Below are 72089 nucleotides of genomic sequence, written 5' to 3' on the forward strand. Positions count from 1 at the left end.
TCATTTTCACAATCAAAATTTGAAATTCTTTATCAGGTAGATTCCCTATATCTTCCTCTTTTGTTTGTGTTGGTGGGCATTTATCTTGTTCCTTTACTTGCTGGGTATTTCTCTGCCTCTTCATCTTGCTTATAATGCTTTGCTTGGGGTGGCCTTTCCTTCTTCTGGCCGTTTGTGGAGATCTCTTTATTATGTAGTTTCCTCGCTGTGTGTGGGGTTGGCCAGGTGACTTGTCAAAGTTCCCTGGTTATGGAAGCTTGTGTCGGTGTTCTGGTGGGTGGAGCTGGATTTGTTCTCTCTGGAGTGCAATGAAGTGTCCAGTAATGAGTTATGAGATGTCAGTGGGTTTGGAGTGACTTTGGGCAGCCTGTATATTGAAGCTCAGGGCTAGTTTCCTGTGTTACTGGAGAATTTGCGTGGTATGTCTTGCTCTGGAACTTGTTGACCCTTGGGTGGTGCTTGGTTTTAGTGTAGGTATGGAGACGTTTGATGAGCTCCTGTCGATTAATGTTCCCTGGAGTCAGGAGTTCTCTGGTGTTCTCAGGATTTGGCCTTAAGCCTCTTGCCTCTGGTTTTTGGTCTTATTCTTGGAGTAGCATCTAGATGTCTCTATCTGTCATTTCCAAGGTGGTTCCCTCTGTTTTAGTTTCTATTTGCTGGTCTCTTCAGTGTCTAATTTCCACCCTGATACTAGGGGGTGGGTGGACACTTTTTAAGGCTCAGTTGTTCAGTCCTTTTCTGGGAAGGGAGGAACACTGCAGTCGAATATCTCTGGCGTCTGTAGGGTGTGCTCGCAGCGTCTCGGCCACACTGGGTTTGCCCCCGCTCACAACACGTATGCTGTCCCAGTCTATACTGCACAGGCTCTAGGTTGCTCTGCCGGGAACTGTGTGAGGCCGGCGCCGGGTTGTATGCACTTCCCAGGTGTGAGCGGCTCAAGTTCAGGTTCTCAGGTACTCCACAAAGGCGCAGACTTGGTTGGGCCTGTGTTTTGTGCCTTCCCTGGTCTGAGCAGTTCAGGGGACCAGGTGTTTGGCGAGCGCGGTCTCTGCGACTTATCGCTTCCCCAGTCCCCGCCACTCAGTTTTCTGGGTGTACATCCGGCGCACCTTCTCAGGGGGATATCGACCGGCCCGAGCCCAAGAAGTCCTGAATAGCAACAAGCCTGTCTGCAGTTTGTATCAGATGCCTTTCTGGGGCCGCAGTTGCCCGCTCCGGCTCTGGCTGCCCTCCCTGCCTGTCTCGGCGGGGGATGGGGGATGGGCCAGCCACAGCAGGCTCGCTCTGCTCAGTCCTTTATTCTGTGAATGGGGCTGGCCGAGTCGTAGGTTAGAGCTTTCCACCTTTTCATGGGGAAGCTATCCCACAGTCTGCTTTGCTCTCCCCAGTTCTCTCAAATTGTTCTCGAGGCATTCAAGCCCAGTCCTCTCTCTAAGCAGTTCAGCCGGCTCCTCCCTGCCCAGCCCCCGCTTGCTAATGGCGTATGCAGGCGTCTGCGCTGCTTCTCCGCTGGGAGTTACCGTTTGGTGGGTAATCTGTGGGTTTTTAAAAAATCTTAAAAAAAAAGAGGGTTATGTGGCCCTCTGATCTTCCAAGGCTCGCCACAGATTCGTCAGTGAGAGTGTTTCCTGGTGTTTGGAAACTTCTCTCTTTTTAAAGCCTCCCTTCCCGGGACGGAGCTCCGTCCTTACTTCTTTTGTCTCGCTTTTTATCTTTTATGTTTTTTCCTACCTTCTTTTGAAGACAATGGGCTGCTTTTCTGGGTGCCTGACGTCCTCTGCCAGTATTCAGAAGTTGTTTTGTGAACTTTACTCCGCGTTCAAATGTTCTTTTGATGAATTTGTGGGGGAGAGAGTGGTCTCGCTGTCCTATTCCTCCGCCATCTTGTTCCTTCCTCCCCAAAATTCATTCAGTTCAGTTCAGTTCAGTCGCTCAGTCGTGTCCGACTCTCCGCGACCCCATGAATCACAGCACGCCAGGCCTCCCTGTCCATCACCAACTCCCGGAGTTCACTCAAACTCATGTCCACAGAGTCCGTGATGCCATCCAGCCATCTCATTCTCCGTCGTCCCCTTCTCCTCCCGCCCCCAACCTTTCCCAGCATCAGAGTCTTTTCCAGTGAGTCAGCTCGTCGCATGAGGTGGCCAAAGTATTGCAGTTTCAGCTTCAGCATCAGTCCCTCCAATGAACATCCAGGATTGATCTCCTCCAGAATGGACTGGTTGGATCTCCTTGCAGTATAAGGGACTCTCAAGAGTCTTCTCCAACACCACAGTTCAAAAGCATCGATTCTTCGGCAGTCAGCCTTCTTCACAGTCCAACTCTCACATCCATACATGACCACGGGAAAAACCATTGCCTTGACTAGACGGACCTTGGTTGGCAAAGTAATGTCTCTGCTTTTTAATATACTATCAAGGTTGGTCATAACTTTCCTTCCAAGGAGCAAGCGTCTTTTAATTTCATGGCTGCAATCAGCATCTGTAGTGATTTTGGAGCCCAAAAAAATAAAGTCTGACACTGTTTCCACTGTTTTTCCATCTATTTCCCATGAAGTGATGGGACCAGATGCCATGATCTTTGTTTTCTGAATGTTGAGCTTCAAGCCAACCTTTTCACTCTCCTCTTTCACTTTCATCAAGAGGCTTTTGAGTTCCTCTTCACTTTCTGCCATAAGGGTAGTGTCATCTGCATATCTGAGGTTATTGATATTTCTCCCGGCAATCTTGATTCCAGCTTGTGCTTCTTCCAGCCCAGCGTTCCTCATGATGTACTCTGCATAGAAGTTAAATAAGCAAGGTGACAATATACAACCTTGACGTACACCTTTTCCTATTTGGAACCAGTCTGTTGTTCCATGTCCAGTTCTAACAGTTGCTTCCTGACCTGCATACAGGTTTCTCAAGAGGCAGGTCAGGTGGTCTGGGATTCCCATCTCTTTCAGAATGTTCCACAGTTTATTGTGATCCACACAGTCAAAGGCTTTGGCATAGTCAATAAAGCAGAAATAGATGTTTTTCTGAAACTCTCTTGCTTTCTCCATGATCCAGCGGATGTTGGCAATTTGATCTCTGGTGCCTCTGCCTTTTCTAAAACCTGCTTGAACATCTGGGAGTTCACGGTTTATATACTGCTGAAGCCTGGCTTGGAGAATTTTGAGCATCACTTTACTAGCGTGTGAGATGAGTGCAATTGTGCGGTAGTTTGAGCATTCTTTGGCATTGCCTTTCTTAGGGATTGGAATTAAAAATACAATAAATGCACATTTTTTCTTTTTTTCCAAACAACAAATTATCTCCTGAAATTCTGGAGTATGACCAGAGTTTCCTGTAAGAGTCACTTTTAAATCTATATGAAAATTGGTTTAATTATCATGAATTGATGAAATATTCATAAGTGTATCTTCATCTGATTCTCAGTCTATCCTTTTTATAGTTTTTCTCTGTTGTCTAATCTTGGATAAATAATATTCAATAAAGTTCTTAACATCTGAAGAAGACTTCAGTAGAATAAAGTTGGTTATAGGGTATCAGTCAATAAATAAAACATGAAGTTACTGATTTTATGAGAGGTTAGAATAACATTGGTCATAGTGTACTATGTAATTTGTTATTAAATAAGGATGGATACTGAATATCCAGTATGATAATAATTGTGAAGTTCTACAGGTATGCAAACAAGCATTCTATTAAAAATATCATCCTGAGAAGTTTATCAAAATGTTACAAAAGTTTTGAAAATTTTCATATTATTCTTTCAGTTTTGTTAAATTCTCAATTTATTTCCAATGAAAATATCTACTTCCATAATAGTATAACACAATTAAATATAAAAGACTCATTGTGAAAAATATATCATAGCTTCCCTGACAGTTTCAGGCATGAGTAAGTAAATATTTCTCTAGAAATAGTTTCTCTACCACCCAGGCAAAAATTTAGAGCATCACACAGGAAGATCAGATCATTAGGCCCCTCAATGTAGGTTTTGGAAAGGAAGACATCTAGCTTCTCATGACCTAACATACCTGCAATTTAGTCCTTGAAGATATGTCAAGTCCCTTTTGCCCTTGGAGATATGCCATGAATTCTTCCTTGGAAATTGGTCCACAGGGATGACGAAATGTTGCAATAATCAATCCCCAATATGTGAAGTGCCCTGGAATTATTAGGATAAAAGACAAGGCATACTCTGCTCTGCTTCTGATATTCATTTTAGAAATAAATTCCTGGAAGATTTTACATTCGATCAGGAACTTAACAAAATTTCTAGGTTGATTAATTTTTCTTCAGAATAAAACAGAATGACTACGCTAAAATTTAAAAAGAACTTATCTCAAAGAAAAAAATTATCATATTACAGAAATTTTTAATTGAAATAGTCTTCATATTTTATTTGTGAGTAAATGTTGAAGTTGACATACTTCAGATAACATTGGAGAAAAGTGTTTTTCAATCAACCTTGCCTCCCAGTAAGTATTATTCTCAAAATTGGAAGGCTTTAGTTGAAATCAAATAAAGCAAGGATAATATCAGAAGAGTATCATTTTAGATATCTTTGCCTTCAGTAGTGCTAGGACTGGTGGACCCAGAAATATAGAGTTGTTATGATCATGGTCTTCTGGCAATTTAGAAATATAATTTTGGAAGAAATTTGATTTTGAAGGTTATGATAATTTTGTATCTTTTGGAAATTAATACTATGTATGTGGTCCCTCTGCTAAAGTCCAAAGATTGAAAGTTACTTTTCATTAATATTAAATAATATTGGGTGAAATAGTAGAGCATGGTATACTAAAAATATTCTATTATGATTGTTTTTGATATATATAGCATTTTAATAAGCATATTTGAAATTACTATGACAGGAATATAATGGATGTGCTCTCATCAATCTATCTTGGTAGAAATAGAGAGCCAACATTTAATAGTTCTAACTATGGATACATTACCCAATTCTGTTTCCTTTTTCTCATATGAAAAATGTGGCTAGTAATTCTAAGGAAGAATAATATCATGGACATTAAATGTATTAATAATGGGAAGCATTCAGAACTGTGTCAGGCTTAAACAAATTATTCAATATACTGCCTTTTGTTGTATTCAAATGTCAATTTATATCTATTTCTATATTGGGAATCAAATTAATATTTTGCTATTCATACACAGTCCATACCTCATTATCATCAGTTCTTGGAAACGCAAAACAAATATAAATATGTCATGTCATATATAGAAACACAAAGCTTTTTGAAATAATTTCTGATAGGTTTCAACTTGGATTTTTCAGCAGTGTAGATCATTTGAACACTATGGGCAGAAGGAATATCACACACGTGTCTGACTTCATCCTCGTGGGACTGACAGACTCTGAAGTGATCCGGCTGGTCCTCTTCACCCTCTTCCTCCTGATGTACCTGATCACTGTGCTGGGCAATGCAGGAATGATGCTGATAATCTGCCTCGATCTCCAGCTTCACACCCCCATGTATTTTTTCCTCAGTCACCTATCATTTCTTGACCTCAGTTACTCAAGTGTCATCACCCCTAAAACCTTAGACAACTTACTGACTTCCATCAAAACTATTTCATACCTGAACTGCTTCACTCAGATGTATTTCTTTGTCTTCTTGGGTGCCTCTGAATGTTTCCTTCTCTCCTCCATGGCCTATGATCGCTATGTAGCCATCTGTAACCCTCTGCATTACCCAGTTGTTATGTCCACCAGGCGATGCTGCTCTCTTGTCTGTGGATCTTATTTGATTGGCTTTACAGATTCCTTTGTCAATGTGCTTTGCATGAACAAATTGCATTTCTGCAACTCCAATGTAATCTATCACTTTTTCTGTGACACATCCCCCATTCTATCCCTGTCCTGCACTGACACACATGATATTGAAATCATGATATTCATTGTTGCTGGCTGTACCCTCGTGGTGTCTATGATCACAATATTCGTGTCCTATGTGTCCATCCTGTCCACCATCCTGAAAATGACTTCCACTTCAGGGAAGCAGAAAGCCTTCTCTACCTGTGCCTCCCATCTCCTGGGAGTAACCATCTTTTACGGCACTATGATTTTCACTTACCTAAAACCAAGTAAGTCCTATTCTTTGGGAAAGGATCAAGTGGCTTCTGTTTTTTATACTATTGTCATCCCCATGCTGAATCCCCTCATATACAGTCTTAGAAACAAGGAAGTGAAAAATGCTTTCAGTAGAGTCATTCAGAAAAGAAACGTTTCCAAGCAATTAAAACAACAGTGATGCTGAACTTTTAAGCTATTTTTTTTTCTTCTTCCCTCTATGGCATTTCCTTCCTCTTTCTCCAATAATGAATCGAAGACTTCATCTGTTCTTTATTTATTCATTTATTCAGTAGAATTATCCTTTACTTGACTAAATATTTTCTTGGACATTTATTTGAATATGCCTTTAGAAATCCACATTGTAATTGGGAACACTGACACATGTTAAATCCATGGTGCAAATGTATCTGTTTTTAAGGGTAACTGATTAGCAAAATAAAAATTACTTTTACCACCTTTTAAAGTATATCATGCAGATTCAGAGAAGTTTATGATGGAAAAGAGCTTCATTTTGGGAACAATGATAACAGTTTTATAAATTATTTCATTTACATTGTGGAAAAGCGCTACAACAGAATGCTCTTGTTTTTGAATCAAACATTCCAGACTTATGATTCTAGATCTGCAACTCTTTCAGCTGTGTAACTCTTAAATAAAACACTTCCTCAATCGAACATAATAAATTATGATTCCAGGTCCATAGAGTTTTTGTATAGATTAAATCATATAATTGATGTAAGTGTTTAAGGTAGTACTATTAAATGCAGGCCATTATCATTAGAACACTCTTACTTCTTCAGTATTTTTAACGCATAGTGTTTCATTCTTACAGAATATTCTCTTGTTTGTAAAAAATTACTTTTGGTTGATTTAAAGGATAAACACACAAACAGCTAAAAAAAACTCAGCACCTCACAGGTTTGGGTTTTAAATGGCACCTGTCAATATTGGAGAAAACTTGAAAAATGTTGAAAATTTAAGGAAGTAGAAATGCCCTAAATATTAATAACTTTGTATGTTTTCTTCCAGATTGATAATTATATATATATATATACATATATATGCACATTTTATGTGCTAGAACAACACTTCTGTCATTTCATATGTACTTTTTGCAGTTTACTGTGTACACAAACAAGATTAACCTTTGACTATTTCTTTTACAATGAATTCTAAGATGAATGTGTTTTTGATACATAGGAAAGATTTAGACTGCAATTCTTTGGACATGTTGTGTTTGTAAATTCATCAAGTATCTCTTCGGTGACTATCTGAAAATATTAAAAAAATCCTTCCTTTCTATGATGTGTCAACAAGTTTCAGTAAATTGCTTTTTAATTGAAATTCTGTATATTTTAAAGTATAGTTGCCTTTCTCCTCATTTCTATAGATTTGTTATGGTCATTAAAAATTATTAAATTAAATGCTTAACTCATTTGTTTTAAATTACTTAACAGAGACAAGTTGTAAAGCTACAAATTTACAATGAATTCAGACTTTGTGTTAGCTCATTAATTTTAGTCTGGTAGAGTGCTAAGAATTCCCCTTAAAGTTTTTCTTGTACATAATATTGAATTTCAATGTTAATCTACTTTGATATTTAAAGGTTAAGAATATATTTTTCATTTATCAAGCATTTAATAATATTTTTTGTTTAAATTTTTGTAACTAGATAGATCATTTTTATTCAAACTATAATGATTATAAACTTTCATTTTTAAAATTAATATTGCTTTCTCTGAAAAACTATATTTGATTATTTTAATAATAAAAAGATGCAAAAGTGCAATTCTTTTTTAGGAGTTAAAAGTTTACATTGTTTTTACTAATTCAAAATTATTAACAAATTTAAGTGTTTTAAATATGAATTATTTTCTGATAATTTGTTTAAACAGTTACTTATCATTTATCAAGGCCATTTGAAGTTATCATGACTGATTTCCTTGTTTTCTAGATTCTTTACTTAGAGCAATTGCTACTTGTTTTTGCTTCCATTAGTTTAATAATATACTTTTTGTCTCCTTTGTTATCATTCATAAGCATAATGTCCTTTTATATATTTATGAGCCCTTTTCAGACTGGTGGGCTTCTGTCTATGGGGTCACACAGAGTCGGACACGACTGAAGTGACTTAGCAGCAGCAGCAGCAGCAGCAGCAGCAGCCCTTTTTGTAAATTATGCTTTTACTATGCTTTCATTTCTATTTTTATGATTAGGAAATGTTTCCTCTTATTTTCTGCAAACAAATATGATGATCAGATTCTATGATGTGGACCATTCTTAAATTAGGTAAATTATAAAGCAACCTAAACTTTATAAATTGACTATACTATACTTATAATCTCCAAAATATACAAGCAGCTCCTGCAGCTCAATTCCAGAAAAATAAACGACCCAATCAAAAAATGGGCCAAAGAACTAAACAGACATTTCTCCAAAGAAGACATACAGATGGCTAACAAATACATGAAAACATGCTCAACATCCCTCATAATCAGAGAAATGCAAATCAAAACCACAATGAGATACCATTTCACACCAGTCAGAATGGCTGCTATCCAAAAGTCCACATGCAATAAATGCTGGAGAGGATGTGGAGAGAAAGGAACCCTCTTACACTGTTGGTGGGAATGCAAACTAGTACAGCCACTATGGAGAACAGTGTGGAGATTCCTTAAAAAACTGGAAATAGAACTGCCATATGATCCAGCAATCGCACTCCTGGGCATACACACTGAGGAAACCAGAATTGAAAGAGACACATGTATTCCAATGTTCATTGCAGCACTGTTTATAATATCCAGGACATGGAAGCAACCTAGATGTCCATCTGCAGACGAATGGATAAGAAAGCTTTGGTACATATACACAATGGAATATTACTCAGTTATTAAAAAGAATGCATTTGAATCAGTTGTAATGAGGTGGATGAAACTGGAGCTTATTATACATAGTGAAGTAAGCCAGAAAGAAAAACACCAATACAGTATACTAACTCGTATATATAGAATTTACAAAGATGATAATGATAACCCTGTAAACAAGACAGCAAAAGAGACACAGGTGTATAGAACCATCTTTGGGACTCTGAGGGAGAGGGTGAGGGTGGGATATTTTGGGAGAATGGCATTGAAACATGTATATTATCATATGTGAAACAAATCACCAGTCCAGGTTTAATGATTGATACAGGATGCTCTGGGCTGGTGCACGGGGTTGACCCAGAGGGAGGATAAGGGGAGGAGGGAGGTGGGAGGGGGGTTCAGAAAAGGGGACTCATGTACACCTGGGGCGGATTCATGTCAATGTATGGCAAAACCAACCGATATAATATTGTAAAATAATTAGCCTCCAATAAAAAAAATAGACCACAAAAAAGAATATGTTTATATGATAATAGAAATATAAGTAATATTATTATTACACATGTGCATTTTGTCATATAATCTATAGGCCATATGAAATATTTCAACCATTTTCATTTACCTAACAGTTCTTTGTTATATTAGTGTATACCACATTTTATGTAAAATGGAGTCTGAAGTAATTTAAAATATAATATGCTTTTTTATGGTGCCATGCCAAAATGCTATTTAATAAAAGTATGATATGGAGAAAAATACCAAGAACATAAATAGCTGCATTTACAGTCAAATAATTGATAAATAGAATGATGATAATACATTTTGCTAAGTATTTCCCATCTACCAGCCAATACTCAAAGGGCTTTAGATATAGATTGAAAAGAGTTTGTCTTCACAAGATAACTTTCAGGTAAGTACCAGCAACATCTACATGTTAATTTCAGGTGATGGAAGACCATCCTCCTACTTGTTCAGTCAAAGACTTAATAGGAATCCTGAAATTTTCTCTTTATCTCACACACCTCACATCCAATCTATCAAGATAGTATATAGATTCAAAATACAAGATATATTTGAAGTCTGACTATATATCAGCATTTTTTCTGCTTGAACTGTGGTGTTGGAGAAGACTCTTGAGAGTCCCTTATACTGCAAGGAGATCCAACCAGTCCATTCTAAAGGAGATCAATCCTGGATGTTCATTGGAGGGACTGATGCTAAAGCTGAAACTGCAATACTTTGGCCACCTCATGCGACGAGTTGACTCACTGGAAAAGACTCTGATGCTGGGAAAGGTTGGGGGCGGGAGGAGAAGGGGACGACGGAGAATGAGATGGCTGGATGGCATCACCGACTCTGTGGACATGAGTTTGAGTGTACTCCGGGAGTTGGTGATGGACAGGGAGGCCTGGCGTGCTGTGATTCATGGGGTCGCGGAGAGTCGGACACGACTGAGCGACTGAACTGAACTGAACTGAACTGAACCTGGTTCAAAGAACCATCATAGTCTTAGAATTATTGCTGCAGTCTCCGGGCTTGTTTCTGCTTGGCCTTGTCCCTCTTGAATTTATTTTTTATTTTTTTCCATTTTAGAAATGTTTTTCCTTTTATTTCTTTTTTTAAAATTTATTTTATTGGAGGCAAATTACCTTACATTAATATATTGGTTGGTTTTGCCATACATTGACATGAATCTGCCCCGGGTGTACATGTGCTCTCCCTCCTGAACCCCCCTCCCACCTCCCTCCTCCCCATATCCTCCCTCCATGTCATTCCCGTGCACCAGCCCCAGGCATCCTGTATCATGCGTCGAACCTGGACTGGTCACTTATGATAATATACATGCTACAATGCCGTTCTCCCCAATCATCCCACCTTCACCCTCTCCCACAGAGTCCCAAAGACTGTTCTGTATGCCTATGTCTCTTTTGCAGTCTCGTATATAGGGTTCAGGTTTCCATCTTTCTAAATTCCATATATATGCGTTAGTATACTGTATTGATGTTTTTCTTTCTGGCTTACTTCACTCTGTATAATTGGCTCCAATTTCATCCACCTCATTAGAACTGATTCAAATGCAGTCTTCTTGATGGCTGAAAAATACTCCATTGTGTATATGTACCAAAGCTTTCTTATCCATTCATCTGCAGATGGACATCTAGGTTGCTTCCATGTCCTGGCTATTATAAACAGTGCTGCAATGAACATTGGAGTACATGTGTCTCTTTCAATTCTGGTTTCCTCAGTGTGTATGCCCAGGAGTGCGATTGCTGGATCATATGGCAGTTCTATTTCAAGTTTTTTGAGGAATCTCCACACTGTTCTCCACAGTGGCTGTACTAGTTTGCATTCCCACCAACAGTGTAAGAGGGTTCCCTTTTCTCCACACCCTCTCCAGCATTTATTGCATGTAGACTTTTGGATAGCAGCCATTCTGACTGGTGTGAAATGGTATCTCATTGTGGTTTTGATTTGCATTTCTCTGATTATGAGGGATGTTGAGCATTTTTTCATGTGTTTGTTAGCCATCTTTATGTCGTCTTTGGAGAAATGTCTGTTTAGTTCTTTGGCCCATTTTTTGATTGGGTCACTTAGTTTCCTGGAATTGAGCTGCAGGAGCTGCTTGTATATTTTGGAGATTAATCCTTTATCCGTTGCTTCATTTGTTATTATTTTCTCCCATTCTGAAGGCTGTCTTTTCACCTTGCTTAGAGTTTCCTTTGCTGTGCAGAAGCTTTTGATTTTAATTAGGTCCCATTTGTTTATTTTTGCTTTTATTTCCAATATTCTGGGAGGTGGGTCTTGGAGGATCCTGCTGTGATTTATGTCAGAGAGTGTTTTGCCTACGTTCTCCTCTAGGAGTTTTATAGTATCTGGCCTTAACATTTAGCTCTCTAATCCATTTTGAGTTTATTTTGGTGTATGGTGTTAGGAAGTGTTCTAATTTCATTCTTTTACAAATGGCTGACCAGTTTTCCCAGCACCACTTGTTAAAGAGACTATCTTTTCTCCATTTTATATTCTTGCCTCCTTTGTCGAAGATAAGGTGTCCATAGGTGCATGGGTTTATCTCTGGGCTTTCTATTTTGTTCCATTGATCTATATTTCTGTCTTTATGCCACTACCATACTCTCTTGTTGACTGTGGCTTTGTAGTAGAGCCTGAAGTCTGGTAGGTTAATTCCTCCAGTTCCATTTTTCTTCTTCAAGATTGCTTTGGCTATTCGAGGTTTTATGTATTTCCATATAAATTGTGAGATTATTTTTTCTAGTTCTGTGAAAAACATCTTTGGTAGCTTGATAGGGATTGCATTGAATGTATAAATTACTTTCGGTAGTATACTCATTTTCACAATATTTATTCTTCCAATCCACGAACAAGGTATATTTCTCCATCTATTAGTGTCCTCTTTGATTACTTTCAGTAGTGTTTTATAGTTTTCTATGTACAAGTCTTTTGTTTCCTTAGGTAGATATATTCCTAAGTATTTAATTCTTTTCGTTGCAACAGTAAATGGAATAGTTTCCGTAATTTCTCTTTCTATTTTCTCATTATTAGTGTATAGGAATGCAAGGGATTTCTGTGTGTTGATTTTATATCCTGCAACGTTACTGTAATCATTGATTAGCTCTAGTAGTTTTCTGGTAGAGTCTCTAGGGTTTTCTGTGTAGAGGATCATGTCATCAGCGAACAGTGAACGTTTTACTTCTTCTTTTCCAATTTGGATTCCTTTTATGTCTTTTTCTGCTCTGATTGCTGAAGCCAAAACTTCCAGAACTATGTTGAATAGTAGTGGTGAGAGTGGGCACCCTTGTCTTGTTCCTGACTTTAGGGGAAATGCTTTCAGTTTTTCACCATTGAGAATAATGTTTGCTGTGGGTTTGTCATATATAGCTTTTATTATGTTGAGATATGTCCCTTCTATTCCCACTTTCTGGAGAGTTTTTATCATAAATGGATGTTGTATTTTGTCAAAGGCTTTCTCTGCATCTATTGAGATAATCATATGATTTTTATCTTTCAGTTTGTTAATGTGGTGTATTACGTTGATTGATTTGCGGATATTGAAGAATCCTTGCATTCCTGGGATAAAGCCCACTTGGTCATGATGTATGATCTTCTTAATATGTTGTTGGATTCTGATTGCTAGAATTTTGTTAAGGATTTTTGCATCTATATTCATCAGTGATATTGGCCTGTAGTTTTCTTTTTTTGTGGGATCTTTACCAGGTTTTGGGATTAGGGTGATAGTGGCCTCATAGAATGAGTTTGGAAGTTTTCCTTCCTCAGCAATTTTCTGAAAGAGTTTGAGTAGAATAGCTGTTAGCTCTTCACTAAATTTTTGGTAGAATTCAGCTGTGAAGCCATCTGGACCTGGGCTTTTGTTTGCTGGAAGCTTTCCGATTACTTCCTCTAGTTCCGTGCTTGTGATGGGTCTGTTCAGATTTTCTATTTCTTCCTGGTTCAGTTTTGGAAAGTTGTACTTTTCTAGGAATTTGTCCATTTCTTCCAAGTTATTCATTTTATTGCCATATAATTGCTGATAGTATTCTCTAATAATCCTTTGTATTTCTGTGTTGTCAGTTGTGATTTCTCCCTTTTCATTTGTAATTTTACTGATTTGGTTCTTCTCCCTTTCTTTCTTGATGAGTCTGGCTAGTGGTTTGTCAGTTTTATTTATCTTCTCAAAGAACCAGCTTTTGGCTTTGTTGATTTTTGCTACGGTCTCTTTTGTTTCTTTTGCATTTATCTCTGCCCTAATTTTTATGATTTCTTTCCTTCTGCTAACCCTGGGGTTCTGCATTTCTTCCTTTTCTAGTTGCTTTAGATGTAGAGTTAGGTTATTTAGTTGACTTTTTTCTTGTTTCTAGAGGTGTGCCTGTATTGCTATGAACTTGCCCCTTAGCACTGCTTTTACAGTGTCCCAGAGGTTTTGGGTTGTTGTGTTTTCATTTTCATTCATTTCTATGCATGTTTTGATTTCTCTTTTGATTTCTTCTATGATTTGTTCATTATTCAGCAGCGTGTTGTTCAGCCTCCATATGTTGGCATTTTTAATAGTTTTTCTCCAGTAATTGAGATCTAATCTTAATGCATTGTGGTCAGAAAAGATGCTTGGAATGATTTCAATTTTTTTGAATTTACCAAGACTAGATTTATGGCCCAGGATGTGATCTATCCTGGAAAAGGTTCCGTGCGCGCTTGAGAAAAAGGTGAAATTCATTGTTTTGGTGTGAAATGTCCTATAGATATCTATTAGGTCTAACTGGTCTATTGTATCATTTAAAGTTTGTGTTTCCTTGTTAATTTTCTGTTTAGTTGATCTATCCATAGATGTAAGTGGGGTATTAAAGTCTCCCACTATTATTGTGTTATTGTTAATTTCCCCTTTCATAATTGTTAGTAATTGTTTTACATATTGCGGTGCTCCTATGTTGGGTGCATAAATATTTATAATTGTTATATCTTCTTCTTGGATTGATCCTTTGATCATTATGTAGTTTCCTTCTTTGTCTCTTTTCACAGCCTTTGTTTTAAAATCTATTTTATCTGATATGAGTATTGCTACTCCTGCTTTCTTTTGGTCTCTATTTGCATGGAATATCTTTTTCCAGCCCTTCACTTTCAGTCTGTATGTGTCCCTCGATTTGAGGTGGGTCTCTTGCAGACAACATATATGGGGGTCTTGTTTTTGTATCCATTCAGCCAGCCTTTGTCTTTTGGTTGGGGCATTCAACCCATTTACGTTTAAGGTGATTATTGATAAGTATGATCCCGTTGCCATTTCATTATTGTTTTGGGTTCAAGTTTATATACCCTTTCTGTGTTTCCAGTCTAGAGAAGATCCTTTAGTATTTGTTGGAGAGCTGGTTTGGTGATGCTGAATTCTCTCAGCTTTTGCTTGTCTGTAAAGCTTTTGATTGCTCCTTCATATTTGAATGAGATCCTTGCTGGGTATAGTAATCTGGGCTGTAGGTTATTTTCTTTCATCACTTTAAGTATGTCTTGCCGTTCCCTCCTGGCCTGTAGAGTTTCTGCTGAAAGATCAGCTGTTATCCTTATGGGGATCCCCTTGTGTGTTATTTGTTGTTTTTCCCTTGCTGCTTTTAATATTTTTTCTTTGGTTTGATCTTTGCTAATTTGATTAATTTGTGCCTTGGGGTATTTCGCCTTGGGTTTATCCTGTTGGGGACTCTCTGTGTTTCTTGGACTTGGGTGATTATTTCCTTCCCCATTTTAGGGAAACTTTCAACTATTATCTCCTCGAGTATTCTCTCATGGTCTTTCTTTTTGTCTTCTTTTTCTGGGACTCCTATGATTCGAATGTTGGGGCGTTTAATATTGTCCCAGAGGTCTCTAATATTGTCCTCATTTCTTTTAATTCTTTTTTCTTTTTCTGACTCTGTTTCATTTATTTCTACAATTCTATCTTCTAGCTCACTTATCCTGTCTTCTGCCTCCGTTATTCTACTCTTTTTGCCCTCGAGAGTGTTTCTGATCTCGTCTATTGTATTATTCATTGTATATTGACTCTTTTTTATTTCCTCTAATTCCTTATTGAACATTTCTTCCATCTTCTCCATCCTTTTCTCCAGTTTATTTATCTGTAACTCCATTTTGCTTTCCAGATTTTGAATCATTTTCACAATTAAAATTCAAAATTCTTTATCGGGTAGGTTCCCTATATCTTCCTCTTTTGTTTGTGTTGGTGGGCATTTATCCTGTTCCTTTACTTGTTGGGTATTTCTCTGCCTCTTCATCTTGCTTATATTGCTGTGTTCGGGTGGCCTTTCTGTCTTCTGACAGTCTGTGGAGTTCTCTTTTTTATGTAGTTACCTCGTCATGTGTGGAGTTGGATAGGTGACTTGTCAAGCTTCCCTGGTTCGGGAAGCTTGAGTAGCTGTTCTGGTGGGTGGAACTGGATTTCTTCTCTCTGGAGTGCAATGAAGTGTCCAGTACTGAGTTTGAGATGTCCGTGGGTTTGGGTGGCTTTGGGCAGCCTGTATATTGAAGTTCAGTGCTATTCTCCTGTGTTGCTGGATAGCTTGCGTAGTATGTCTTTCACTGAAACTTGTTGACCCTTGGGTGGAGGCCTTTGATGAGTACCTATCAATTAATATTCTCTGGAACCAGAGATCTCTGGTGTTCTCAGGATTTGGCCTTAAGCCTCTGCCTCTGGTTTTCAGTCTTGCAGGAGGCTCAAGGCTTCTCCCTCTTCTGTTTTCTGGTTTCCTCAGTGTCTAATTCCCGTCCTGACACCAGGATGCGGTGGTGGACACTTTTTTTTTTTTCCCCAGGCTCTCCTATTCAGTCCTGCTGTAGGGAGGGAGGAACAGCTAACAAATATCCCTGGTGTCTGTGGGGAGTGCTCACTTTGTCTCGGCTACACTGGGAATGCTCCCGCTCGAGGCATGTGTGCTTTCCCTGTTTATGCTGCTTAGGCTTTAGTTTGCTCTGCTGCAAGCTGCCCGCAGCTGGCGCTGGGTTGCATGCACTTCCCAGGTCTGAGCAGCTCAGGTTCAGGTCCTCGGGTACTCGACAAAGACGCAGACTTGGCTGGGCCTGCGTTTTGTGCCTTCCCCGGTCCTAGCAGCTCAGGTGACCAAGTGTTTGGCGAGCGCAGTTGCTGCGACTTATCGCCTTCCCGGTCCCTGCCGCTCGGTTTACTGGGGGTACAACCGGCACAGTTTCTCAGGCGGATATCAACCTGCCTGAACCCAAGAAGTCCTGGCCAGCAAGGAAGCCTGCCTGCAGCTTGGCAGGGGAAGCCTCTCTGGGGCTGCGGCTGCCCCCGCCCTGGCGCTTGCTGCCCTCCCTGCCCGCGTCGGCGGGGGCTGGGGGTTGGGGCGTCCAAGCCCGGTTCTCCCTCTAAGTGCAGCCACCGGTCCTCCCTCCAAGTGCAGCCGTCAGTTCTCCCTCCAAGCGCACAGCCGTTCTCCCTCTAAGCGCAGCTGCCGGCTCTCCCTCCAAGCGCGGTCGCCGGCTCTCCCTCTAAGCGCTGCTGCCTGCGCCTCCCTGCCCAGCCCTCGCATGCTAGTGAGGGGCGTGGGCGTCTGCGCCGCTTCTCCGCTGAGAGTTTCCTCTGGGCACTTAGTCTGTGAGTTTTAATTATTTATGTCTTTTGTCTCCCAGTTATGTGGCCCTCTGAGGTTCCACTCGCTAGTGTTTCCAGGTGTTTGGATACTTCTCTCTCTCTCTCTTTTTTTTTTTTTTAAGCCTCACTTCCCGGGAGGGAGCTCTGTCCCTCCCTCTTTTGTCTCTCATTTTATCTTTTTATCTATTTCCTACCTCCTTTCGACGACTATGGGCTGCTTTTCTGAGTGCCTGATGTCCTCTGCCGGTATTCAGAAGTTTTTTTGTGGGATTTACTCAGCGTTCAAATGTTCTTTTGTTGATTTTGTTGGGGGGAAAGTGGCCACCCTGTCCTATTCCTCAGCCATCTTCCCGTGCTCCCCTCTTGAATTTAAATGTCAATGTAAGAGCCAGAGCAATCATACTATTAAAGAATAAGTTGGGATATATTATTTTATTCAATAATCCTACAAGTCTCATCTCACTAAGAGTAAAAATGAAAATCTTCATAAGATCCCATTAGTCCGTAACAACCTTGCGTCCACTCCTAATCTCCATGAACTGATTCCTTACTACTGAATCAATTATACCCACTTTGATTTAACAACGTGACATCCTAACTCTTCTGTATGTACTAATCCTGATACTACCTGGAATTCTTCCATTTTTGCTTCATTCAGAAATTCTTGTTCATAGACAACTGCATGTTTTCTTTTTTTCTTATTCTATTGAATAAAATCATCCTTGCCAATTTAAAATTGTACCTGTTCTCTATTCCGTTTCATGTTTGTTTCCCATACCAAGTATCTACATCTGACCATTAATAATATTTTGTTAGTGCATTTTTGCATTTTTTTTCTTGTCTGCTCTTCCTCCCTCCACACATACACTATCATATAAACTTAATGAGTTCAGGATTCTTGCTTACTTTGCTCAACATTGTATCCACAGCATTAGATCTATGCCTCAAAATGTATCTGAAAGTTGCGATTTACAGAAGGTTGCAGAGCAGAAAGAGTAAATAGTGGGTCATGGTCACTCCACTAGTTAAAGAACAAGCTCACGCTTGAACCCAGATACCCTAACTCTAGTGTTCATATGCTTTATCACTACTCTTTGATTGGATATTAAAAAAAAATTGTACTACAATTATCAGAGTTGAAAAAGGAGAATTCATAGCTATATTAAAGAAAGCATTGAAGAAAATACCAGGGGCTGTTGAAAGGTGTATGTTGCTGGCAGACATTCTCTGAAAATGCTGATTGAAGACAGCGTGGTTTTGGCATTACTAGCTAGGTCTTTGCAAACATACTGTCACAGTCCTATTCACAGAAGGAAAAAATTTTTAAAATAACAGTTTATTCCTCAAAAGTATTATTCTAAGAAATTATCTGTAATAGTCAGGGAACAGGATATGTTGCTGTAAGAGTGGGATTCAGAAACAGAGTGACTCAACAAAGAAAACGATATCCTTGGTTGCAAACTCCTAGATGCTAACTGGATAGGGTGCATGGATGACTCTTTTTCACAGAATATCCTGGAAATTACATTTCTTTTATGTTTTTGATTGGTTAGCTCCCAATTGTCGTCCTCTTCTGCACTGTTGAAAGTATCAATTATATTTTTTAAGTATTGGTAGAATTTACCAGTAAAACCATCTGCGCCTGGGCCTACTCTTCAGTATCTATCCAAGTTAAATGAAAGCATGAATCCACTTAAGCAAATGTGTGAAAATGTTCATAAGCAGTATGAATGACAGTTATAGAAGAGAAACAACTGAAACCGCCATCAGATGATATATGAATAAATAAAATGTGATCCACTCAGGCAATGGAGTATAGTTCAGTTCAGTTCGGTCACTCAGTCATGTTCGACTCTTTGCGACCCCATGAATCACAGCATGCCAGGCTTCCCTGTCCATCACCAACTCCCGGAGTTCACTCAAACTCATGTCCATCTAGTTGGTGATGCCATTCAGCCATCTCATTCTCTGTCGTCCCCTTCTCCTCCTGCCCCCAATCCCTCCCAGCATCAGAGTCTTTTCCAGTGAGTCAACTCTTTGCAGGAGGAGGCCAAAGTATTGCAGTTACAGCTTTAGCACCAGTCCTTCCAATGAACACCCAGGATTGATCTCCTTTAGAATGGACTGGTTGGATCTCCTTGCAGTCCAAGGGACTCTCAAGAGTCTTCTCCAACAGCACAATTCAAAAGCATCAATTCTTCGGCGATCAGCTTTCTTCACAGTCCAACGCTCACATCCATACATGACCACGGGAAAAACCATAGCCTTGACTAGATGGACCTTGGTTTGCAAAGTAATGTCTCTGCTTTTTAATATGCTATCTAGGTTGGTCATAACTTTCCTTCCAAGGAGTAAGCATCTTTTAATTTCATGGCTGCAATCAGCATCCACAGTGATTTTGGAGCCCCCAAAATAAAGTCTGACACTGTTTCCACTGTTTCCCCATCTATTTCCCATGCAGTGATGGGACCAGATGCCATGATCTTTGTTTTCTGAGTTCAATGCTAGTTGAGCTTTAAGCCAACTTTTTCACTCTCCTCTTTCACTTTCATCAAGACTTTTGAGTTCCTCTTCACTTTCTGCCATAAGGGTGTTGTCATCTGCATATCTGAGGTTATTAATATTTCTCCTGGCAATCTTGATTCCAGCTTGTGCATCTTCCAGCCCAGCATTCCTCATGATGTACTCTGCATATAAGTTAAATAAGCAGGGTGACAATATACAGCCTTGACGTACTCCTTTTCCTATTTGGAACCAGTCTCTTGTTCCATGTCCAGTTCTAACTGTTGCTTCCTGACCTGCATATAGATTTCTCAAGAGGCAGGTCATGTGGTCTGGTATTCCCATCTCTTTCAGAATGTTCCACAGTTTATTGTGATCCACACAGTCAAAGGCTTTGGCATAGTCAATGAAACAGAAATAGATGTTTTCCTGGAACTCTCTTGCTTTTTCCATGATCCAGCAGATGTTGGCAATTTGATCTCTGGTGCCTCTGCCTTTTCTAAAACCTGCTTGAACATCTGGGAGTTCACGGTTCACATATTGCTGAAGCCTGGCTTGGAGAATTTTGAGCATGACTTTAGTAGCGTGTGATATGAGTGCAATTGTGCGGTAGTTAGAGCATTCTTTGGCATTGCCTTTCTTTGGGATTGGAACGAAAACTGACCTTTTCCAGTCCTGTGGCCCCTGCTGAGTTTTCCAAATTTGCTGGCATATTGAGTGCAGCAATTTCACAGCATCATCTTTCAGGATTTGAAATAGCTCAATTGGAATTCCATCACCTCCACTAGCTTTGTTCGTAGTGATGCTTCCTAATGCCCACTTGACTTCACATTCCAAGATGTCTGTCTCTAGGTGAGTGATCACACCATCATGATTATCTGGCTCGTGAAGCTCTTTTTTGTATAGTTTTTCTGTGTATTCTTGCCACCTCTTAGTATATTCTGCTTCTGTTAGGTCCATACCATTTGTATGGCAATAAAAAATGGTGAAATATATGTTACAACATGTGTGAACTTTGAAAACTTTACAGAAACAAGTTAGTCATAAAACACAACATACTATATGATGCAATTCACATGGAATATCCAGAATAGGCAAACTTATGGACAGGAAGTGGATAGTCGTTCCTTGGTTGAGCAGTGAGACAATGAAGAATAGCTGTTATCTGCAGTGAGGTTTCTTTTAGGAATGATGAACATACATAACCCAAACATATTATACATCATGAGTTATACATTTGGAATGTTATATAATATAGGTGAAATTTATGGTATTCAAATTATTTAAGAAAATGCTTACCTTTGCATATTATATCTCTAAATATTATTTACATTAGATAAGGGAAAAGAGGTCACAGAAAAATTATTCAGAGGTGAATACATCCCATCAAAATATAGTCAGTGATGAACACTGGGGTAAATGTATGTGTCTTTTTCAATTAAGGTTTTCTCAGGATGTATATATATGGAATCTAGAAAGACGGCAATGATGAACCTATCAGTAGGGCAGCAATGGACAGGCAGACACAGGGAACAGACTTGTGGGCACAGCAGGGGACAAATTGAGAGAGCAGCATGGAAACATATGCATCAGCATATGGAAAATTAGATAGCCAGTGGGAATTCGCTATATGACACAGGGAGCTCAAGTCTTGTACTCTGTGACAACCTCGAGGGGTGGGAAGGGGTGGGAGGTGGGAAGAAGGTTTAGGAGGGAGAGGACAAATGTCTACCTGTGGTTGATTCCTGTTTATGTATGACAGTGTAATTTGTAAAGCAATTATCCTCTAATTGTAAATAAACAAATTAAAAAGAATACAGTGAGGAAAATAGTAGGACAACATAGATCAAGAACTCAGAATATGCATATATTTTGATCCTCTAAAGATGAAAACCAAGTCCAAGAAATAGAAAAGATATCATAAGCTATAATCAAGGTTTATCTTTTCCAAAAAGAAAAAAAAAAGATTAAAAATTACGTATTGACAGGATGCTCGTGGCTGTTGCACTGGGATGAACCAGAGGGATGGTATGAGGAGGGAGGTGGGAGTGGGGTTCAAGATGGGGAACACATGTACACCCGGGTTGGATTCATGTCAATGTATGGCAAAACCAATACAATACTGTAAAGTAATTAGCCTCCAATTAAAATAAATAAATTAAAAAAATTATGTATTGAATGTGTCATGAGTGAGTCAACAAAAAATAACCAGTATTAAAGTATTTATTAAAGGTGAAAGTGAAAGTCACTTAGTTGTGTCTGACTCTGCGACCCCATGGGCTAACATGCCAAACTCCTCTGTCCATGGAATTCTCCACGCCAGAATATGGAGTGGGTAGCATTTCCCTTCTCCAGGGGATCTTCCAAATCCAGGGATTGAACCCAGGTCTTCTGCACTGAAGCCAGATTCTTTACCATCTGAGCCACCAGGGAAGCCCAAAAAGACTGGATTGGCTAGCCTATCCCTTCTCCAGAGGATCTTCCCAACCCAGGAATCAAACAGGGGTCTCCTACATTGCAGGAGGATTCTTTACCAGCTGAGCTACAAGAGGATGTCTTTATATTTGAAAGTTAAAATTTCTTCAAGCAATTTAAAGAAAAAATTTTCTTTAAAATTTATGCTTAAAATTGTCTCATCTAGACATAAAATGTGAATTTTGTTTCACACTTGCTTTAACAGCACTAATTTTTGAAGAGTAGATTTGCCAGTCCAAGGTTTATCAAAGATATAATAAATACAGAAGTACGTCTTTTTTACAAACTAACAAATTATCTCCTGAAATTCTGGAGTATGAACAGACATGCCACTTTTAAATCTACAGGAAAATTGGTTTTACTTATTCTGTGTTAATTACAGAGTAACAAGAATATTTTAATTTGTTTTCAGTCTCTATGAAGAAAAAGTAATTGGGACATTTTAATCAAAATTTTACATTAGTTGTGATTATTTCATATTGTTCTTTGAATTTTGCTATATTGACGTTTTTTTTCCAACATACATATTTACTATTATAATGCAAGTGTGCCAAGTCGCTTCTATCATGTCCAACTCTTTGGGACACTATGGACTGTAGCCTACCAGGCTCCTCTGTCATGGGATTCTTCAGGCAAGAATAATGGAGTGGGCTGCCATTTCCTCCTGCAGGGGATCTTCCCAGCCCTGGGATTGAACTCCTGCCTCTTATGTTTCCTGCATTGGCAGGAGGGTTCTTTACCACTAGTGTCATCTGGGAAGTCCACTCCTGTAATATCGTCACACATTTAAATATAAAAGTTTCATTGTAAAAAATGCATCATTCCATCCCTGATCGTTTCAGTCACAGAATAAGGAAATATTTCTCTGAAAATAGTTTCTCTACCACAACAGACATAGATTTAGAGCATCACGTAGGGAGGCCAAAGCATTAGGCTCTTCATTGTGTGGCTTCTAAGGGGAAAAAATTGTTTCTCAAAACAGCATAGCAGCATTTAGTACTTGAACATCTGTCCTTGGAGACATGCCAAGTAATCTTCCTTGGAAACTGGTCCACAGAGATGACCAAAGTTTGCGTTAACATCAGTTCCCAGAATATGAGGTACCCTGGAGTTATCAGGATGAGAGGCAAGAGATATGGTGCTCCACTTACATTTATGCACACAGTTGGTCCCTGATGCTCATTTTAGAGATGACTTCCTGGCAAATTTTACATATGATCGGGAGCTGAACAAAACTTCTTTTGATTTATTTTTGCCTCAGAATAAAACAAAATGAATGCACTAAAATTTTAAAAGAACTGATCATAAAGAAAACAAACCTTGTATCATAGAAATTTTCAACTGAAATGGTCTTCATGTGCTATTTGTGAGCAAAATTCAATGTTTTGCTCCTCGAATACTCCTAGGGAGAAAATATTGGAAGAAAGTGTTTTTTCACCAACTTTCATAAACTGTGCCAGTAAGTATCATTCTTAAATTTGGAAAGTTTTAGATAGTATCCAATAAAGTGGGAACTTTATCAGCAGAAAATGCATGTAGATACCTTTTAGAACTTATTAAGAAGTGTCAGGATTTGTGGAAGGAGAAGTAGAAAGTTGATATAATAAGGGTCTACAGCAACAGCACAAGCCATTAGCATTTTTTAGAAATATAATTTTGGAAGAAATTTGATTTTCAGTGGCCAAGTTAGAAAAATAACATATTTTTGGAAATTAATATTAACATGTGGTCTATCATTTTAATATACCTCATGAAATTAAAAGACGCTTGCTCCTTGGAAGGAAAGTTATGAGCAACCTGGATAGTATATTAAAAAGCAGAGACATTACTTTGCCAACCAAGGTCCGTCTAGTCAAGGCAATGGTTTTTCCCGTGGTCATGTATGGATGTGAGAGTTGGACTGTGAAGAAGGCTGATCGCCGAAGAATCTATGCTTTTGAACTGTGGTGTTGGATAAGACTCTTGAGAGTCCCTTATACTGCAAGGAGATCCAACCAGTCCATTCTAAGGGAGATCAATCCTGGATGTTCATTGGAGGGACTGATGCTAAAGCTGAAACTGCAATACTTTGGCCACCTCATGTGATGAGTTGACTCACTGGAAAAGACTCTGATGCTGGGAAGGTTGGGGGCTGGAGGAGAAGGGGACGACGGAGAATGAGATGGCTGGATGGCATCACCGACTCTGTGGACATGAGTTTGAGTGTACTCCGGGAGTTGGTGATGGACAGGGAGGCCTGGCGTGCTGTGATTCATGGGGTCACGGAGAGTCGGACACGACTGAGCGACTGAACTGAACTGAACTGAACTGATTAAAGTCCACTAAGTGGCTGTGGTTTTCCCGTGGTCATGTATGGATGTGAGAGTTGGACTGTGAAGAAAGCTGATCACCGAAGAATTGATGCTTTTGAACTGTGGTGCTGGAGAAGACTCTTGAGAGTCCCTTGGACTGCAAGGAGATCCAACCAGTCCATTCTAGAGGAGATCAATCCTGGGTGTTCATTTGAAGGACTGATGCTAAAGCTGAAACTCCAATACTTTGGCCACCTCATGTGAAGAGTTGACTCACTGGAAAAGACTCTGATGCTGGGAAGGATTGGGGGCGGGAGGAGAAGGGGATGACAGAGAATGAGATGGATGGATGGCATCACCAACTCGATGGACATGAGTTTGAGTGAACTCCGGGAGTTGGTGCTGGACAGGGAGGCCTGGCGTGCTGTGATTCATGGGGTCACAAAGAGTTGGACACAACTGAGCGACTGAACTGAACTGAACTGAACTGAAGTTTGGATACTTGTCATTAACATTAAATAGCATTTTAAATGAAAGAACAGAACATGATACATTAAAACTATTCTTTTATCAATCTTTATTATATAGCTTGCATTTTCCCCTTAGTTTTGTTGAAACTAATTATAAATAGGAAAGTAGTATTATGGTGTTGTGTAGTAGTAAAGAATCTGCCTGCAATGCAGGAGACCTGGGTTTGATCTCTGGGTGGGGAGGATGTCCTGGAGGAGGAAATGTCAACTCACTCTAGTATTCTTGCCTGGAAAATTCCATGGACAGAGGAACCTGGAGGGCTACAGTACATGGGGTTTTGCAAAGAGTTGGACACGACTGAACATACACACACATAATATTATGGACATGCTCTCTGCAGTCAATCTATCAAGGTGGAATTGCAGATCCAATATTTAGTAGTTCTAAATCTGGATAAGTTAACTAAATTCTCTGTGCCCTTTGTCTCCCTGGAAAAAAATGGCTAAAATAGTACTAATTACGTTATAATAATCTCATGAAATGCATTAAGTAAATGCATTAACAGGAGCATTTAGGGCTATGTCAGGCTTATTCTAATTGTTCAGTTTATTAGTTTTTGTTATAATATATCCAAATGTCAACATCCAAATGGAAATCAAAATAAGTTTTTATTTCTCTGCATACCCTATACACATCTCCTTATCATCACTTTGTGGAAACACTAAATTAATATAAATAATTGATGTGATTCATACATATACAAAATACATTTTTTTAAATTGTTGAAGTAATTGCTGTTGAATATCAATTTTGATTTCTCAACAGTTTGGAGCATTTGAACACTATGGGCAGAAGAAATATCACACACGTGTCTGACTTCATCCTCATGGGACTGACAGACTCTGAAGTGATCCGGCTGGTCCTCTTCACCCTCTTCCTCCTGATGTACCTGATCACTGTGCTGGGCAATGCAGGAATGATGCTGATAATCTGCCTCGATCTCCAGCTTCACACCCCCATGTATTTTTTCCTCAGTCACCTATCATTTCTTGACCTCAGTTATTCAAGTGTCATCACCCCTAAAACCTTAGACAACTTACTGACTTCCATCAAAACTATTTCATACCTGAACTGCTTCACTCAGATATATTTCTTTGTCTTCTTGGGTGCCACTGAATATCTCCTTCTCTCCTCCATGGCCTATTATCACTATGTAGCCATCTGCAACCCTCTGCATTACCCGACTGTTACACCAGACCCTGCTGCTCCCTAGTATTTGGATGTTATTTGATTGGCTTTATGGACTCTTTTGTTAATGGACTATGCATCAGCAGATCGCATATAATTTGCATATAATTATGCATCTGCAGATCCAATATAATCTTTCATTTTTTCTGTGATCTATCCTCAATCTTAGCCTTGCCCTGCACTGACACATAGAAAGAAATCATCATATCCACTTTTGCTGGCTCCAGTCTAGTGCTGTCTCTTATTACAATAGCAGTGTCAAAGAATGTTCAAACTACCACACAATTGCACTCATATCACACGCTAGTAAAGTCATGCTCAAAATTCTCCAAGCCAGGCTTCAGCAATATGTGAACCATGAACTTCCAGATGTTCAAGCTGGTTTTAGAAAAGGCAGAGGAACCAGAGATCAAATTGCCAACATCCGCTGGATCATGGAGAAAGCAAGAGAGTTTCAGAAAAACATCTATTTCTGCTTCATTGACTATGCCAAAGCCTTTGACTGTGTGGACCACAATAAACTGTGGAACATTCTGAAAGAGATGGGAATACCAGACCACCTGACCTGCCTCTTGAGAAACCTGTATGCAGGTCAGGAAGCAACAGTTAGAACTGGATATGGAACAACAGACTGGTTCCAAATAAGAAAAGGAGTACGTCAAGGTTGTATATTGTCACCCTGCTTATTTAACTTATATGCAGATTACATCATGAGGAACGCTGGGCTGGAAGAAGCACAAGGTGGAATCAAGATTGCTGGGAGAAGTATCAATAACCTCAGATATGCAGATGACACTACCCTTATGGCAGAAAGTGAAGAGGAACTCAAAAGCCTCTTGATGAAAGTGAAAGAGGAGCGTGAAAAGGTTGGCTTGAAGCTCAACATTCAGAAAACAAAGATCATGGCATCTGGTCCCATCACTTCATGGGAAATAGATGGGGAAACAGTGGAAACAGTGTCAGACTTTATTTTTTTGGGCTCCAAAATCACTGCTGATGCTGATTGCAGCCATGAAATTAAAAGATGCTTACTTCTTGGAAGGAAAGTTATGACCAACTTAGATAGCATATTAAAAAGCAAGAGACATTACTTTGCCTACGAAGGTCCGTGTAGTCAAGGCTATGGTTTTTCCTGTGGTCATGTATGGATGTGAGAGTTGGACTGTGAAGAAGGCTGCTTTTAAATTGTGGTGTTGGAGAAGACTCTTGAGAGTCCCTTGGACTGCAAGGAGATCCAACCAGTCCATTCTAAAGGAGATCAATCCTGGGTGTTCATTGGAAGGACTGGTGCTAAAGCTGTAACTCCAATACTTTGGCCACCTCATGCGAAGAGCTGACTCACTGGAAAAGACTCTGATGTTGGGAAGGATTGGGGGCAGGAGGAGAAGGGGACAACAGGGAATGAGATGGCTGGATGGCATCACCGACTCGATGGACATGAGTTTGAGTGAACTCCGGGAGTTGATGATGGATAGGGAGGCCTGGCCTGCTGTGATACATGGGGTCGCAAAGAGTTGGACATGACTGAGCGACTGAACTGAACTGAACTGAACTGAATTGATGTGTTCATCCTGTCTACTATCCTGAAAATTATTTCCACTTCAAGTAAGCAAAAAGCCTTCTCTACATCTGCATCACATCTTCTGGGGGTCACCATCTTTTATGGCAGTATGATTTTTACTTACTCCAGTTCAGTTCAGTTCAGTTCAGTCGCTCAGTCATGTCCGACTCTTTGCGACCCCATGGACTGTATAGTCCATGGAATTCTCCAGGCCAGAGTACTGGAGTGGGTAGCCTTTCCCTTCTCCAGGGGATCTTCCCAACCTAGGGATCAAACCCAGGTCTCCCACATTTCAGGAAGATTCTTTACCAGGTAAGCCACAAGGGAAATCCAAGAATACTGGAAAGGGTAGCCTGTCCCTTCCCCAAGGGATCGTCAGACCTAGGAATCAAGCCGGAGTCTCCTGCATTTCAGGTGGATTCTTTACCAGCTGAGCTAGGAGGAAAGCCCAGACAAAGGGCTCTGAACAATTAAAATAACACTGAAGGCAAATGTTCATGCTCACCAGTTTCTTTTTTTTTCTTATCTGTATTTTATCCCCTTGCTTTCTCTTTCCAGAAACAAACTGAACTATTTATTTGCTTTGTTTTGAACCATCCTTTGCTTGATCTAGTATGATCTTGGGGATTTCCTGGAATTGTGGTCATGCTCTGTCATGTTCTTTGCGACCCCATGGACTATAGCCCACCAGGCTCTTCTGTCCACAGAATTTTCCAGGCAAGAATACAGAAATAGGTCATCATTTCCTACTCCAAGGTATATTCCCAACCCAGGGATTGAACTATGCGTCCTCTGCATCACCTGCATTGGCAGCAAAGTTTAACCTTGAGCCATGGGAAACCCTTTTTCTGGAACACGCCTTAAGAAATCCACATTGTAATCTGAAATGTTGAAACATGTTAAATTCATGGTGTATATATGTATATATACATATGTATATATATATATATATAAATATATATATATTTAGGGACAACTGATTTGCACAGTAATAAACTATAATTAATACCTTTTAAACAGTATTATACAAATTTAGAGAATTTTATTATGAAATGAGGCCCATTTTATGGACAATAATAGCAGTTTTAAAACTTGTTTCATGTACTTGTAGGGAGGCAATATAACAGAGTGATTGGTGGCACTTGCTTTGGAGCTGTCCATTGCAGGATTTCAGTTCTAGGTCTGCAGCCCTTGTAAGTCTACAACATTTAAAGGAATCATTGACACTTTTGGACTCAAGCTTCCACAATCTCACCAAGCAGGCAATAATTCCAGATCTATAATGTTATTGTAGGTATTAACATCACATAATTGACGTAAAGCATTTAAGGCCTTACAAAGAAATGCTGACTATTATCATTAGAATACTCACATCCCTGCTTATTTGTAACTTATGTTTTTTATTTTCCTTAAATAATATTATTCTAATTTATAAATTACCTTTCAGTTCAGTACAGTTCAGTAGCTTAGTCGTGTCCAACTCTTTGAGACCCCATGAATCACAGCAGGCCAGGCCTCCCTGTCCATCACCAACTCCCGGAGTTCACTCAAACTCATGTCCATCGAGTCGGTGATGCCATCCAGCCAATTCATTCTCTGTCGTCCCCTTCTCCTCCTGCCCCCAATCCTTCCCAGCATCGGAGTCTTTTCCAGTGAGTCAACTCTTCGCAGGAGGTGGCCAAAGTATTGGAGTTTCAGCTTTAGCACCAGTCCTTCCAATGAACACCCAGGATTGATCTCCTTTAGAATGGACTGGTTGGATCTCCTTGCAGTCCAAGGGACTCTCAAGAGTCTTCTCCAGCACCACAGTTCAAAAGCATCAATTCTTCGGCGATCAGCTTTCTTCACAGTCCAACTCTCACATCCATACATGACCACGGGAAAAACCATAGCCTTGACTAGACAGACCTTGATTGGCAAAGTAATGTCTCTGCTTTTTAACATGCTATCTAGGTTGGTCATAACTTTCCTTCCAAGGAGTAAGTATCTTTTAATTTCATGGCTGCAATCAGCATCCACAGTGATTTTGGAGCCCCCCAAAATAAAGTCTGACACTGTTTCCACTGTTTCCCCATTTCCCATGAAGTGATGGGACCAGATGCCATGATCTTTGTTTTCTGAATGTTGAGCTTCAAGCCAACCTTTTCACTCTCCTCTTTCACTTTCATCAAGAGGCTTTTGAGTTCCTCTTCACTTTCTGCCATAAGGGTAGTGTCATCTGCATATCTGAGGTTATTGATATTTCTCCTGGCAATCTTGATTCCAGCTTATGCAGCTTCCAGCCCAGCGTTCCTCATGATGTACTCTGCATATAAGTTAAATAAGCAGGGTGACAATATACAGCCTTGATGTACTCCTTTTCCTATTTGGAACCAGTCTGTTGTTCCATGTCCAGTTCTAAGTGTTGCTTCCTGACCTGCATACAGGTTTCTCAAGAGGCAGGTCAGGTGGTCTGGTATTCCCATCTCTTTCAGAATGTTCCACAGTTTATTGTGATCCACACAGTCAAAGGCGTTGGCATAGTCAATGAAGCAGAAATTGATGTTTTTCTGGAACTCTCTTGTTTTCTCCATGATCCAGCAGATGTTGGCAATTTGATCTCTGGTTCCTCTGCCTTTTCTAAAACCAGCTTGAACATCTGGAAGTTCATGGTTCACATATTGCTGAAGCCTTGCTTGGAGAATTTTGAGCATGACTTTACTAGCGTGTGATATGAATGTAATTGTGCGGTAGTTTGAGCATTCTTTGGCATTGCCTTTCTTTAGCCATCATGGTCAACAAAAGAGTCCGAAATGCAATACTTGCATGCAATCTTAAAAACGACAGAATGATTCTGTTTGTTTCCAAGGCAAACCATTCAATATTACAGTAACCCAAGTCTATGCCGCAACCAGTAATGCTGAAGAAGTTGAAGTTGAACGGTTCTATGAAGACCTACAATACCTTTTAGAACTAACACCTGGGACCGGAATGCAAAAGTAGGAAGTCAAGAAACACCTGGAGTAACAGGCAAATTTGGCCTTGGAGCACAAAATGAAGCAGGGCAAAGGCTAATAGAGTTTTGCCAAGAGAATGCACTGGTCATAGCAAACACCCTCTTCCAACAACACAAGAGAAGACTCTACACATGGACATCACCAGATGGTCAACACAGAAATCAGATTGATTATATTCTTTGCAGCCAAAGATGGAGAAGCTCTATACAGTCAGCAAAAACAAGACCAGGAGCTGACTGTGGCTCAGATCATGAACTCCTTATTGCCAAATTCAGACTAATTTAGGGCAAACCACTAGACCATTCAGATATGACCTAAATCAAATCCCTAATGATTATACAGTGGAAGTGAAAAATAGATTTAAGGGACTAGATCTGATCGATAAATTGCCTGATGAACTCTGGATGGAGGTTCGTGACATTGTACAGGAGACAGGGATCAAGACCATCTTCATGGAAAAGAAATGCAAAAAAGCAAAATTACCTTTAGTTTATTTTAAAAAACAGATACACAAACAGCTAAGTAAATACTCAACACTTCAAAATTTCTATTTAAAGTGGTACACATTAATAATGTAGAAAACTTGGAAAATATTGAAAAAATTTAAAAATTACAAGTTTTCTAAAAGTTATTAGCAACTTTATGTGTGTTCTTCTGGACATTCCTGTTGGCTCAGTGGAAAAGAATCCACCGATCAATACAGGAGACACAAGTTCCATCTCTGATTCGGGAAGATCCCCCAGAGAAGGAAATGGTAACCCACTCCAGTATTCTTGCCTGGGAACCCCCATGTATAGAGGAGCCTGGCGGGCTACAGTACACGGATTTACAAAGAGTTGGACACCATTTAGCGACTAAACAACAACAACATATACTACAGATTGATAGTTATGTATGTACATGTATTCAGTTCAGTTCAGCTCAGTCGCTCAGTCATGTCTGACTCTTTGTTATCCCATGAACTGCAGCATGCCAGGCCTCCCTGTCCATCACCAACTCCTGAAGTTTACCCAATCTCATGTCCATTGAGTCGGTGATGCCATCCAACCATCTCATTCTCTGTCGTCCCCTTCTCCTCCTGCCCTCAATCTTTCCCAGCATCAGGGTCTTTTCAAATGAGCCAGCTCTTCGCATCAGGTGGCCACAGTATTGGAGTTTCAGCTTCAACATCAGTCCTTCCAATGAACACCCAGGACTAATCTCCTTTAGGATGAACTTGTTGGATCTTCTTGCAGTCCAAGGGACTCTCAAGAATCTTCTCCAACACTGCATTATATATAGTCATATTTCTCTCACTTCCTATGAACTCTTCAGCAGCTTTCTTTGTATTCTTACAAGTTTACTATTAATTATTCCTTTGTCACTGAAATCTAGGGTAAATGTGTTCTTGGTAAATGGAAAAATCCAGACTCTCATTTTGCAATGTTTTGGACATGAAATGTTTGCAGATTGATCAAGTTAAAAATCTGTATGCAGTGATATTTCTTCAGTAGCTATCTGAAAACATTTTAAACCCATAACTTTGTGTGATGTGTCAAAAAAACTTCAGAAAACTTTTTTTTGCTGAAATTAGGTGTATTTTACAATAGCATTGCCTTTCTCCTGATTTATATTCATTTGTTATGATTAGTAAACCTAAATTCTTGAATTAAAAGTTTCACTCTGTTAATGGACATATGGCTTGTTTCTACGTTCTGGCCTTTGTAAATAGTGTTGCAAGGACCATTTGCATGCGTATATTTTTTGAACTATAGTTTTTTCCAGATATTTGCCTAGGAGTGGGTTTTCTTGGTCATATGTTTTTTCGTTTTTTGTGTTATAACCTTCATAATAGTTCACTGCTCCACAGTGACCTTGTCCCTACTCCTTACCTTCATGAACTCATTCCTTATTATTCTATCAGTCATAGTCACTTTGATTTGACCACTGACATCCTAACTCTTCTGTCCATACTAGTACTGATAGTTTTTGGAATTTTTCCATTTTCCCTTTCATTCAGAAACTTGCTATTCACAGAGAAATGCATGCTTTCTTTTCTATTCTAGTCTTAATAAAAACATTTAAAATTGTCCCTATTCCCTTCCCCCTTGCATGCTTCATTTATTTTCCATCACAGTTCTCTACATTTAACCTTTCATAATATTTTGCTGGTGTAGTTTGGCTCTTGTTTGCTGCACCGTCATACACTGTCATGGACACTTAATGAATGAGGACTCTTGTTTAGTTTGTTCAACATCCTTTCCCCAGCACCTAGATTTAAACCTCAATGAATGTATCTGAAGGCTGCAATTTATAGAGGATGAAACTATAGAACACAGTAAATAACTTGTCCATGATCACTCACTAGTGAAAGGACAAGCTCACGTTTGAACACTGATAGTCTAAACCCACTGTTCATATTTCTCGCCACCATTGTCTGATTGGACATTTTCAGCAAAATTGTACTATGATTGCCAGAACTGAGAAAATAGAATTCATTACTATATTAAGGAAAGCATTACATAAAATACCAGGGAATGTTGAAAGGCTTATACTACTGGCAGACATTCTGTAAAACATGCTAATACCAGCCAGCGTGATTTGGACAATACTAGCTAGGTCTTCTCAAACGTCCAGGCCCAGCTCTAATCACAGAAGGAAATTCCATTAAGCAAAGAACAGTTTGCCAAATGATGTTACTGTTCTAGGAAGAGAATCTCTAATAGTCAGGGTACATACTATCCTGATGTAAAAATGGGACTCAGAAAGACTGGCTCAGCAAATAAAAAAGTATCCTTGGTTATAAACTTTCAGATTTAGCTGACCAGGGTATGTAGATGAGTCTTTTTCACAACATAATTCTAGAAACCAGGCTTCCTTGGTGACTCAGTGGCAAAGAATCCTGCTCCAATGCAGGAGCAGCAGATATGGGCCCTAGTCAGTATGATCCTCTGGAGAAGGCCCACTCTAGCATTCTTTCCTGGAAAATCCCATGGACAGAGGAACCTGGTGGGCTACAGTACATGTGATCAAAAAAAGTCTGACACAATTTGGTGAATAAACAACAAAGATCCTGGAAACTAAGTTTCTTCCATGTTGCTAATCATTTACCTCCCAAAGGCTGTCCTCTTCTGCACTGTCAAATATTGATTTTTTAAAAAAAAAATAACATTTGGTACATTTCATCACAAGGCCATCTAGTTTTGGTCTAATCGTCAATATCTAAAGTTAATTGAAAGCATAAATTCACTTAAGTACATGCATGAAAATGTTCATAAGCACTATGAATGAAAGCTAAAGAATAGAAACAGCTCAAACAACCATCAAGGGATTCATCGGAAGGACAGAAATTGAAGTGTTGCAACTGAAGCTCCATTACTTTGGCCACCTAATGGGAAGAGCTGACATATTGGAAAAGACCTTGATGCTGGGAAAGATTGAAGGCAGGAGTAGAAGGGGACGACAGAGGATGAGAAGGTTGGATGGCATCACAGACTCAATGGACATGAGTTTGAGCAAGCTCCAGAAGTTAATGGAGGACAGAAAAACCTGGCATGCTGCACTCCATGGGATCACAAGGAGTTGAACATGACTTTGTGACTGAGCAAAAACAAAATATTATTTATGAGATAAAGGAAAAGAGAGCACGGGAATTTTTTAAGAAAATGAATAAATTCCATTAAATTGAAGTCAGGAAAATAAAACAAAGGAGAAATATATAGACAAAGAAAGCAAGACATGCATATATTTTGATCCTCCAAAGATGAACACCAAGCCAAATAGACAGATAACGTATCACAAGGTACAAATAAGGTTTTTCCCCTGAAAAGAAAAAAAAAAAACTATTTTAAACTTCTTAATGAACAGATATAATGTATTCTAAGTCAATGAAAAATAATCAGCACTAAAGTATTTATTAAACTTATTTGTTATTTATTAAATTAATGTTTATATAATTTTAAGAAATAAATTTCTTTACATTTTTCTTCTCTAGCCATAAATATGAATTTTATTTCACGTGTCTTAGCAAGACAAACATTTGATGATTAGAATTGGTCTTCCTAACTTCATCAAATTTACAATAATTTATTATAGCTCCTTTATACAAACCTACAAAACCTCTCCAGAAATTCTGGCATATAAGCAGAGTTTCCCATAAGAATTCTTTTCAAGTCTACTTGACAACTGGTTTAATTATCATGATTTAATGAAAGATTCACAAGAATATTTTATTCTGACTTTCAGTTTACCCCTTTTTAGACTCTTTGTTTCTTCATGTTGGATAAATAATATTCAATAAAATTCTAAACATCTGAGGCAGACTTCACTAGAAAAAAGTTGGTTGTGTGGTATCAGTCACACATAACACATGAAATTATGGGTGCTATGAAAGGCTAGTATAACATTGGCCATACTATATTATGAAATTTAGAATAAAATGAGTTTGGATACTGAGTCAGCAGGATGATAATTGTGTAAATCTAAAGGCTTGGACTACAAGGAAATCCAACCATTCCATTCTAAAGGAGATCAATCCTGAGTGTTCATTGGAAGGACTGATGCTGAAGCTGAAACTCCAATACTTTGGCCACCTCATGCAAAGAGTAGACTTATTGGAAAAGACTCTGATGCTGGGAAGGATTGGGGGCAGGAGGAGAAGGGGACGACAGAGAATGAGATGGCTGGATGGCATCACCGACTTGATGGACATGAGTGTAAGTGAACTTTGGGAGTTGATGATGGACAGGGAGGCCTGGTGTGCTGTGATTCATGGGGTCGCAATGAGTCGGTCATGACTGAGTGACTGAACTGAACTGAACTGAAAGGCTTGATGCTGGAGTGAGCGGCTGTGAGAAGATACCCCACGTCCAAGGACAAAGGAGAAGACCCAGCAAGATGGTAGCAGGGGCAAATTCTCCTTTAGAATCAAACGCCAATCCTGCCAGAGATGCTCAGAGGGCTCAAACATACCTTGTGTGCACCAGAACCCAGAACCCCCACAGAGACTGAGAAAGAGCTGTGTCTGAGTGTCTCCTATGGAGGCACAGATCAGCAGTGGATTGCCACAGGGACAGGGGCTCTGGGTGCAGCAGACCTGGGTATGGCACAAGCCTTCATGGAGGAGGTCACCATTAACCCAACCACAGAACTGTCAGAAATTACACAGGACTGGGGAATTGATTCTTGGAGGGCACAAACAGAACGTTGTGCACCAGGACCCAGGAGAAAGGAGCAGTGACCACACAAGAAAGTGACCCAGACTTGCCCAGAAGTGCCCAGAAGTCTCCAGCAGAGGTATGGGTCTGTGGTGGCCTGCTGCAGGATTGGGGGCACTGAGTGTAGCAATACACACATGTGATCTTTTGAAGGAGGTTGCTATTATCTTCATTACCTCCACTGTAGTTTGGCCTCAGGTAAATAGCTCACCCATCAACAGAAAATCAAATTAAAGATTTACTGACCATGGCCCCACCCATCAGAACAAGACCCAGTTTCCCCCTCACTCCCTCCCTCCCACCAGGAAGCTTCCATAAGCCTCTTATTCTTCTCCACGAGAGGGCAGAAATGTTGCAAACCACAATTACAGAAAAGTAACCAATCTAATCACATGGACTACAGCCTTATCTAACTCAGTGAAACTATGAGCTATGTCCTGTAGGGCCACTCAAGATGGACCGGCCATGGTGGAGAGTTCTGACAAAATGTGGTCCGCTGGAGAAGGGAATGGCAAACCACTTCAGTATACTTGCCTTGAGAACCCCATGAACAACATGAAAAGGCAAAAAGATAGGACACTAAAACATGAAGTCCCCAGGTCGGTAAGTGCCCAATATGCTTCTGGAGATCAGTGGAGAAGTAACTCCAGAAAGAATGAAGGGATGGAACCAAAGCAAAAATAGCATCCAGTTGTGGTTGTGACTGGTGATAGAAGCAAGGTCCGATGCTGTAAAGAATAATATTGCATAGCAACCTGGAATGTTAGGTCCATGAATCAAGGCAAATTGAAAGTGGTCAAACAGGAGATGGCAAGAGTGAGCGTTGACATTTTAGGAATGAGTGAAGTAAAATGGACTGGAATGGGGGAATTTGACTCAGATGACCATTATATCTACTACGGTGGGCAAGAATCCCTTAGAAGAAATGGAGTAGCCATCATAGTTGACAAAAGAGTCCAAAATGTAGTACTTGGATGCAATCTTAAAAATGACAGAATGATCTCTGTTTGTTTCTAAGGCAAGCCATTCAATATCAAGGTAATCCAAGTCTATGCCCCAACCAGTAACACTGAAGAAGCTGAAGTTGAACAGTTCTATGAAGACCTCAGTTCAGTTCAGTTCAGTGGCTCATTCGTGTCTGACTCTTTGCGACCCCACGAATCACAGCACGCCAGACTTCCCGGTCCATCACCAACTCCCAGAGTTCCCTCAAACTCATGTCCATCGAGTCGGTGATGCCATCCAGCCATCTCATTCTCTGTCGTCCCTGTCTTCTCCCGCCCCCAATACCTCCCAGCATCAGAGTCTTTTCCAGTGAGTCAACTCTTCTCATGAGGTGGCCAAAGAGTTTCAGCTTTAGCATCAGTCCTTCCAATGAACACCCAGGATTGAGCTCCTTTAGAATGGACTGGTTGGATCTCCTTGCAGTCCAAGGGACTCTCAAGAGTCTTCTCCAGCACCACAGTTCAAAAGCATCAATTCTTCAGCCATCAGCTTTCTTCACAGTCCAACTCTCACATCCATACATGACCTTGGAAAAACCATAGCCTTGACTACAAGAGCTTTTATAAATAATACTCAAAAATGATGTCCTTTTCATTATAGGAAGTAGGAAAGTAGGAAGTCAAGAAACACCTGAAGTAACAGGCAAATTTGACCTTGGAGTACAGAATGAAGCAGGGCAAAGGCTCATAGAGTTTTGCCAAGAGAATGCACTGGTCATAGCAAACACCCTCTTCCAACAAACCAAGGGAAGATTCTACACACGGACATCACTAGATGGTCAACACTGAAATCAGATTGATTATATTTTTTGCAGCCAAAGATGGAGAAGCTCTATACAGTCAGCACAAAGAAGACCAGGAGCTGACTGTGGCTCAGATCATGAACTTCTTATTCCCAAAGTCAGACTTAAATTGAAGAAAGTAGGGAAAACCACTGGGCTTCCCTGGTGGCTCAGAGGTTAAAGCCTCTGCCTCCAATACGGGTGACCCGGGTTCGATCCCTGGGTCGGGAAGATCCCCTGGAGAAGGAAACGGTAACCCACTCCAGTATTCTTGCCTGGAGTATCCCATGGACGGAGAAGCCTGGTAGGCTACAGTCCATGGGGTCGCATAGAGTTGGACACGACTGAGCGACGGAACGGACGGACGGACGGAGGGAAAACCACTAGACCATTCAGGTATGACCTAAATCAAATCCCTTTCCTGTTCCTAATGTAACACAAATTATGTTGCAGATATTATCTTTTTTCTTCTTCCAATTGTTAAATTTGCCTCTTTTCTCTATTTCCAAGTTTTCTACTTAGGCTCATTGTCTTCTGCCGGAAATCCCATAACACTTTTAACATTGTTAAAATTTTATGCCCCTCTTTGATTTTCTACTCCCTTCCCACATATATTTTCTACCCCTTTCAACATACACTTTCTACCCCTTTCCAATCATGTAATTCATTAACCTTGTAACTGCACGATTAATCTTTTTTTATAAATGTAAAGCTGACCTTGTTACCCACCTACCCAAAAACCTATCAGTGTTTTACAATTTACTTAGAAAAAAAATCCAAATACTTATTGTGACCTACATTATCTCATTTTATTAATACTCACTATTATTCAGTGACTCTGGCCTTAAAGGAAACGCTAGTCTCTATTAAGTTCCCATGAAACAAACAAACAAAAAAACGAATTTCTATCTCAGGACAGCATCTTTAGGAAATACACTCTTTCTTATAATCCTGAATGTATTTCTTAAAGATTCCTGGAATCTTGGGATATTCTTCCTGTGATTTATTCAGTACTTGATTACTTGTCATTTTTTATGTTTTAGTTGAAATTTCACCCTCAGAAAGGAATTCTCTTAACAACATCTAAGAAGTAATTCTCCAAGGTTATCTTGATACACCATTTTTGTGTAATTTACTTGTGATACTTACAACAATCTACAGGTATCTTGATATGTGTTTTATTCTAGCCCTTTCTCATTATTGGAATAGTAGTTCCAGAGGTAAGGGACAAATAAAGTAACTGAAACTTTAATATCTCTTGGAACAAGTAGGAAACAAATAAGATTATATTGTTGTTGTCCAGCTCTTTGTGACCCCATGAACTGCAGCATGCCAGGCTTCCCTCTCCTTCACTATCTCCCAGAATTTGCTTAAACTCATGTCCATTGAGTCAGTAATGCCATCCAACTATCTCATCCTCTGTCACCGCCCCCTCCTTCTTCCCTCAATATTTCCCAGCATCAGGTTCTTTACCAATGAGTCAGCTCTTTGTATTAGGTGGCCAAAGTATTGGAGCTTCAGCATCAGCCCTTCCAATGAATATTCAGAGTTGATTTCCTTTAAGATTGACTGGTTTGACCTCTTTGCTGTCCAAGGGACTCTTACAAGTCTTCTCCAGCATCACAGTTTGAAAGTATGCTCACAATTTGAAAGTATGCATCACAATTTGAAAGTATGCACAATTTCTTGTATGCTCAGCCTTCTAGTATGACTCAAAGTAATTAAGAGGAAGAAAGATTTGGAGTCAGAAACGACTAATATCAAATACTCCAAACTGTTTGGTGTTATTACTGCCTTATTTCTTTAATTGTTTAATTGTTTTTATATCACTGCTTCATTTTTAAAAATTTCACTGCAGAATTTTTTTTTTTAATATTCTTTAGGAGAAGAGCTATCAATAACTCTGGTCTTTTACTGATCAGACATTAATGATACATATCTTTAAAAAATTACTTTACTGAGTTATGATTGACATAAAAGAGCTGTACGTGGTTAATGTATACAATTTGATGAATTTGAAAATAAGTATATATTAGTGATACAGTTACCAAAAATCTATGCCGTAAACATATCCACCATTCCCAAAAGTATCGTTCTGCCCATTTTATTATTATGATTATTTTATACATATACATAATTAACTTTTTGTTAAAGGGTAGATCTTATATTAAATGATGAAATAGTGTTGATTCTCAGGATCTAAATTTTACCTTTTCATATAAGAGACTGTGATAGAACATTTAAAGCCACAGACCATTACTGAGATCAATTAAAAGTGAGAAGGGATGCTAATTGACTTTGTAACAGGAAGCCATCCTTTAAGAAGATATTTCTAGAAAATTATTATAATTCCATGCTGATTCTTTGGCAACTATATGCAATGTAATTTTCAGAGAAATCTTATTAAAATAAAATGTTTAGCATTATTACAGCAATAAAAATTATCAAAAGTATAAAAATGACAGAATTTGAAATTTCAGTCTACATTGAATAAATATTAATACAAGGATGGACTAAAGAAAAGAGGGCAGAATGTGGTTGGATCAGTGGTACAGTGGTGAAGAATCTACCTGCCAATGCAGGAGATGTTGGTTTGATCTGTGGATCAGGAAGATCATCTGGAGGAGGAAATAGCAACCCACTCTGGTATTCTTGCCTGAAAAATCGCAGGGACAGAGGAGCCTGACAATCTACAGTCCATGGGCTCACAAAAAAACTTGGACATGATTTAGCGACTAAATAATATTTAAAAATGACTAGATCATGCGTTTGGAGAAGGAAATGGCAACCCACTCCAGTGTTCTTGCCTGGAGAATCCCAGGGATGGCGGAGCCTGGTCGGCTGCCGTCTATGGGGTCGCACAGAGTCGGACAAGACTGAAGTGACTTAGCAGCAGCAGCAGCAGATCATGCATTATTCAGAAGCAAATATTTTCAAATTAAAGATCACAAGGAACGTTGAATTATTTGGAAGCATATAATTACTCAAGAGTTTCTCACATGCAGTGCAGAAATCAATATGATGCCATGATATGAATCATGGTTTTAAATATTTTCAAGCTAATAAAATATCCATTCTGCTGCTGCTGCTAAGTCGCTTCAGTTGTGTCTGACTCTGTGCGACCCCATAGACGGCAGCCCACCAGGCTATCCTGTCCCTGGCATTCTCCAGGCAAGGGTACTGGAGTGGGTTGCCATTTCATTCTCCAAATAAGATATCCATAACTTAATAAAATTCAATGGATTGGATCTTCAAAATATTCATAATGTTGGATCATCTATTTAATTTGCCACATTTGAATATTCTCTTTAATAGATGATTTCAAATTTGATTTAATAGACCTAGAAACATGAGTTCATTAAATTCCCCTAGGAAATAACATCCAAAGGATGCTTTTGCCATCTATTGACAGTCCTAGAAAATAATTCCTTAATTTCTAACCAAGGCTCTTTTTCTTCCATATAGATGACTTTCCAAACTCATACATGGCTAATGGAAATTTCACCCAAGTAACTGAGTTTATTCTCACAGGAGTGTCAGAATGTCCAGACTTCCAGATCCCACTCTTCTTTGTCATCCTGGTCATCTATGGACTGACAGTGACAGGAAACCCAAGCATCATCGCCCTCACCAGTGTGGGCTCCCGACTTCAGACCCCCATGTAGTTCTTCCTCAGGTACTTGGCCATCATCAATCTTGGCAATTCAACTGTCTTTGCCCCTAAAATGCTGATCAATTTTTTAGTAAAAAACATACCACCTCCTTCTATGAATGTGTCACCAAACTAGGAAGGTTCTTGGTTTTCACTGTAGCTGAGGTGCTCATGTTAGCTGTGATGGCCTATGACCCCTATGCAGCCATTTGTCACCCCCTACTCTACACGACGGTGCTATCTCGGCAGACCTGCCTTCTTCTCATTTCCCTCACGTACCTCTATAGCTTTTCCACAGCTGTTGTAGCTTCATGTTGTGTATTTTCTGTGTCTTATTGTTCTTCCCATGTAATAAATCATTTTACTGTGATACTGTCCCCCTGTTAGCATTGTCTTGCTCTGATACTTCATTACCAGAAACAGTAGTATTCATATCTGCATCTACAAACGTGATGTTTTCCGTAACTGTAGTTGTAGCATCTTATTTCAACATCATTTTGTCCATTCTAAGGATACTTTCATCAGAAGGAAGGAAAAGAGACTTCTCCACATGTGCTTCACATATGACAGCTGTGTCAATCTTCTATGGAACTCTGCTTTTCATGTATTTACAGCCTCAAAATAACCATTCATTGGATACTGATAAAATGGCCTCCATGTTTTACACACTGGTGATCCCCAAGCTGAATCCCATGATCTACAGCCTGAGGAACAAGGACATGAAGGCTGCCCTGAGGAAATTTTTGACAAATTAGTGATGCAATGTTAAAACTCTATAGTTCACTGAAGAGATGGTGAAGTCAGGCTACCATTGTGTGGCATATAGTCTGAACAACATTAGAAGCTAAAGGAATGGATGATTTTCCCATTTTACAATTTCTGTTTTGAGAAAAGGTCTTAGTCCACATCTTTCAAACAGAAATCTTGAATACAAGCCCCTTTTCCTAATCCAAAAAGTGAAAAATTTGAGACAGCAGCCACAGAAATTTTGGGGTTGAATTGGAAAAACAGCTAGTGAAAGTCAGAGCCATATTATTTGTACAAAATCTGTGCAATTCACTGGTCTCAAAGCACATAGGTATGGAGAGTTCAGTATCCCAGGAAAGGGTGTGTGTGTGTGTGTGTGTGTGTGTGTGTGCATGTGTTCAGTCATGTCTGACACTTTGAGACACTGTGGACCGTAGCCCACCAGGCTCCTCTGTCCATTGAATTTTCCAGGCAAGAATATTCAAATGGTTTGTCATTTCTTCCTCCAGGAAATTGTCCTGACCAAGGGATAAAAACCCACATCTCCTGTGTCTCTTGCAGGTGCATTCTTTACCACTGAACCACCGTGGAATCCCAGACAAGGCTAAAAATATAAAGAAATATTTATGCAACCATTCATGAGACAGAGTTTGTAGTTAGACACAAACTTTCTTAATTTTTTCTAAAATAAAAAGGAAAAGAACAAATAAAATCAACTCTCTTAAGATTGTAACAATATTTAGAAATCATCACAGTATGATGTCCCCATGTCCAACATAGACTCCAAGTCCCCTGAACATCAATGCTTTCAAGAGAATTAGAGTCATCCTGGAAGTGACAACAGAGAGTGATTCTGTGTTCTCCTGCTCCCTTCTCAGCCTTCAGTGTCGGTCTGTGTACCTTCAGTTCAGTTCAGTTGCTCAGTCGTGTCCGACTCTCCGCGACCCCATGAATCACAGCACGCCAGGCCTCCCTGTCATCACCAACTCCCGGAGTACACTCAAACTCATGTCCACAGAGTCGGTGATGCCATCCAGCCATCTCATTCTCCGTCGTCCCCTTCTCCTCCCGCCCCCAACCTTTCCCAACATCAGAGTCTTTTCCAGTGAGTCAACTCGTCGCATGAGGTGGCCAAAGTATTGCAGTTTCAGCTTTAGCATCAGTCCCTCCAATGAACACCCAGGATTGATCTTCTTTAGAATGGACTGGTTGGATCTCCTTGCAGTATAAGGGACTCTCAAGAGTCTTCTCCAACACCACAGTTCAAAAGCATCGATTCTTCGGCGATCAGCTTTCTTCACAGTCCAACTCTCACATCCATACATGACCACGGGAAAAACCATAGCCTTGACTAGACGGACCTTGGTTTGCAAAGTAATGTCTCTGCTTTTTAATATACTATCAAGGTTGGTCATAACTTTCCTTCCAAGGAGCAAACGTCTTTTAATTTCATGGCTGCAATCAGCATCTGCAGTGATTTTGGAGCCCCCCAAAATAAAGTCTGACACTGTTTCCACTGTTTCCCCATCTATTTCCCATGAAGTGATGGGACCAGTACCTTAGGTTGGGATTTTTTCAGCTTTATGTCCTCTCCTACCCACTTCATCTTCTTCATCCCAATGTGTTTTGTACACATGGAACTCTTTGCTGGAAGAGACTGTTCTGCCCTCTTCAGTGGTAGCAAAACTCTTCTTTGTAAAATTTCAAGATCGTGGGTCAAAGTGCTAAAGAGAAAAATAAAAAAATAAAACTTCTCAAATAAAATTTGAAAAAGTAATTTTATCTATCACACTTATAAAAATTCTAAAAATTCAATGAAAAGAAAAATCTCAATTAAAATGAACAAAATTTAGACATGTAAGATGGAGATATATGAATGAACAGCAAGTATATAGAAAAGTGTTCAGTATTATTAACCATCAAGTAAATAAAAATCAAGGAGAAGGCAATGACAAACCACTCCAGTACTCTTGCCTGGAAAATCCCACGGATGGAGGAGCCTGGTAGGCTGCAGTCCATGGGATCACTAAGAGTCGGACACGACTGAACGACTTCATTTTCAATTTTCACTTTCATGCACTGGAGAAGGAAATGGCAACCCACTCCAGTGTTCTTGCCTGGAGAATCCCAGGGACAGGGGCGCCTGGTGGGCTGCCATCTATGGGGTCGCACAGAGTCGGACATGACTGAAGTGACTTAGCAGCAGCAGCAGCAAATGAAAATCAAACTCACAGTATTAGTTTTTTTTTTCTTTTTTAGCAAAGTTTTTATTAAATCATTTTTAAATGCAATATTAGTTTCTAATCCAGTTTCAATTTATGAATCTTTTTTTAAAATATAATTTTGACTTCAAATATTGGCAAGTATGTGGGGAAAGTATGAATTCTCATACATGGTTTTAGGTAATGAAAATGCAAGAGTTAGCTTAGAAATCTGCAGTTTGTTATAATGTTAAATATATAGTTATCTATGTTCCAGTAATTTCCCTCATAGATCTATTACTAGGGAAATTAATACATCTATACACATGCATGTTAAGTCACTTTAGTTGCACCCGACTCTTTGCAACACTATGGACTCCTCTGTCCATGGAATTCACCAAGGAAGAATATTGGAGTGGGTTGCCATGCCCTCTTCCAGAGGATCTTTCCAACCCAGGGATGGAAACTGCATCTCATCTCTTATGTCTCCTTCATTGGCAGGTGGGTTCTTTTCCCCCGGGAAGCCCCATATGCACACATACAGTTATATAGGAGTGTTAACACTAGACTTATTACAAGCCAAACTTCAAATACCCATCAGTAAGAGGATAGTTAAAGATGGGATATATGCATGCAGTCAATTATTGTATATCTGTATAAATGCAGCACAGATAAATTTCAATATCACTATGCTGAGTGAAAGACTACTTATTTGAAACTGTTTATTGTGTGATTCCACTTATATGAAATTCAGAAACAGGGAAAATTAGCTTATAGCAGCAGTAAGTGGAAGTTGAAGGATGTTGTTCAGCATTATAATGGGAGTAGCCTAGGGTTTAGGGATATTTGGGGGGGCATTTGAAATATCAGGGACCATTTTTGGTGTTCTATATCTTGATTTAGGTATTAGGAAAAAATGGCTCATTTACTAAAGCATACCTGTTTTTACATTTTAGATCCATCTTTAACTAGATCATCTTTAACTATGAATTTCCCTCTATTCTACATGAGGAAGTAACAGAGGAAGACAGCATGGGTAAATGTTACAAGAGGGAATATATTATTTTCTGTTATATTTTAATGTCTATGAAGTTGTGGTGAACATTATGCAAGAATGATGAGATAGCTCAGAAAACAGTACCATTTAGACTATTATTATTGTAACACATTGCACTGCAAGAATTATGTGTTTGTCGTATTAAAGGTCAATGTATGTATATCACTTAAAGATGAGCTTTAATTTCAAATCTTCTAGTCACCAATTACATGTTTTTGATCAAATGATACAGTTTGTCTTAGCTTGGTGTCTGGATGTGGGGATAGTAATATCTATATCATATAGGTCAAATGATATATTTTTAACCCAGGGCCTACTACTTATTTTACTGGAAAAATAAAAAAAAGAAGCTATGCAGCTATGATGACTCATTTACAAATTTATCGTGACTTTTTGAACTGTTCCAGTTTTGCTGAAATAGAACTCATACAGTAATGCCTTTATTGTTATTTAAATCACTGACTCTGTGAGTAAGTACTTTATGGCATGTAGGTCTTCATGGAACTCTACAGATCGTTTATGCTGCTTTCTTCCTTTCCTTAAATTATCCCTTACAAATTTTCCACTAGAGAATATGCAAAATACCCCGGAGAATTAGCAGGTACCACAGGCAATTTCTTTTTTAAATCTCTCAGATTATTTAAATTCCATACTACTTCCTCAGGAACATTACAAAGAAAGAGGAAAAGCATATATTCTCCCTACCCAAAGAAATATCAGAACTTAAGAGCAGAAAATCCAGTTCTTCATAAAGGTGAGCATATAAAAAAAAAAATTGATTTTGATAAAAACTCTGGTGTTGGTAATTTCCCTTGATTCTTAGATTCTGACTAAGGACACTTTAATGGTCTGCTTATTCTTTACACGACAAAAATGTCATTATTTCCTTTGCTAATTGGTTTCCCTGGAATAGGATGGTAGTTTTAAAGGCATTAATCCTATAACTTGACTGCATGTCATATATCCTTCAATTTGTGAAAGTCAAAAGTGCTATTTGGATATTGCAAGTGAAGAAGAAGTTACAGGTACCTGAAAATAATCATCACCAATTTAAATAAGAGAATCCACTTATGTTAGTATTTCCAGATAAAATACAGGCTGTTCAGTGGCATTTAAATTTCAGATCAACAACAAATACTTTTTAGTATTTGCTTAATATAATATTTGTTTTTTTATAAATATACCCAATGCAATATTTGGAAAATAATAACTTAAACTACGCAATATTCATGAAACATTGTATATACCTAAAATAATTTTATTTATTTTAAAATTGACTCTGAAGTGAAGTGAAGTGAAAGTTGCTCTGTTGTGTCCAACTCTTTGTGACCCCATGGACTATACAGTCCATGGAATTCTCCAGGCCAGAATATTGTGGGTATAACGGAATGGGTAGCTGTTCCCTTCTCCAGGGGATCTTCTCAACCCAGGGATTTAACCCAGGTTTCCCACTTTGCAGGGGAATTCTCTACCAGCTGAACCACTAGGGAAGCCCCCAAGTAATTTTAATATATGGATATGCATATTCTACTGTATGAAAATAACTCCCATGCATCAAAAAATAAAGAAAATCTCTCAGTCGTGTCCGACTCTTTGCGACCCCATGGACTGTAGCTTACCAGGCTCCTCTGTCCATGGGATTTTCCAGGCAAGAATACTGGAGTGGGTTGCCATTTCCTTTTCCAGAGGATCTTCCTGACATAGGAATCGAACCAGTGTCTCCTGCATTGTAGGCAGACACTTTACCATCTGAGCTACCAGCGAAGTCCTAAATTTGCATAATTTTTGTGTTTGTTTTTCTTGCTGGTTTCTTAGCACTTGTTTGTTTGTTTTTCAGAAAAGATTTTATAAACTTAGTGAGTAGACTGGTAAAAAAGTATAATGATTTTTTAAGAGTTATGAGAAAGTCATGAACCCCACGTAACTCCTAACTGCTATCACCAGGGCTGAAGGTTGAAAGATCAGTCATCCCGTTGCATGCTTTTTGTATTCTGTCTACTCTAAGTATTAGTTCTCAATGAAAGTGAAAAGTGAAAGTGAAGTCGCTCAGTCGTGTCCAACTCTTCGCGACCCCATGGACTGTAGCCTACCAGGCTCCTCCGTCCGTGGGATTCTCCAGGCAGGAGTACTGGAGTGGGGTGCCATTTCCTTCTCCAGGAGATCTTCCCGACCCGGGGATCGAACTGGGGTCTCCCGCATTGCAGGCAGACGCTTAGAAAATGTTGCACTAGGATATTAAAAAATGATCAGAGATATCTTTTCCCAAATAAGAAGAATCGGCAGGGTATCCCTATCTATTTAAGATATCGAAGCATTTCTTTTGGGTAAATAACCAGAAGTTGTAAGTTGAATCACATGGGGAATTGCTAATCAACAAATATAGTTTCATTTACATAAGATTGAATAAGACATAGAGATCCACTGTACAATATAGTACCTCTAATTAACAATACTGTACAATTGACCCATAAATCATTTAATGGGGCATATTGCATGCTATCGGAGAAGGCAATGGCAAGCCACTCCAGTACTCTTGCCTGGAAAATCCCATGGATGGAGGAGCCTGGTGGGCTGCAGTCCGTGGGGTCGCTAAGGGTCGGACACGACTGAGCGACTTCACTTTCACTTTTCACTTTCACACATTGGAGAAGGAAATGGCAACCCACTCCAGTGTTTTTGCCTGGAGAATCCCAGGGACAGGGGAGCCTGGTGGGCTGCTGTCTATGGGGTCACACAGTTGGACATGGCTGAAGTGACTTAGCAGCAGCAGCAGCAGCAGCAATGCATGCTATATATTCTTAAAGCAGAAAGTTAAAATCAAAATTAAAAAAAGAATGGGCAAGGTAAAAGCATCTGGAATTTAAGAAGGAGACAGTAACTGACACTGAGCGTGGAGACACCCTCAGTAAGCATTAGAATAGCCCCGCTCCAGTGCTCTCGCTCGGAAAACCCCATGACGGCGGAGCCTGGGGCGCTGCGGTCCATGGAATCGCTGAGAGTTGGAACAATACTGAGCGACTTCACTTTCACTTTTCACTTTCATGCACTGGAGAAGGAAATGGCAACCCACTCCAGTGTTCTTGCCTGGAGAATCCCAGGGACGGGGGAGCCTGGTGGCTGCCGTCTCTGGGGTCGCACAGAGTTGGACACGACTGAAGCGACTTAGCAGCAGCAGCAGCAGCAGCAGCACAGCTGAAGACTTCAGAGTCTTAGGACTGATACTAGAAATCTGAATTCCTTTGCTTAATCCAATGTGTCTCTCTTTGTACAATGAAACCCATGACAGCAGACCAGGCAACACCTGGTCCTTATCTATGCATGAGGGAAGAGCCTGAAAGCAGAGTGGGACTCGGTAGAGAAACAGCCATTTCCTTCTCCAGGGGATCTTTCAGGGATTGAACCTGGGTCTCCTGCATTGTGGGCTTCCCTGGTGGCTCAGAGGCTAACGCGTCTGCCTCCGATGCGGGAGACCCGGGTTCGATCCCTGGGTCGGGAAGATCCCCTGGAGAAGGAAATGGTAACCCACTCCAGTATTCTTGCCTGGAGAATCCCATGGATGGAGAAGCCTGGTAGGCTACAGTCCCCGGGGTCGCAAAGAGTCGGACACGACTGAGTGACTGAACAGAACAGAACTCCTGCATTGCAGGCAGATTCTTTACCACCTGGGCCACCACAGAAGCCCAGAGAAACAGCAGAAAATACTATCTAGGAAAGAGGAATAGAACTGGCTCAGCAGCCTTCAGTATTGCCTTTCTTTCTCAACCCCACTCCTTGGATTGGACTAGATTCCTGGTTTGATAAGAGAAAATAACAGCTAAGAATAAAAGGTTTATATTCTAGATTGTGTGCTCTTAGTTCAACTGGTACTTTTTTGTGTTTTTTTTTGGTAATTAATTAATTTTTTATTGGAGGCAAATTATTTTACAATATTATATTGGTTGGTTTTGCCATACATTGACATGAATTTGCCCCAGGTTTACATAAGTTCCCCCTCCTGAACCTCGCTCCCACCTCCTTCCTCCCTTTATCCTCCCTCTGGGTCATCCCCGCATGCCAGCTCCGAGCATCCTATAACATGCATCGACCCTGAACTAGTGATTCGTTTCACATATGACAACATACGTGTTTCAATGCCATTCTCCCAAATCATCCCACCCTCACCCTCTCCCACAGAGTCCCAAAGACTGTTCCATACATCTGTGTCTCTTTTGCTGTCTTGTATACAGGGTTATCATTTGCATCTTTCTAAATTCCATATATATGCGTTAGTATACTGTATTGGTGTTTTTCTTTCTGGCTTACTTCACTCTGTATAATAGGCTCCAGTTTCATCCACCTCATTAGAACTGATTCAAATGTATTCTTTTTAATGGCTGAGTAATACTCCATTGTGTATATGTACCAAAGCTTTCTTATCGATTCGTCTGCAGATGGACATCTAGGTTGCTTCCATGTCCTAGCTATTATAAACAGTGCTGCAATGGACATTGGAGTACATGTGTCTCTTTCAATTCTGGTTTCCTCGGTGTGTATGCCCAGGAGTGCGATTACTGGATCATATGGCATCAACTGGTACTTTTGAATGTCAGTAGGCAAGCCACTCCAGTACTCTTGCCTAGAAAATCCCATGGATGGAGGAGCTTGGTAGGCTGCAGTCTGTGGGGTCGCTAAAGGTCAGACACGACTGAGCGACTTCACTTTCACTTTTCACTTTCATGCATTGGAGAAGGAAATGGCAACCCACTCCAGTGTTCTTGCCTGGAGAATCCCAGGGACGGGGGAGCCTGATGGACTGCTGTCTGTGGGGTCGCACAGAGTCAGAGACGACTGGAGTGACTTAGCAGCAGCAGCAGGGAAACAGAAAGATTGAGATGGAAATTTAGATTTCAAAAAGGCTGTCCAATGTGATATGAACAGAAAAAATGATATGTATCTGATTGTAGAATGCATTGAAAACAAAGCCAAAGCTTTTTCAATTATTCTAAAAATAGCTCAGATTACATGCTACCCCAAAGTTTTTTAATGACTGTTATCTGACTATCAGCTAATATGAATCATGACGTGGAGACCAGAAGGATACAATAGTCCATGACAGTGTTAATGCAAGCTTGACCTAAGGAGGTAGGTGACGGGGTGCTTAGGATGGCAAATATCATGAAAATTGGCAAAAGAAAAAAAAAAAACAAACCACAATGTGGAACTCTGACAGAAAATTAGAGGATGGATACAATGTTTGTGCTTTACAGTGGCTACTTTTTAATATTTATTTTTTTCCATTTAGGAAAAGTATATAAGCTGGAGTAAACTAGATTTCAGCAGAAGTAGACAAGCTGACATAATTTGGAAACATGATTTCAGGAAACTCCACCTCAGGAATTGCTCTTGTCATCTAACAACAATCCAAGAAAATAATTACTTAGAAGTTTGTAACCACATTTTCTTTTCTTTCCCAAATAGATTAATTTCCAAACTCATACATGGCTAATGGAAATTTCACCCGAGTCACTGAGTTTATTCTCACAGGAATTTCGGAATGTCCAGACCTCCAGATCCCACTCTTTGTCTTCCTGGTCATCTAAAGATTGACTGTGACAGGGAACCTAAGCATCATCACCTTCACCAGTGTGGGCTCCCGACTTCAGACCCCCATATATTTCTTCCTCAGGCACTTGGGCCATTATCTACCTTGGCAATTCAACTGTCATTGCTCCTAAAATGCTGATCAACTTCTTAGTAAAGAAACACACCACCTCCTACTGTGAATGTGCCATTCAGCTAGGCGGGTTCTTGGTTTGCATCGCAGCTGATATTTTCATGTTAGCTCTGATGGCCTATGGCCACTATGTGGCCATTTGTCACCCCTGCTCTACATGGCAGTGGTGTCTCGGTGGATCTGCCTTCTGCTAGTTTCCCTCACATACCTCCATAGCTTTTCCACATCGATTGTGACTTTGTTTTCTGTATTCTCAATGGCTTATTGCTCTTTTAATGTAATCAATCATTTTTACTGTGATACTGTCCCTTTCTTAGCATTGCCCTGCTCCGATACTTCCTTTCCAGAAACAGTAGTATTCATATCTGCATCTAAAAACTTGATGTTTTCCATAACTGTAGTTGTAGCATCTTATTTCAACATCATTTTGTCCATTCTAAGGATACATTCATCAGAAGGAAGGAAAAGAGCCTTCTCCACATGTGCTTCACATATGACAGCTGGGTCAGTCTTCTATGGAACTCTGCTTTTCATGTATTTTCAGCCTCGAGATAACCATTCATTAGAAACCGATAAAATGTCTTCAGTGTTTTATACACTGGTGATTCCCATGCTGAATCCCAGGATTTACAGCCTGAGGAACAAGGACATGAAGGCTTCCTTGAAGAGATTTCTGACAAATGTGTGTTGCTGATGTCTTTTAGAACTCTATAGGTCAATGAAGAGATGGTTAAGATAGGCTGCCATTGTGTGGAGGGGATTCTTACATCATTAGAAGCTAAAGGAATGGGCTATTTTCCCATTTTACAATTTCTATTTTGCGGAAAGGTCCTAGTTTGCACCATTCAAATAGAAATCTTGAATACAACCCAGGTTTTCTGATCTAAGAAACAAAAATGTTTGAGCCAATGGTTACAGAAATTTGGGGACTAAATTGAAGAAAAGAGCCAGTGAAAGTCAGATCCTTATTCTTTGTATGAATTTTCCAGTTCACTGATTCCGATGCATATGGCTGTGGGGGACAATTCCAGTACCCCAGAAAAAGGATAAAATATGAACTAGTATTTATGAAATCACCCATGAGGCAGAGTCTGTAGTTTAACACAAACCTTGTTAATTAAAAAAAAAAAAAAGAAAAAAAAAAGAAAAAGAACAAATAAAATCAACTCACTTAAGAAGATGACAGTACTCAGATATCTTCAGAGCAGAGTGTCACCATGTCCAAAACAGACTCCAGATTTCCTAACACACCAGTATATTCAATGCAACAAAATTAGAGTAATGTTTGAAGTGACAGGGCTTCCCTGGTGGGTCAGATGATAAAGAACCTGCCTGCAGTGTGAGAGACCTGAGTTTGGCCCCTGGGTTGGGAAGATCTCCTGGAGCTGGGCAGGGCAATCCATTCCAGTATTCTTGGGGCTTTCCTGGTGTCTCAGAGGGTAAAGCATCTGCCTGCAATGCAGGAGACCCGGGTTCGATCTCTGGGTCGGGAAGATTCCCTGGAGAAGGAAATGGCAACCCACTCCAATATTCTTGCCTGGAGAATCCCATGGACATAGGAGCCTCATAGGCTATAGTCCACGGGGTCGCAAAGAATTGGACATGACTGAGAGACTTCACTGTCTTTTCTTTCTTTCTTTTGAAGTGATGACAGATTCTCAGTTTTCCTGCTTCCTTTCCTGTCTTTAGAATGTTCCTCTCTGTGCCTTAGCCTGCAATTTTATCAGTTTTATGGCCTCTCATACCCACTTCATCTCCTGCATTCCAAACTGCTTTGCCTGGAACTTTTTGGAGGGAGAGGGTTTTCCACACTTTCTACTGATCGCACAACTCTGTGTTGTATCACTGTAGCGAATTGAGACAGAACTAAACAGAAACATCAGAAGCAAGAAAGTCTAGGGAAAAAAATCTGAAAAAGTAGTTTTATCTAGCAAACTTTAATATTCAAAAAATCAATAAAAAGAAGAAAATAATTAAAATGGACAAATATTAAAACTGTAAGATGTGGGTATATGAATAACCAAGTACATAGAAAAGTGTCCACTTTCACTAGCCGACAAGTAAACAAAAATTCAACTAACAATGACATTATTTTATCCCAGCTCCATTTATAAGTTATTTAAAAAATATCTACCTTAAATATTGCTAAGGAGATGGGGAAAACAGAATTCTCATACATGGCTTTTGGTAATGTAAAATGTTACCATAAGTTCAGAAAGTTAGCAGGTTCTTATAAAGTTAAATATGCATCTGTTTATGTTACAGTAATTATTTCTTAGATCTATAACTAGTAAAAATAATTCATATATACACACAAATGCTAAAGTAGGAAGTCAAGAAACACCTGGAGTAACAGACAAATTTGGCATTGGAGTACACAGTGAAGCAGGACAAAGGCTAATAGAGTTCTGCCAAGAGAACGCACTGGTCCTAACCAATGTGGTTCTTTGTAGGAATTCTCTTCCTGGATTGTATGTGGCTGCTATCTAACTGTGCTCACATGGCCTCTTCTGTGTGTGTATGGGAGAGTGTGATGTTTGTGTGTGTTTATGTGTAAAAGTTGGAAAAATCTCATGCAATTTCCTCAAAATTAAAGTAAGAATATTAACGAGTGGAAACAGAAGTCAGAGTGTAACACAACTGGAAGCAGCCTTCTCAAGCCTAGTTCTTCTCAAGCAGAGTTACACCACATGTATGAAATGCTCAAACCAGGACCAGAACTTGCTGCTGGTGCGACGCCTGTCCACCAGCTCAAAATCCATTTCAGGTCCCTCCGTAGTCACTAAGCAACCAATGTGGGCAAAATCCTAACATTAAAAGTCAAAGGTCTTAAAAAGGCTTTTTCCACAATTCTCTACATATTAAACTGCCACCTAATATCCTCTTGTTGCCAGAGTAGTGTGACTAGGTTATACAAACATGTGCAAATATTTCTGTTTTGAGTTCTCACACAGAATTCTTCACACCAAGCTACTAAACAAGTACACCTGCTGGAACACATGTTGGAGGGGTTCTGTCTGAGACGGTGTCATGGAGGAGGGGTGGGGCAGGGTGGCGCTGTCTGTCTGTGTACAGAGGAGAGGTGAGGCCCACAGGAGGCCTGAACCTTCAGCACTCTTCTGTTTTCACAATGACCATTAGGTAGTTTCTCATAAATCATGACACCCACAGACACAACCGCCAGAAACATCAGGATTCTACACGGTTACACAGCTCGGGCCTGAGGACCTGACAGTGAGCAAACACCACTCGACTTGTCTGTCGACAAGTGGATCACTGTCACACATCCCTGTCAAGGAGCGGAATGTCAGCAAACCAGAGAAGATGGCCAGGTAAGCTGCCTCAGCAGAGCCCACAGAGCATGCTCCCATCTCTCCGAGAGAACGGGCTCCACAAACGTCATCCAGACTCGCTTGAGTGAATCAGAAGGAAATTTCAACATCGTCAGGAATACATTCGAAGGCAGGTTGGGGGGATGAACTGGGACACTGGGGTTGATATATATATACACTGCTGATACTACGCATCAAGTCAACAGTGAGTAACGACCTAGTGTACAACACAGGGAAGTCTCCTCAGTGCTCTGTGGTGAAGGAAATGGGTAGGAAATCTAAACAACAGGGATATATGTAGAGATATATATACATATATATATATGACTGACTCACTTCGCTCTATAGCAGAAATTGACCCAGCAGTGTAAAGCAACTACACGTCAAGAAATGAATGAATGGATGAAAGAATTTTTAAAAAGGAACACACTGGGTACCCTAGAACTTGTAGATATGAGGAGTCCACGGTGCAGAACAGCTCAAGGGCTACCCTCATGTTGGTCCACTGCCAATGAACTGCCTGGACCAGGCCTCGTCTACCCCAGAGACCTCGACACAGAGGAGGGGAGGCAGCCAGTTGCGGTCTCTCCAGAGCTCTAACTCACGCAGCCATCCCGAGGCTGAGATCACTGGGAGAACAAGGGACCCACAACCACCTCAGGGCAACAGACAGGGCCGCCGTCACTCACTTTACGGACATCCCGCTGCAGTTTCGTGTTCACTTCCTCGGACTTGAGGAGTTTCTTCCTGGCCGTGTCCAGGTCCTCCTCCAGCTCTGTCACGTGGGCAGAGAGGGCTGCCAGTCTCTCTTTCATCTGGCTTTGCTCCCGCGACTGCTTGTCTATGACTTCCTGGAGCTTGCTCATTTAGCCAGGTCTTGCTCATGGCTTAGAGAGCCGTTGGACGATCTCTAAGGGGGAAAGGAAGCCTTAGACAGCCTTGTTTTGGGAGGGAGGGAACACAGCACTTCCGGGAAATTGGTGAGGTCAAAACTGCCTTCTGCGCTCTGGGAGCTCACAGGACCCTCATGGCCGCTCAGACCTACATGGTGCATTGGTGAGAGGTCCCAACAGCCCCGCACAGACTGGGTGGTAAGACAAGAACCATGGTAAGATAAGAAGATCTCACTCAGAGTGAGACCGAGGACTTGCCTTTTCACTGGCGCTTGGCATGCTTTCTTGCTTGTGATTTACATCAAGCACCCCGTCCATTAGTATATTTTCCTGGTTATTCTGCTCTTTAAGAATCATCTGCTAAAACCAAAAATTTGAATCAGAGTAAAGAAATGAGTAAAGACAGCAAAACTCCACTTGGAAAAATTCAACTCTAAACTGAAAACACAACATGAAAATACATGGTGATGCTTATCCATGCTGATTAGAACCAGGTGATCAGAGTCAGAATCTGTTTTCTCCTGGACAAAGGGGGCACTTAGGAGATCCTGTGTCTCTGAGCCACAAGTCTAGTTGACTAGTCATTAAAATAACCCAGGTGGGCTTATCAATCAGAAAGATAAATAACATGTGATGCCCCCCACTATAGCCTTCATACTTTTTTATTTTTAATTTTTTAAATTATTTAAAATAATTTTTTATTATACTTTTATAAAATGAAAGGATACAAATGACAAACCCTTAACTGAAATTACACGATGACTGATCAAACTTACCTCTTTATGTGTGGCACCTAATTCTTCTTCTAACAAACTACACCTTTGAAGTGCTACTTGTAATCGCTCTCTCAATTCAAATAAAAGGGGTCGAGTCACCGCGTGTTGATATGTGTATACACGTTAATGCACTTCTCATTCTATACTCACCCTAATACATGGCTACTGTAACAGAATAGCTTTAATGGCTCTCATTGATCTTAACGTCAAGAAAATCTGCTTGTTAACAGCTTTAAATTCTAAGTTTGAGAAAACAAAATGTTATCCTAAATTAATTCTATTACCCAGTTTTTAAGTGAAAATTGATATACAGAATATAATAAACTTTGAGAAATTTACGACAACTAATACTTTTTAACTGGGGCTTCCCAGGTGGCTCAGTGGTAAGGAATCCGCCTGCCAATGCAAGAGGGCAGGTACGATCCCTGGGTCGGGAAGATCCCCTGGAGTAGAAGATGGCCACCCACTCCAGTATTCTTGCCTGGAAAGCCCCATTAAGAGAGGAGAATGGTGGGCTACAGTCCACAGGGTCGCAAAGACTCGGACATGATTGAACATGTACTCAGGCAACATTTTTTAACCATATAAAACTCTGACTTCTTACAGAATAAAATGTATTTATAAGAATTCAAGAGGCTCAAAAGTCAACTAGTTACATAAATACATGCATCATCTACCTCACGAGGCAACAAGTGTACAAATCCAGGAGGCCGGGTGGCTGGTACCTTCTCATCCAGAGCTTTGTGGTGTTCGAAGAGAGATTTCAGCGCCCTGAGCACCTCCACCTCGCTGGTCATGCCGGCTGGGGGCTGCGCCTGCTGCTTGCCCGCCTTCATCTGGAGGGACGGCGCCTACCGGGAAACCAGGCACTCCAGGTGCTCCAGCAGCAGCTGCAGTGTGGGGCCAAAGGAGCACCTTTAACCTCATACTTGATTCAGGGCCGGTAACTCCTCTCAGCCTCAAGCTAAAGCCAAAACCACGCTAAGGCACGTCTGAATCCCGCCAGTTCAGTCTAAAGTTAGAGTGGACTTCCGCAGTGGCCCAGTAGTTAAGACTCCACACTTCTGCAGGGGTCATGGGTTTTAATCCCTGGTCGGGGAACTAAGATCCCACACAAAATGTAGCATGGACAAAAATGTAAGTTAAGAGAACTCCCCCCTCAAATGTACTACAATTAATTACTTTAGCTCTCATCGTAAATTTGAAGCAAGGTATGAGAACCCCGAACTGATCCACCCCAGTCTGCTCAGTGGGAAGATGTGAAAAATGACTTGAAAAGCAGACAGAGTTTAAAGTCAGCAACACGGAGCCCAGTGGTGACACCCGTGGGGCAAATGTCAACATGTGAGAATCCCCCTACTGACCCTGGTGGTGCTCCTTTCCTCATTCAGGTCGGCGATTTCTTCTTCTCTTTCCAGAAGCTGCTCCCTGTATATATTTAGCTCCTCAGTAGGAGTTGGAAACTTGTAGAAAACAATTAAATGAGTGACTAAATGCAAACACAAATTAGAAAGAGAGCGAGACACTGAAGACTGACCCTGTCAAGTCTCTCCAGGCTCTACACAAAGGATCTCCCTGCCCCCCAGAGAAGAGGGGGTCCGCCAACCCCAAGACCACACACACCACCACAACTCAGACAGGCCTTCAACCTCCACCTCGACTTGGCAGGCACGTGGTGAGGGAGAACCCAGAATCCAAGCCTGCCTTCTCAAGACCCAGGGATGTCCAAGAAACGTTCCTAAACATGAACCTAACAACAAAGTGGATAAAGAGATTCTTAAACGACACACAGACAAGTGACCTAGAACCACTGGGGAGAGTGAAGAAGAAAGGTAAGGTCTACAATGTCACCAGGCTTTATAGTGTTCCTCTGGGAAAAAGGCCATCTGTTAGCCTGACTCCACTGAAGTCACCCAGTCATGCAATAAACTGGTTAAAATGTTAAATTCATGTTACATGTATTTTACCACAATTTGCGTGCACGTGGGGCAGTCCACATGGTGAACTTGCTCAAATTGAACCACACGGCATCATTCATTATTCTGTTTTTCTCGGCACAAATACAAAATCCTGGGCTATGTATCCCCTATTCAGTTCAGTTCAGTTCAGTTGCTCAGTCGTGTCCGACTCTTTGCGACCCCATGAATCACAGCAGGCCAGGCCTCCCTATCCATCATCAACTCCCGGAGTTCACTCAAACTCATGTCCATCGAGTCGGTGATGCCATCCAGCCATCTCATTCTCTGTTGTCCCCTTCTCCTCCTACCCCTAATCCTCCCAGCATCAGAGTCTTTTCCAGTGAGTCAACTCTTCGCATGAGGTGGCCAAATTATTGCAGTTTCAGCTTTAGCAACAGCCCTTCCAATGAACACCCAGGAATGATCTTCTTTAGAATGGACTGGTTGGATCTCCTTACAGTCCAAGGGACTCTCAAGAGTCTTCTCCAACACCACAGTTCAAAAGCATCAATTCTTTGGTGCTCAGCTTTCTTTGTAGTGCAACTCTCACATCCATACATGACCACTGGAAAAACCATAGCCTTGAGTGGATGGACCTTAGTTGGCAAAGTAATGTCTCTGCTTTTTAATATGCTATCTAGGTTGGTCATAACTTTCCTTCAAAGGAGTAAGCGTCTTTTAATTTCATGGCTGCAATCAGCATCCATAGTGATTTTGGAGCCCAGAAAAATAAAGTCTGACACTGTTTCCACTGTTTCCCCATCTATTTCCCATGCAGTGATGGGACCAGATGCCATGATCTTAGTTTTCTGAATGTTGAGCTTTAAGCCAACATTTACATTATCCTCTTTCACTTTCATCAAGAGGCTTTTTAGTTCTTCTTCACTTTCTGCCATAAGGGTGGTGTCATCTGCATATCTGAGGTTACTGATGTTTCTCCCAGCAATCCTGATTCCAGCTTGTGCTTCTTCCAGCCCAGCGTTCCTCATGATGTACTCTGCATAGAAGTTAAATACTCAGGGTGACAATATACAACCTTGACGTACTCCTTTTCCTATTTGGAACCAGTCTGTTGTTCCATGTCCAGTTCCGACTGTTGCTTCCTGACCTGCATACAGGTTTCTCAACAGGCAGGTCAGGTGGTCTGGTATTCCCATCTCTTTCAGAATGTTCCACAGTTTATTGTGATCCACATAGTCAAAGGCTTTGGCATAGTCAATAAAGCAGAAATAGATGTTTTTCTGGAACTCTCTTGCTTTTTCCATGATCCAGCAGATGTTGACAATTTGATCTCTGGTTCCTCTGCCTTTTCTAAATCCAGCTTGAACATCTGGAAGTTCACGGTTCACATATTGCTGAAGACTGGCTTGGGGAATTTTGAGCATGACTTTACTAGCGTGTGAGATGAGTGCAACTGTGTAGTAGTTTGAGCATTCTTTGGCATTGCCTTTTTTGGGATTGGAATGAAGACTGACCTTTTCCAGTCCTGTGGCCACTGCTGAGTTTTCCAAATTTACTGGCATATTGAGTGCAGCACTTTCACAGCATCATGTTTCAGGATTTGAAATAGCTCAGCTGGAATTCCATCACCTCCATTAGCTTTGTTTGTAGTGATGCTTTCTAAGGCTCGCTTGACTTCACATTCCAAGATGTCTGGCTCTAGGTGAGTGATCACACCATCGTGATTATCTTGGTCATGAAGATCTTTTTTGTACAGTTCTTCTGTGCATTCTTGCCACCTCCTCTTAGTATCTTCTGCTTCTGTTAGGTCCATACCACTTCTGTTCTTTTGAGCCCATCTTTGCATGCAATGTTCCCTTGGAATCTCTAATTTTCTTGAAGAGATCTCTTGTCTTTCCTCTTCTGTTGTTTTCCTCTATTTCTTTGCATTGATCACTGAGGAAGGCTTTCTTATCTCTCCTTGCTATTCTTTGGAACTCTGCATTCAGATGCTTGTATCTTTCCTTTTCTCCTTTGCTTTTCGCCTCTCTTCTTTTCACAGCTATTTGTAAGGCCTCCTCAGATAGCCATTTTGCTTTTTTGCATTTCTTTTCCATGGGGATGGTCTTGGTCCCTGCCTCCTGTACAATGTCACAAACCTCTGTCCATAGTTCATCAGGCACTCTATCAATCAGATCTAGTTCCTTAAATCTCTTTCTCACTTCCACTGTATAATCATAAGGGATTTGATTTAGGTCATATCTGCATGGTTTAGTGGTTTTCCCTTCTTTCTTCAATTTTTATCCCCTATTACATACTGAGTATTCAGCACCCAGAACAGTACCGTACACTTGTAAGAGGCATGTAGTAGACATGTGAAGCTATGAGGGTGTATGTTATACACGTAAGCAGTAGGTACCCATCATTAAAATCCTGGACACACTGGTCTGTGCTTTGTAAGATGGGGACGTTAAGGGGTTTAGCCTTTCTGCTTCAAGGACTGACTCTCTAGCTCAGTCCACGTGCCCCAGAGACTCCTCCAGCCAGTGTTTCCCTTCTTGTGGGGCCCCCGCCCATCCTCCATGCAGCACGTGCACAACCTCTTACAAGGTCAACCTGCTGGGGTCGATCCTGCACCCTAAGGCCAAAACGCCCTGGCTGGCAGGGCCCACAACCAGGCTAACAAAAGGAAACACAACCCCAACGCTTCGGGGTGAGGGCTGATCCGAGAGGCCCAGCCCCTGGCTGCTCTCACCTCAGGCCACTCTGCTTCCAGGACTTGGTCCGAGGCCAAGTTCTTCCGTGTCTTGGCCTTTGCTTTGGGGTTGCAGAACTGGAATAACGCCCACAGGCGGGCCCTTCTGTGACCCATCCTCACGGATGGGGGCAGCCCCCCACGCGGGGCAACTGCTGTTTCATGGTAGGATACCTCAGGTCCTGAGCTATCATCACCGATCTCACACTATGACCACCACTATTCACACTACGACCATCGCTCTCAAGCACACCTCTCTCACACACCGCTCTCTCACACACCGCTCTCACACTATGACCACTACTCTCACACTATGACCACTACTCTCACACTATGACCACCAGCACCACTGTCTCAAGGAGAAATGGCACGAAGGCTCTGCTCCCAGCACGTCTCCCAGGAGTCCGGAACCAGAACCCACTCAGTCACAAGGGGCTCCGTGGTAACAGGGGGGCTGGGCTCAGGCCCACCATCAAGGGTGCCGAGAGGGGAGAGGGGCTGCCAAAAAGATGGCAGGTGAGTGTGGGTTGCGGGAGAAGGAAGGCCGTGCCCACAGCTCAGACCCACCGCCAAACATGATCCCGCAAGGTACTGGGTCACAGTCGAAGCAAACAGTTTAAACTGCTTCAGAAATCACCACCGCTAGGAATGAGCACGTCTTCTAAGTGGGCTTCTGCCCCCTCCACCCCCCAAACAAGCCTCCAGTGAGGCTACGGAAAGGGCACCCGTGAACTCAAGGGCGCCAGCTGCCCCTCACTCTCACCCTGAGCTCAGTCCTCCCTGACTGACTCCCTTACTCGAGCTCAGTAAAGGCTTGACCAACCTCGCTCCAGGCACTTAAAATGAACCCACAGTGGGTACAGGGGTTCATTCAACCTGCTGCGAACTTGCCCTCTTAACTTCGACCCTGGACTGCCAGATGACTATGCCCCGTGGGGGCTCTATGGTGGAGGTTCTGGGTGTCCCTGACTCGAGCCGTGACAGCCAGCGCCTCCCAGATCCTGCCAGGTGCTGCCCCCCCCAGAGTCTCCCACCCCCTCTCCTGGCCCCACTCCCACCCTCGCGGCTCTCCACTCGCCAGGGCACAGGCCACACTGCTCCTGGCTCAGCCCGGACCTCTGCTGTCACTTGAGGACCTCAGTCCCCAGGGTGCTTGGGGTACTATATCTACCCATTTCAGCAATTACAGACTCTAGGAGAGACAGAGGACAGTTTGGGGTCCCGCCCGCAGTTCACCCTGAACATGTTCTCTTTTGTTGGCTTTATCTACTGGAGTTCTCTGAGATGTCTTTTAAAAACCTCAACTGTTGCTTTCACAAAGACTGTAAAATCACTGTGCTCAACTTTAAGAATAAAATCTTCATTTTCAACCTTAAAATGAAACTGGAGGGAAGACTAAAAGCAGTCATTTTTTTTCAAACTGAAAAAGAAAACCCACATGTGACCACATCACAGAACACAGGTCATGTAACCACTCCCTCTTCAGCCTTCTCCACCCCCAACAGCCTGTCATCACAAGGCTGGCCCTGGGCCGGCAGGGGCAGGGGAAGAGGTCAGACCGGCTCCTCTGTCCCCAGGCTGCGTGGGCCGCTTGCTCCACCTTCTTCCCAAGTTCACATGGCACTGAAACAGCCCGGGCAAGCTGGGGATTCTGATGAGAAACACAATTGTAGGTACTAGGCAAGGACCCCTGGTTCTTGTTTCAGTTAAGTTCAGTTCAGTCGCTCAGTCGTGTCCGACTCTTTGTGACCCCATGAATCACAGCACGCCAGGCCTCCCTGTCCATCACCAACTCCCAGAGTTCACTCACTTGTTTACCCTGGTAGCAAATAAAGATGATCAATACAATTACTGTGACTGTTACATGTGGCTTCAGACAAGACACCCTGGGCGTCCCTACTTCCAGTTACAAATGCAAGCACCTTGTAGGTCAGCCCACCAAGACCTAGAAAAGCTAAATACAGTTTATTTTATTATTTTTATTTTTTTTATTGGAGGGTGATTATTTTACAATATTATATTGGTTGGTTTTGCCATACATTGTCATGAATCTGCCCCGGGTGTATATGAGTTCCCCTTTCTGAAGCCCCTCCCACCTCCCTCCTCTCCTTATCTTCCCTCTGGGTCATCCCCGTACACCAGCACGGAGCATCCTGTATCATGCATTGACCCTGAACTGGCGATTCGTTTCACATATGATAATATACATGTTTCAATGCCATTCTCCCACCCTCACCCTCTACCACAGAGTCCCAAAGACTGCTCTATACATCTGTATCTCTTTTACTGTCTCGTATACAGGGTTATCATTTCCATCTTTCTAAATTCCATATATATGCGTTAGTATTTGGCCTTGGAGCAAGGAATGAAGCAGAGCAAAGGCTAGTAGAGTTTTGTCAAGATAATGCACTGGTCATAGCAAACACCCTCTTCCAACAACACAAGAGAAGACTTTACACATGGACATCACCAGATGGTCAACACCGAAATCAGATTGATTATATTCTTTGCAGCCAAAGATGGATAAGCTCTATACAGTTAGCAAAAACAAGACCAGGAGCTGCCTGTGGCTCAGATCATGAACTCCTTATTGCCAAATTCAGTCTTAAATTGAAGAAAGTAGGGAAACCACTAGACCATTCAGATATGACATAAATCAAATCCCTTATGATTATACAGTGGAAGTGAGAAATAGATTTAAGGGACTAGATCTGATAGATAGAGTGCCTGATGAACTCTGGATGGAGGTTCGTGACATTGTACAGGAGACAGGGACCAAGACCATCCCCATGGAAAAGAAATGCAAAAAAGCAAAATGGCTGTCTGAGGAGGCCTTACAAATAGCTGTGAAAAGAAGAGAATCGAAAAGCAAAGGAGAAAAGGAAAGATATAAGCATCTGAATGCAGAGTTCCAAAGAATAGCAAGGAGAGATAAGAAAGCCTTCCTCAGTGATCAATGCAAAGAAATAGAGGAAAACAACAGAATAGGAAAAACAAGAGATCTCTTCAAGAAAATTAGAAATTCCAAGGGAACATTTCATGCAAAGATGGGCTCGATAAAGGACAGAAATGGTATGGACCTAACAGAAGCAGAGGATATTAAGAAGATGTGGCAAGAATACACAGAAGAACTGTACAAAAAAGATCTTCATGAACAAGATAGTCACGATAACGTGATCACTGACCTAGAGACAGACATCTTGGAATGTGAAGTCAAGTGGGCCTTAGAAAGCATCACTACGAACAAAGCTAGTGGAGGTGATGGAATTCCAGTGGAGCTATTTCAAATCTTGAAAGATGATGCTGTGAAAGTGCTGCATCCAATATGCCAACAAATTTGGAAAACTCAGCAGTGGCCACAGGAATGGAAAAGGTCAGTCTTCATTCCAATCCCAAAGAAAGGCAATGCCAAAGAATGCTCAAATTGCTGCACAACTGCACTCATCTCACACACTAGTAAAGTCATGCTCAAAATTCTCCAAGCCAGGCTTCAGCAATATGTGAACCGTGAACTCCCAGATGTTCAAGCAGGTTTTAGAAAAGGCTTAGGCACCAGAGATCAAATTGAGAACATCCACTGGATCATGGAGAAAGCAAGAGAGTTCTAGAAAAACATCTATTTCTGCTTCATTGACTATGCCAAAGCCTTTGACTGTGTAGATCAAAATAAACTGTGGAACATTCTGAAAGAGATGGGAATACCAGACCACCTGACTTGCCTCTTGAGAAACCTGTATGCAGGTCAAGAAGCAACAGTCAGAACTGGACATGGAACAACAGACTGGTTCCAAATAGGAAAAGGAGTACGTCAAGGTTGTATATTGTCACCTTGCTTATTTAACTTATATGCAGAGTGCATCATGAGGAACGCTGGGCTTGAAGAAGCACAAGCTGGAATCAAGATTGCCAGGAGAAATATCAATAACTTCAGATATGCAGATGAGACTACCCTTATGGCAGAAAGTGAAGAGGAACTAAAAAGCCTCTTGATGAAAGTGAAAGAGGAGAGTGAAAAGGTTGGCTTGAAGCTCAACATTCAGAAAACAAAGATCATGGCATCTGGTTCCATCACTTCATGGGAAATAGATGGAAAAACAGTGGAAACAGTGTCAGATTTTATTTTTTTGGGCTCGAAAATCACTGCAGATGCTGATTGCAGCCCGGAAATTAAAAGACACTTACTCCTTTGAAGGAAAGTTATGACCAACATTGATAGTATATTAAAAAGCAGAGACATTGCTTTGCCAACCAAGGTCCGTCTAGTCAAGGCCATGGTTTTTCCCGTGGTCATGTATGGATGTGAGAGTTGGACTGTGAAGAAAGCTGATCGCCGAAGAATTGATGCTTTTGAACTGTGGTATTGGAGAAGACTCTTGAGAGTCCCTTGTACTGCAAGGAGATCTAATCAGTCCATTCTAAAGGAGATCAATCCTTGGTGTTCATTGGAAGGACTGATGCTAAAGCTGAAACTTTAGCAATACTTTGGCCACCTCATGCAACAAGTTGACTCACTGGAAAAGACTCTGATGCTAGGAGGGATTGGAAACAGGAGGAGAAGAGGCTGACAGAGAATGAGATGGCTGGATGGCATCACCGACTCGATGGACATGAGTTTGGGTGAACTCCGGGAGTTAGTGATGGACAGGGAGGCCTGGCGTGCTGTGATTCATGGGGTTGCGGAGAGTCGGACACGACTGAACAACTGAACTGAACTGATACTGTATTGGTGTTTTTCTTTCTGGCTTACTTCACTATGTATAATAGGCTCCAGTTTCATCCACCTCATTAGAACTGATTCAAATGCATTCTTTTTAACGGCTGAGTAATACTCCATTGAGTATATGTACCAAAGCTTTCTTATCGATTCGTCTGCAGATGGACATCTAGGTTGCTTCCATGTCCTCGCTATTATAAACAGTGCTCTGATGAACATTGGAGTACACGTGTCTCTTTCAATTCTGGTTTCCTTGGTGTGTATGCCCAGGAGTGCAATTGCTGGATCATATGGCTGTTCTATTTCCAGTTTTTGAAGGAATCTCCCCACTGTGCTCCATAGAGGCTGTACTAGTTTGCATTCCCACCAACAGTGTAAGAGGGTTCCTTTCTCTCCACACCCTTTCCAGCATTTATTGCATGTAGACTTTTGGATAGCAGCCATTCTGACTGGTGTGTAATTGTATCTCATTGTGGTTTTGATTTGCATTTCTCTGATTATGAGTGATGACATTTTTCACAGAGCTAGAACAAATAATCTCACAATTTGTATGGAAATACAAAAAACCTCGAATAGCCAAAGCATTCTTGAGGAAGAAAAATGGAACTGGGGGAATCAACCTGCCAGACTTCAGGCTCTACTACAAAGCCACAGTCATCAAGACAGTATTGTACTGGCCTAAAGACAGAAATATAGATCAGTGGAACAAAATAGAAAGCCCAGAGATAAATCCACGCACCTATGGACACCTTATCTTTGACAAAGGAGGCAAGAATATAACATGGAGAAAAGACAGTCTCTTTAACAAGTGGTGCTGGGAAAACTGGTCAGCCACTTGTAAATGAATGAAACTAGAACATTTCCTAACACCATACACAAAAGTAAAATCAAAATGGATTGAAGATCTAAATGTAAGACCAGAAACTATAAAACTCCTAGAGGAGAACATAGGCAAAACACTCTCTGACATAAATCACAGCAGGATCCTCCATGACCCACCTCCCAGGATACTGGAAATAAAAGCAAAAATAAGCAAATGGGACTTAATTAAAATCAAAAGCTTCTGCACAGCAAAGGAAACTATAAGTAAGGTGAAAAGACAGCCTTCAGAATGGGAGAAAATAATAGCAAATGAAGCAACTGATAAAGGATTAATCTCCAAAATATACAAGCAGCTCCTGCAACTCAATTCCAGAAAAATAAATGACCCAATCAAAAAATGGGCCAAAGAACTAAACAGACATTTCTCCAAAGAAGACATGCTGCTGCTGCTTCTGCTAAGTCACTTCAGTTGTGTCCGACTCTTTGTGACCCCATAGACGGAAGCCCACCAGGCTCCCCATCCCTGGGATTCTCCAGGCAAGAACACTGGAGTGGATTGCCATTTCCTTCTCCAATGTGTGAAAGTGAAGTTGCGCAGTCGTGTCTGACCCTTAGCGACCCCACGGACTGCAGCCTACCCGGCTGCTCCATCCATGGGATTTTCTAGGCAAGAGTACATACAGATAGCTAAATACAGTTTAAAGGAGGTCCTTGAAAGTTAAAGTGAAGTCGTGTCCGACTCTTTGTGACCCTTTAGACTGTAGCCTACCAGGCTCCCCTGTCCATGGAATCTTCCAGGCAATAGAACGGAGTGGATTGCCATTTCCTTCTCCAGGAGATCTTCCCAACCCAGGGCTCAAACTCGGGTCTCCCGCATTGTAGACAGATGTTTTGCAGTCTGAGCTTGAGGTCCTTAGGCAGCCACAATCCAAGATTTCAAACAGAAAGGAAGCCCAGTGAGGGAGCTGGAGACTGAGAGGGCTGCTCCTTTCCTCAGGGCATCTGAACAAAGCTGACTCTGCGAAGAAAAGGCAGGGAAAAAGTCAACCAGAGGGGACTGGCTAACACAGCTCTGGATGGTTCCTTGGGCTGGGAAGACAAAACTTTGAGTGGAGGCCTCAACAAGTCAGTCCAGATGATAGAGACCAAGCTCCCCAAGAAAAGGCAGGCATAGAAAACCTACCCAACACTCAGCCCAAACCAGCTGAGTGCTGAGTATCAGTCACCTCGTGGTGCTCAGGAGACAGAAGGTAGGCTTCAGGACCTGCCGAGAAGGGGGACGCTGGGAGGCACCCCAGGCTTCCATACAGAGATGCTGGAGGGCCTCCCTGGGGTCGGGAGGGAAGGTGGGGGAAGGCTGCTGAGACTGAGCTTACAATGACCTCCCAGCCTCAAGTCACTCAAATCCTGAGTGAACAGAGAGCCCTGTGTCCACTAGAGGTCTGCGTCAGAAGAAACTCTGGAGAAGACAGCATCACCAGAACCTCTAGGGTTTTCCAAACATAATGTCCAACATGCAACCAAAAAAGCAAAAAAGGGTGTAACAACAAATACGACCAAGAGAAAAAGAACCGAAACAGATCCAGAGGTATCAATGTATATCAGCATATCAGAAATATGCTAGAGGCATCAGATGCAAACTTCACCAGTTCAAAAATACACTTGAAAAAAGGAAAAAAATTCTGAGAATCAAAATCGATTCTAGAACTTTACAATAACAGTGACTGAATTTAAGAACTCAGTGTCTGAGCTTAATATCAAATTGGACGTGGCTGAAGAGAGGATCAGTGAACTGAAGGATGGATCGGTTAAAAAACATATATATGTGGGAAAAAAGTATAGAACATATCGAAGGAGCCCACTGTTAAACTACATTGTTAAAAACTATAAACAGCGACCCTCATGGTGGAGAAAAGACAGAAAGGGGAACAAGAAATGCCTACAGGGGTTGAAACTAAAGAGCCTCTTAATGAAAGTGAAAGAGGAGAATGAAAAAGCTGGCATAAAACTCAACATTCAAAAAATGAAGATCATGGCATCTGGCCCCATCACTTCCTGGCAAATAAATGGGGAAACAATGGGAACAGTGACAGACTTTATTTTCTTCGGCTCCAAAATTACTGAAGTTGGTGAAATTAAAAGATGCTTGCTCCTTGGAAGGAAAGCTATGACAAACCTAGACAGCATATTAAAAAGCAGAGATATTACTTTGCCGACAAAGGGTCATTTAGCCAAAGCTGTGTAGGAGCTCATTTAGTACTAGTTCATTTAGTCAAAGCCAACAGTCATGTATGGATGTGAGAGTTGGCCCATGAAGAAGGCTGAATGCCAAAGAATCAATGCTTCTGAACTGTGGTGTTGGAGAAGTCTCTTGAGAGCCCCGTGGACTGCAAGGAGATCCAACCTGTCAATCCTAAAGCAAATCAGAATATTCATTGGAAAGACTGGTGCTGAAGCTCCAATACTTTGGCCTCCTAATTCGAAGAACTGACTTATTGGAAAAGAACCTGATGCTGGGGAAGACTGAAGGCAGGAGGAGAAGGGGACGACAGAAGATGAGATGGTTGGATGGTATCACCGACTCGATGGACATGAGCTTGAGCAGGCTCTGGGAGTTGGTGATGGACAAAGAAGCCTGGCATGCTGCAGTCCATGGGGCTGCAACGGGTCAGAAACTGAGTGACTGAACTGACTGACAGGGACAGTGGCAAGAGTTGGTTCAAGAATCAGACCATTGACTCAAAAATGAAAACCACACATTGGTTTCAGCAGCTCTGTGGGTGCCTACGGCAAGAAGAAAACGTTCAAGCGCTCAGAGGAAAAAAGGTGTGTCTTTGAATGACACAGCAACACTGAGAGCTGACTTTTCAAGAACAAGCAAGTCAGAAGATAATGGACAGGCATCTGTAAAATGCTGAAAAACAAATAACCACCAACCTGGAATTCTATACCCAACAGAAACACTCTTTGAAAGTGAAAGCAAAATAAAGACTTTTAGGGCAAATGGAAATGAGAAAACTCATCACCCACCGACATGAACTAAAAAAATATTAAGGCAGTGCTTTGGGAAAAAGAAAAGTAGTCTCTGACAGAAATATAAAAAACAAGTAAAGACCAACAATGAGGTAACTGTGAGGGTAAATATTAACTCTATAAAACAATGATGTTAATGCCAGAAATATATATAAGCATTTAAAGTATAACAGTGACAAGGAGGAAACAGTTGTGTCAGGGAGGCGTAAAAGTACTAAGTTAGACTTGAATGTAAAACACACTGTCTATCTGTGAATGGATGCCCAACAACCTGACAGAGGAGTACAGAACTAGAAAAAGACTTCATACTTCTACAAGAAGCAAGAGAAAAGAACACAGAATAGGTGGGACAGACAGAAAACAAACAGTAACACAGTATCTATGCACTGAAATATCAACATTATAAACAGAGCAAATACTCTCATTAAAAGATAAAAAGTGTTAAACTGATTATAATGAAAACTATACACTATTCACAGAGGTTCCTGTTAAGATGGAAGATCTTTTAGACAGGTGAAAGTAAAAGATACCCAGGCAAACAAGGACAGAAAACTGATGTGGCAATATTACTGTCAAATAGTGTCTAAAATAAGAAGCATCACTAGTGATAAAAAATGAGCATTTCATACTGATTCAAGTTCAGTCTACCAATTGAGGATTCTACATTTGAACGTACAGAATAACATAACCTCAAAATATCAATACATAAAACTGACAGAAATAGAAAAGGAGTAACAGTCAAGTTCATAATCACAGTGGGAGACATTAAAGACACATCTCTCAGGGAACTGGGCTCCTTGGTACGTAGTCACCTGCAGCCATGAAGTACCTGAAATGCGGCTGGCTCTACGATGAGATGTGCTGCAAGCATGAAACACACACTGGATTTTAAAGACTTAGCATGAACAAAAGAAAGTGAAATATTTCATTAGGTTTTATCATGCTGATTACACACTAAAATGATAATATTTTGGGTGTGTTAAAATAAAATATATTACAAGTAATTTCACCTACTTCTGCTTTACAAAACATGGCTACCGGAATCTGAATTACATGAGTCACAAACCTGATCTAACTGGTACACACAGAACACTGCATTCTCACTGATACATATTATTTTCAAGAGCCCAAGGAACATATAACAAAATGAATACATATTGGGCCTTTAGGAAAGCTAAAATTATTTCAAAGGACTGAAATAATGCAGGGTATACTTAGGGATTGCAATGGGCTGACAGTTTAGGTGCCCTCAAACTTCACCCCGCACGTGGTGATGATCCTAGGAAGCAGGCACTCTGGGAGGGGTCAGATCAGGAGGGAATGGGCGCCCATGCTGTGAGGACAGGGAGAAGCAGCAGGCAGTCTAGGAACCAGGAGACAGGCCTCACCAGACGTGGCACTCGCTGGTGATCTTGGGACTTCCCAGCCTCCAGTACTATAAGAAACAACTTTCTGTTGTTTATCAGCTAGTCTACGGTATTTATAACAGTAGCCCCAAAAGACTAAGACGGGGCTCTTCATGGAATTAAGCTAGAAATCAAAAAAGGGTCACTAGAAAAACATCCCCAAACATTGGGAAGTTAAATGACATACTACTTGAAGAATTTAATGAATAATAATTTTAAAAATCACAACGAAAATTAGAAAATACATTTCCATAAAAAATCTGGCTTATTCAAACTTGCGGGACGCAGCAAACTGTGCGTTTAGAGGGTAACTTAAAGCTTTAAACACATATACTGGAAAAGAAGGAAGGCTAAAAATTAAGCCTCTATCCCTAGAAACCAGAAAAAAAGCAAAGCAAATGAAACACAAGGAAGATGGGGGAAAAAGGAGCAGAAAATAAGGAAACCGAAAGCAAATATGGAATTTTTTCAAAACAAAGCCAAAAGTTGGCTCTTTGAAAGGACTGCAAAAACTGATAAACTCCTAGAGAGACAGATTAAGAAAAAGAGACAAAGCACAAATCACCAGTATCAAGGATTTTTCAAAGGGGAGACAACACATCTTGCAGATAAGAAAGATATGATGAACCACATTTCACTTACTAATTGGAGAGTCTGCTGGCCTCAATAAATTCCTAGCAGGGGGAAAAGGCTTTACGTAAATAGACCCAAGAAGACATACAAAATCAGAAAATTTTATTTGCATGAAAAAAATTACATCTGAAATTAAAAGCCTCCCCACAATGAAACCAACTCGTTTTGCCAATCAGTTCTTCCAAAAATCGAGGGAAGGAAACAGTAATCTCACAGGAACTCTGGGGATAAACAAGGAACACTCTCCAACCTTGTTTTATAAAACTAGCATAACCTTGATACTAAAACCAACAAGGAAGAAGTACAAGAAACTAAAATTACAGACTGAATACAGATGAAAGAATCCTAAATAAAACACTAACAAATAAAGTCCAACAGAAGGAGACTACGTTGAGATCAGGTTGGGGTTGTTTTAGAATCACAAAATTTTTCAAAAGTTAAATCACCACATAAAAGAAAAATCACCTGTTTCAAAATCTGCAGAAAATAAAGTTGAGAAAATTTAATGTAATAATTTTAGTGCATGACTAAGAAAAATCTCTTAGTAAACTAACAGAGAAGGATTTACATATTTTGATAAAAATATCTATATAAAAGCTAACATCATATGTGATGGTGAAATACTGAAAGCTTTCCTCTGATAACGGGAAAGAGACAAGGATACTCATTCTTACTACTTCTGTCCACCACTGTACTCTGTACTGGAGATCCCAGTCCGCACAATAAGGGAAGAAAAAGAAAAGGGTTATCACAGTTGCGAAGGGGGAAAAAGTACTTATTTGCAGACATAATTGTGTATACATAAAAAGATACAATTAGAATGATTTGAAATAAATGGATTTAGCAAGTGAATATAGAAAAGTCAATTCTATCTCTATCTATTATTAAT

At 40.8% G+C, this 72089-nt stretch overlaps 1 protein-coding gene and 3 pseudogenes across 1 annotated transcript; all 4 read left to right on the plus strand.

The window, feature by feature from the left end:
• The first annotated feature begins 5308 nt into the window (after positions 1-5308).
• LOC148775304 (olfactory receptor 8H1-like) lies at positions 5309-6262 on the plus strand. The gene has a single exon (XM_088844594.1). It carries the CDS (start codon positions 5309-5311, stop codon positions 6260-6262), a length of 954 nt encoding a protein of 317 aa, XP_088700720.1.
• Positions 6263-25626: 19364 nt separating this feature from the next.
• On the plus strand, positions 25627-28160 carry LOC129560038 (olfactory receptor 8H3-like; annotated as a pseudogene).
• Positions 28161-41053: 12893 nt separating this feature from the next.
• LOC129560295 (olfactory receptor 8J1-like) lies at positions 41054-41975 on the plus strand (annotated as a pseudogene).
• An 8727-nt stretch (positions 41976-50702) lies between these two features.
• On the plus strand, positions 50703-51652 carry LOC129560039 (olfactory receptor 8J3-like; annotated as a pseudogene).
• The last annotated feature ends 20437 nt before the right edge of the window (positions 51653-72089 follow it).

The sequence above is a fragment of the Moschus berezovskii genome, chromosome 16, assembly GCF_049115385.1.
Source record: "Moschus berezovskii isolate FMDL1 chromosome 16, NW_MosBer_1.0, whole genome shotgun sequence".
NCBI lineage: Eukaryota > Metazoa > Chordata > Mammalia > Artiodactyla > Moschidae > Moschus > Moschus berezovskii.

What these genes read in the sequence shown, in the direction of transcription:
- LOC148775304 (XM_088844594.1), top strand. Translation starts at nt 5,309, where the DNA reads ATGGGCAGAAGGAATATCACACACGTGTCTGACTTCATCCTCGTGGGA.